General features: G+C 32.4%; 2 protein-coding genes and 1 pseudogene across 2 annotated transcripts; 2 read left to right on the top strand and 1 right to left on the bottom strand.

Moving 5' to 3' along the window:
- Window positions 1–4,035: 4,035 nt before the first annotated feature.
- Window positions 4,036–4,148, bottom strand: LOC131177797 (U6 spliceosomal RNA; annotated as a pseudogene).
- Window positions 4,149–28,004: 23,856 nt separating this feature from the next.
- Window positions 28,005–30,272, top strand: LOC110660408 (insulin-degrading enzyme-like 1, peroxisomal). Its single transcript, XM_058142898.1, has 5 exons — window positions 28,005–28,156; window positions 28,238–28,289; window positions 28,361–28,447; window positions 29,551–29,673; window positions 29,838–30,272. The coding sequence occupies exons 1-5, from the start codon at window positions 28,050–28,052 to the stop codon at window positions 29,958–29,960; spliced, it is 492 nt and encodes a 163-aa protein (XP_057998881.1). The 5' UTR covers window positions 28,005–28,049; the 3' UTR covers window positions 29,961–30,272.
- Window positions 30,273–38,651: 8,379 nt separating this feature from the next.
- LOC110660413 (insulin-degrading enzyme-like 1, peroxisomal) lies at window positions 38,652–70,712 on the top strand. Its single transcript, XM_058142899.1, has 14 exons — window positions 38,652–38,908; window positions 39,023–39,098; window positions 42,978–43,045; window positions 44,205–44,296; window positions 44,401–44,474; window positions 44,588–44,631; window positions 45,768–45,819; window positions 47,313–47,435; window positions 47,525–47,637; window positions 47,774–47,936; window positions 52,746–52,838; window positions 53,034–53,119; window positions 53,576–53,662; window positions 70,585–70,712. Exons 1-14 carry the CDS (start codon window positions 38,783–38,785, stop codon window positions 70,690–70,692), a joined length of 1,305 nt encoding a protein of 434 aa, XP_057998882.1. The 5' UTR covers window positions 38,652–38,782; the 3' UTR covers window positions 70,693–70,712.
- Window positions 70,713–72,089: the final 1,377 nt, after the last annotated feature.

Below are 72,089 nucleotides of genomic sequence, written 5' to 3'. Positions count from 1 at the left end.
TGTATGTGAGATGAAAGAAGATGAGTACAGAACTGGTTGAAAAAAAAAAAAAGAGATAGTCTATTGGGATATAGCGTGGTAACTATGCAATGCTCTTGATGTTTGTGTTGTAAGCTGCAGATTACAGTACCGACTTGGGACTATTGTGTAGAGCTACGTATTTCCAATAGTAAATCGAGATAAGGATAAGATTGTACAACTAGGATTAATAAGACAGACTAAAAAAAAAAAAAAAGTAAAGTATTATAACACAAAAAGGTGAAAAGACAAGGAGATAGCGGTTCCTCGATTAATTACACTGTGTAAATTTTGAGGACGAAATTTTATTTAGAGGGGAAGAATTGTAACGTCCTCACCAAATGTAGTCCGTACATTTTACTGTTCTGATGACTAATGTCTGCTCTGGACGCTTAAAATGTCCGAACTACACTTAAACTATATTGATGATGCATAAATTAATGAAATAAATATTAAAAAAAAATGTAAGAAAAATTTTGAGAAAATAAAATAAAATTTAGAGAATTTATTTATTTGGTACAAAAATAATAAAAATAACCCGATATGCACCATGAAGGGCATTTTGGTCATTTCACCCATAGAGGTGAATTTTGACATAAATGTCAAATTAAAATTAGGAAATAAAATAAATAACATAAATTAAATTTATGAATTTGAATTTGAAAAATGAGAAGAGAAAGAAGAAGAAAAAAAAATGAAAGAAAAGAAAAGAAAGGAAATAGATTTATGAAATTTAAAAACAATAAAGTACACATAAATGTATATATATATAAATACCCACAAGAGACAAAACCCCACCAACCATCTTCTTCTTCCCTCTTCTCTCTCTCTCTCTCTCTCTCTCTCTCCTTGCCGTCCACCATGGGAGCTCTCTCCCTCCATTTTTGTCTTCCCTAAAGCTTGATTTTCCAAGCTTCCTCCTCACCAAAACCCATAGACCCCTTCATTAAAAATTTAGCCCACTCCATAAGGAAGCCATTGATAGTGAAAAGAAGAAGAAAAGTTGAAGTTTAACAAGTTACCTAAGAGGTTAGTGCACTAATCCCTCTTCTTCTCTTTATTAAACATGAAAAGCATGTTTAGCTAAGCATAAATACCATTAAAACAAAAAGGAAATCTAGAGGAAAGAACCCTTGAATTTTTGGCAGCCATGGAACTTGAAGTTTATTACTTTTAAGTGATGAAAAATGGTTCCATGAGAATGTGTAATTAGTTGAAATGTTTGGGTGTTTGACTGTGTAGTGTTTGTGTAAATTTGAAACTTTGAAAACTAGGGTTTGTGTAAATGTTGAGGACTTTGTGTAAAATATTGAAATTGACCTATTGGGGTGAGATTGTTGCTTATAGAAGTGTATTGCATGCAAATTGAAGTAAGGAAGTTGGAGGAGATTGAGTTTTGGAAGTGTTAATTTTCTGCAGGTTGTGTTTGTTGAGGGCAGTGTACATTTTAGGCCATAAATAAAATTGTGTGACCCCAATTAGTATGAGGCCAATTGGAGGTGAAACTAGACCCAAAATAGCCCATATTCTATGAAGAAACCATGCCCAAATTCTGTCCAAAACTTGACCTAAATTCTGCCTAAATTCGGATTACCCTGCAACCCAACCCAGAAAATGACCAAATGAACAGTACGTGTTCATTTGGTCATAACTCTCTCTATACTGGTCAAAATGACCTAAAATTTCACCCATGGAAAGTTTAGACATAGGGCTACACTTTTCATGAAGACCACTTAACCCAGTTTTTCCTTTAACCAATTCAAATTATTAGCACAAGTTGGGTCACTGAAACTGCCAGCCCAGAAAATGACCAAATAAACAGTACGTGTTCATTTAGTCATAACTCTCTCTATACTGGTCCAAATGACCTAAAACTTCACCTATGGAAAGTTTAGACATAGGGCTAAACTTTTTATGAAGACCACTTAACCCAGTTTTGCCTTTAACAAATTCAAATTTTTAGCACAAGTTGGGTCACTGAAACTGCCAACCCAGAAAATGACCAAATGAATAGTACGTGTTCATTTGGTCATAACTCTCTCTATACTGGTCCAAATGACCTAAAATTTCACCCATGGAAAGTTTAGACATAGGGCTACACTTTTCATGGAGACTACTTAACCCAGTTTTGCCTTTAACAAATTCAAATTGTTAGCACAAGTTGGGTCACTGAAACTGCCAACCCAGAAAATGACCAAATAAACAGTACGTGTTCATTTGGTCATAACTCTCTCTATACTGGTCCAAATGACCTAAAATTTTACCCATGGAAAGTTTAGACATAGGGATACACTTTTCATGAAGACTACTTAACCCAGTTTTGCCTTTAACAAATTCAAATTGTTAGCACAAATTGGGTCACTGAAACTGCCAACCCAGAAAATGACCAAATGAACAGTACGTGTTCATTTGGTCATAACTCTCTCTATACTGGTCCAAATGACCTAAAATTTTACCCATGGAAAGTTTAGACATAGGGATACACTTTTCATGAAGACCACTTAACCCAGTTTTTCCTTTAACCAATTCAAATGGTTAGCACAAGTTGGGTCACTGAAACTGCCAACCCAGAAAATGTCCCAAAATATTATTCCTTTGGTATTTTGTCCATAACTTGAGTTCTATAACCCCAAACTCAGTGATTCAAAAACTGAAATTCAAGTTTAAACATAGAGGAGCAATTGTTATGAAGGAATTGTGACTAAATAGACATCCCAACCTAGTCAAATTCCTAGATAAAGATAACACATCAACATGAACCTAATGAAAGGTTCATGGGAAAAATGCTATATAGGGTAATTAAAATATTCATAAGGAAAATTTAATATTAAAAATGATATGAATATGTAAATTAGGCTAATGTCCTATTAATATGAAATTTATGGTACCAATGAACAGTACTAGAAAATAGTAATAGTGAATAGTGCTAAATTAATTAAAAATATTTAATTGCCCATAGTATACCTAGACTTATTTATTTAGTTGGATAAATTGGTATACCAATTAGGGACTACAGATAGCAGTACTGCCTACCGAGAAAATCATGAACTGACAATATATGTCTAGTATGATTGTTCTACAGGCTATATGCCTACTTTATTTCTGGCTTTACAAGCTCGACAATGGTCTCATGCCCGATACCGCCTCGTGGCTCGATGTGACGATATCTTTGGATAGACATATGGCTGTCTAACCAGTATACACCCGTACATCCAGCTTTTATAATTTGTTATAGGTTTTCTTGGGCACTGATAAAAAAAAAAAATTAATTAAGACTTAAAATACAATAAGTAATCATAAAAGATCCCAATAATGTTAATTATTTCCAAAGAGCAATAAAAATGTAAAAGACCCAGAAATTATGAGTTGCATATATTGTTTCAAATTATTAAATTATTGTTATTATAAATTATGCACCACTAAGCGTTATGCTTAGCGCGTTGGTTTTCCATCGCGTAGGTACTGAAGATCAGCAGTCGCCACAGTAGTATTTGGACAGAGTTCCGACCAGATCTGCCACCGATCAGAGTCACCTCACCAGTCTTTTGTATTTTGGTAGGGCCCATGTGTAGACTAGTATTTTGGTTCATTATGTCTAGTCATGATGTAATTACTAGTTTATGATGTATTTTATTTTGGACTTGAAATGAAAACTTATAATTTATTATCTATGAATTTCAATATGAATGCAATAGATGACACTTCATTTTGAGATCTCATTAATAGTTGCAAATGATATAATAAAAGAGAATATGATATGGAAATATGTGAGATGACTATGAATATGTTAACAAGTGATAGTGGAACCTGCCAAATGCTAATAAAACAGAGGAGGATCTGTTCGGGTCTCCACAAAAATAAGATATAAAAAAAAAATTTCTACACATAAATTACCTGATTTAAAGGATATTAAAATTTACAATAGACATGACAAGACAAGATAGGGTGCTCCGGCACCGAATGTGGCACTTCTTGCTCGGCTATACAATAGACGGGTAAGGGGCGTCACATTTAGTGAAAAATTTGGACCATTTCTCGATTTGTGCGTGTCATCCTTGCGCAGGGGCCATGCTAATCTTCTCTGTATCGTTCCAATTTTATCGGATGTGTCCTATCAGTTTGATTTTTACAAATGTAATGGCCCGGCCCACTAGTGATATTGTCCGCTCTGGGCCGAAGCCCTCACGGTTTTAAAATGCGTCACTAGGAGTTACGAACTGTCAACTTATGAACCCAGCATCTCTCCCGTGTTTTGTCGATGTGGGATTTGCCTAGGGTGTTATAATCCACCCCCCTTATGGGACTCAGCGTCCTCACTAAGGTTTGCCCCACCATCGTTCAAGGTTGCACGCGGAGCGGCTCTGATACCACAAATGTAATGGCCCGGCCCACTAGTGATATTGTCCGCTCTGGGCTGAAGGCCCTCACAATAAAACGCGTCACTAGGAGTTACGAACTGTCAACTTATGAACCCAGCATCTCTCCCGTGTTTTGTAAATGTGGGATTTGCCTAGGGTGTTACAAATTTTAATTTTTTTTTAATTTAATATACAAAAAAAAAATAATAATAAATAAACTTGTATATAAGCTTCACGATCAATGCTATGGGTCACTACCAATAGGAGTGGAACTATTCAGGATACAAGGGAGCCATGAGCCCTAAAATTTTTGAAATTAAATTTTATGGGTGAAATTTTAATTTCTTTTTTTTGACAAAAAATTAATGTTTGTCCGCTGAAATTTAACGAATTATAGCGTTTCAATGCAGTTTATTTAGTTCAAGCCAAATAGTGCTCACTCCTACTTTATAGCAATATCCTCTCTAAATAGAGTTAAAGCTAAAAGGCTATACTCACAAGAATTTTTCAAATTACAAGAGAAAAATGAAAATTTCATATAGTTCTTTTTTCTTCATGTATCAACTATTTATTCATTCCTTTATTTGCATAGCATTTAGTGCTAATTCAAATTAGTTATCATATGATAAATGAAATGAACTTAATACCATTTACAAGTTCACCACGTATAAAATATATAGTGAAGTGCTAAAATTATTAAGAAAATATAAGATTTTACTTGTATAATTTCAAATATAATTTTTTTGATACATAAAAAAATACACCACACTGATTAAATTTCATATTCATTGACTTTCATATTTTTAAAATTCCTAATTTTTCAATTTTTTTGAAGAAATTAAATTTGAGAAACTTGTATTAGTAACATGGATTTTGCTTCCCACATTTCCCAGGAATTTCCATAGCTTTCTTCACATCAACTCCACGAGTATATAGCAAATACTTGTATTTGCATAGACAAGGCAAGTCTGCTTGTTGAATAAGATTGCAGCATTGCGTGCTCGGATGAGAAGGTGGATTTCCAGCAATTGCAGAATGACATTGGTTATTGATTCCCTTCATATCTGTGTTACAAACGGCTACAACCTTGATTCCTTCCATCGTCGTCATAGTAAGAAACATTGCTATCATCCACAATGCTATAACATTACTTTTAGAGCTAGCCATTTTGTGTTGTAATATTATTTTCTTATTCAAGTGTGCTTGTCTCCTACCCTAAAAGTCAATTTATAGTGAATGTTGTCAAGTGTAATTTTTATTTTAGCAATTATTTATTTTTTTATCTCGAGTATTTAGGCTTGTTAAAGGAATAAAATATGTAGTACGTTATGAGATAGTTGACAAGTGCTAAAAATGATAACAAGCATTTAATATTTAGTTAGAATTTTAGCCTTTAAAAGAAATTCAAGGTTGTTAAGGGAAATTATAAAGGTTGCATTTATGTATTTTCAAAAAATACTCACGTGGACTCATACTAGAAACAAATCATTGAGTAGTTCAATTTATATTTTGAAACGGAAATCTTCTTTAAAATAAAGAAAATGGTAATATGAATTTAAATATTTAAATTTAACTTAATGCTTGAGATGTAGCACTAACTACTCATAGCATCTTAAAAACTTAAAAGCATTAAATTTAAATTTATTTGTTAATGAAATTATATTATTAGAATATTTTTATCAAATATGGATGCCTTTAATAGTTTGATTAAATTCCAAAATTATACATCTTATAAAATTCTTGAAAATAGAAATTGTAACTTTCTATTATTCATAAATACATTAATGTTGGCAATAATTGATTTTGTACTAAAACTTTTAAAGAAACGATAATATGGATTTAAATTTAGCTTAATGCCTAAGATGTAGTACTAACAACTCATAGCATCTTCAAAACATTAAAGCTTTCAATTTAAGTTTATTTTCTTAATTAAAATATACTATTAGAATATTTTCATCAAATATGAATGCCTTTAATAATTTGATTAAACTCTAGAATTATAGACCTTAAGACATCTTTGAAAATAGAAATCGCAACTTTCTATTTTTCGTAACATATTTATTTTGCCAATGATTGACCTAGTATTAAAATTTTGATGACAAAAACGTTAATTTCATTTTGTAATGCAATAATTGAGAGGAGCTTAATTGTTGACCTTGACAATTGTTGTTGTACAATTAACAAACATATAACTTCTAATTAATTTGAAGCGTTCGCAAAAAATAATTTAAATGTCAATTTTCAACATCTTATTCCGTAGCTCACTTTTACATGAATGCTATGAGTAAAAAATATTCTTTATTATATTTATGAGGCTTAGGTACGCATGTTGAACAAAAAAATTATCATCCCCACATATTTTAGTAATACCATGTTTCTACACTAAAAACAATTTCTAAAAGAAGTATGGACATTTAAAGCGTTTTTTAACAAAATTTTGTCCTTTTTCTTGTTTTATTTTTCTTGAACCTTGAGAACATCATGTATATGTATGTTTTTTTTTTAATTTTTGTATTTAATAAATATCTTGGATTAGTAATTTATCTATACTTTGCACATAACTATTTATAATTCTAAAGTATATTGCCAATTTTAATTTTATTTTTAATTTAATATACGAAATAAAAAAAAATAAATTATATATAAGATTTGTCACTACCACGATTGATCCTATGGGTCGTTACCAACAAGAGTTAAACTACTCAGGTGATGAGGGGGCCATGCTGCGCCCGCGCCCCAATTTTCAAAATTAAAATTTTACCTATAAAATTTAATATATTTTAAAAAAAAATTATTGGTTGCCCCACTAAAATTTAACAAATTATAGTGGTTCAGTTTAATTTATTTAGTTCAAACCAAATAATGCTCACCTCTGCTTTCTAGTAATATGCTCTTTTAGGGGAGTTAAACCTAAAAGTGTAACACCCTAGCCAAATCCCACATCGGCAAAACACGGGAGAGATGCTGGGTTTATAAGTTGGTGATTTGTAACCCCTAGTGACTCGTTTTAAAACCGTGAGGGCTTCGGCCCAGAGCGGGCAATATCACTAGTGGGCCGGGCCATTACATTTGTGGTATCAGAGCCGCTCCGCGTGTAACCTTGAACGATGGTGGGGCAAACCTCAGCGAGGACGCTGAGTCCCATAAGGGGGGTGGATTGTAACACCCTAGGCAAATCCCATATCGGCAAAACACGGGAGAGATGCTGGGTTTATAAGTTGGTGGTTTGTAACCCCTAGTGACGCGTTTTAAAACCATGAGGGCTTCGGCCCAGAGCGGACAATATCACTAGTGGGCCAGGCCATTACATTTGTGGTAGGCCGAAGCTAGGGGTTCTTTTTTCCTCATATGTTAACCATTTATTCCCTCTTTATTTACATCGTATTTACTGCTAATTCAAAGTAGTAATCATATCATAAATGAAATATGCTTAATACTATTTACAAGTTCACAGCATATAAAATATATAGCAAAGTGCTAAAATTATTTAGAAAATTTAAGATTTCACTTGTATAAGTCAAAATAAATTTCTTTATGCTTAAAAAATACAATGAATTAACTAAATTTCATATTCATTGGCTTTCATTTTTTTAAAATTCATAATTTTTTAATTTTTTTAAAGAAATTAAATTTGAGAAACTTGTATTAGTAACATGGATTTTGCTTCCCACATTTCCCTAGAATTTTCCTAGCTTTTTTAACATCAATTCCAAGAGTAGAGACCAAGTACTTATATTTGCATAGACAATGCAGGTCTGCTTGTTGAATAAGATTGCAACACTACGTGCTTGGATGGGGAGGTGGATTTCCAATAACTGTAGAATAACATTGGTTATTAATTTCTTTCATATCAGTGTTACACACGGCTGCAACCTTGATTCTCTCCATCATCGTCATAGCGAAAAATATTGCAACCACCCACATTATAATACATTGCTTTTAGAGCTAGCCATTTTGTATTTTGATATTATTTTTCTTATTCAAGAGTGTTTGGCTCCTACCTTAAAGGTCAATTTATAGTGAATGCTATCAAGAGCAAATTTTATTTTAGCAATTATTTATTTGTTTATCTCGAATATTTAGGCTCATTATATGAATACAATATGTAGTACGCTATGAGATAGCTGATAAGAGCTAAAAATGGTAAAATGCATTTAAGGTTTTGTTAGAATTTTAGCTTTTAAAAGAAATTAATATATTTAGGCTTATTATATGAATACAATCTATAGTGCATTATAAGATAGTTAATAAGAGCTAAAAATGGTAACATGATTTTAAGGTTTTGATAGAATTTGTCATGACCCAGGGCCGGATCGGCACTAGGATTTGAGTCAGTATAAGGCTCTCAAAGCTCATAGTAAGCCTAACTGATTTTAGCCCAACAATAAAGCCCATATCTAGAGCCCATTTTCAAGAAATCAACCGGACAGAGTTCGGCCATAAATTGGACTACCCAATGAGGAGTTTTAGCTCACTTGACCTGTGATCACAAAATATATAAATTTTTAGAGCTCTACACACCCTCACAATCCTTAACATAATAAATATATCAAATGGGAGCTCAGCTTCTCATCCAATCTCCCCCCCTTTCGGGACTCAGCGTCCTCGCTGAGGTTTGCCCCACCATCGCCTAAGAGGACATGCGAGCGACTCTGATACCAATTGTAACTGTCGGGCTCCAACCACTAGAGGAATTGTCCGCTTTGGCCATAAGCCTCACGGTTTTGTCCCATAGGTGGAATGGAGAACTTCCCAGGAGGTCACCCATCCTAGGATTTCTCTCAAGCGAGCACGCTTAACCCTGGAGTTCTTCCAAAGGTCCCTTAGGCAAATCCCACATCGGCAAAACACGGAGATGGTCTTGGGTTCAAAAAGTAATGATATATAAAATGGGAGAACTAATCACTAGAAGCGCCTTTTGGTGGAATGGCCTAGAGAGTTGGAAGAACTCCAGGGTTAAGCGTGCTCGCTTGAGAGAAATCCTAGGATGGGTGACCTCCTGGGAAGTTCTCCATTCTACCTATGGGACAAAACCGTAAGGCTTATGGCCAAAGCGGACAATTCCTCTAGTGGTTGGAGCTCGATCGTTACATCCAAGATATATATTCATCCCATTCAACCACACATGCATAAATAGAGGCTTATAATTTCAAAACAAATAATCTTTTACGGTTTCAAACCAAATAAAATACTCCTATTACATGCGGAGTTTTAGATTTTGAAATAATAACATAAATTATAGATACTGTAACTCTAGACCTGCAAGGAAGAAAGTAGGTTAATCACAAGGAAAAAGTCCTCCTGTAACTTGGAAAAATGGGTGAACAGGAGTGAGCGTTCAACTAATAGAGTATGATATTGATTTTAGTTACAATTTCTATGACCATCTAGCACTAATGCATCCCTAAGGAATGAAATACAATACAGATCAGTATATTCAACGAAATTCAAACAATATTCACACAAATAATAATTTGGAGTACTCACACACTCATGCGTCACATCAATATATATAATATGGGAGCTGATCCCCTATACAGCTCTCTTAATCCAATGCCTGCCAGCGAGATCAACTCGAGCTAGACTTTCTCTTAATAATTCAAATGCGAGGGTCAACTAGATCAACTCAAAGATTCAAATGCGAGGGTCTACTAGATCAACTCAAAGTTGTACTCACCCTAACTTATCACAAAAAGGACCGGGCATTAAGCGAGACTAGCTCAAATCGATTTGTCCATCCTACCCATGTAATGGCCCGACCCACTAGTGATATTGTCCGCTCTGGGCTGAAGCCTTCACGGTTTTAAAACGCGTCACTAGGAGTTACAAACCACCAACTTATAAACCCAGCATCTCTCCCGTGTTTTGCCGATATGGGATTTGCCTAGGGTGTTACAATCCACCCCCCTTATGGGACTCAGCGTCCTCGCTGAGGTTTGCCCCACCATCGCTCAAGGTTGCACGCGGAGTGGCTCTGATACCACAAATGTAATGGCCTGGCCCACTAGTGATATTGTCCGCTCTGGGCTGAAGCCCTCACGGTTTTAAAACGCGTCACTAGGAGTTACGAACCACCAACTTATAAACCCAGCATCTCTCCCGTGTTTTGCCGATGTGGGATTTGCCTAGGGTGTTACAACCCATATCCATTACTAGTACACCACACGCATGCTGTTAGTAGTATGCCCTAGAGCATATCATTTAGTATGTATCTTGTACATGTTTTATTAATAAAAGGCATTTTCACTTTTCCGTTTACATAATATATTTATGTGTAATAGAAAAGGTCCATTGATATTTTGTTAGAAATTCTATTCTTAAGTTGTTAAGAATATGAGTGACAGTATTTCTAGCACAAAGTATCATAAATTGGTTCACAATCGATGATACTTCACAATAAGGACATGACTTATCCAAAAAGATTGTAATCATGTTTGTTCCCAAGTTATTTATGTGAGATATAAATAAGATAGAATGGTGAGTCTCATGCCATATAACAAACATGATAGGCACTTATGCATGATAAGTAAGCCGAACCAGTGACACTTATGACAAGCACGTGGAGTTTACTCTTGTCAATGCATTGTCATAAATCATGTCAGTGCATATAATCTTTAGACCTGAGATAACACAGTTATCTTGTATATAGGTGGTTTGAGTTTGATACTGCTTTCATACTTGTACTGTGTATGGGTATATGGGCATTTCTTGGCTCCTATTAGTTATATATGGAGGTAGGTGTTGATTAAGATGGAATCTGTTACCCTAAGTAAATAGGGATAAAATCCTATGTTCATTTAATTGTTCTTGATGTTTCAAGTTCCTGGCCAAGACAGACAGATTTAATTAGAAAAGAGTTTCTGATGAGAAAATCTTTTTAATCAAGAATTAGAATTAAAAGAGAACATAATATTCATAGCAAATGGGGTTTGACATAAACCATGACTCCAGCTCGAATTGGGATTTTGTAACAGAGAGATTCTAATGCATGGTAACATATGATTATAAGTTCATTTAAGGTATTCCTTATTACTAATTGGGTGGCTATGGCATGCTATGCAAGGTGTTAACCATGGTCTATGAGGTGCCTAAAATGATTTAAAGAAGTTATTTATGGTAAGAAAGAGTTCTGATGATATTAAGAGTTAATATCATATCTCATTGCCAATTAGTGATGAGCCTAGTAAGTCACACACATACACAAGTAATCACCGAGTTAAATGTGATTTAATTAATTAATTAAAGAGTTTAATTGATTAATTAAATAGGTTTGATTTGCAATAAGATTGCAAAGTCCCTAGCATGGCTTGAAACCAAATCTAGGTTATTAGATGTATAGTATAAGTTAAATTTATATTTAAAGTGTTTAAATATGAATTTAATTATGAGAAATTAATTAATAGAGATTAATTAATTAATTTATATTTGATATAAATTGATTAGAAGAGGAGAAATAATTATTTTGGGTTGAGAACTCAAAATTACAACACAAGGGTAATTTGGTCATTTCACAGGATGACATGTGGCACTATGAGATGGTGACACATGGCATCATGGTTTGTCATTTGTCTTCCTATCATGCAAGATGATCAAAGTCAAGATTAAGTCTAGCTTTGACACTTGGCTTAATGTGATTAGGTAAATTAAAATTAAAATGCAATCAGGTGATGACATATGGCAAGGGTTTTAAGTGATGACCTAATTATGTAATGTAATGTTATGAGAAAATAAAAAAAATCAGCCACTCTTCTTATTTTCTCTCATTGGTGCCGCCACTTCTATGCTCTTCTCCTCTCTTCATATTCTCTCATCAATTCAAAGAGAATGATCCAAGTTTCTTTGAATTAAAATTGCTAGAAATTGTTTCTAGTGTCCTATACACATCTACAACCTCCCTAAAGGCAAATCCCTATTTTCTAATTGGTTGGCAAGGCTTGAGAAGCTATTCAAGAGGCTGCCATTGGTGATCTTGGTGTGGACAATCTAGAGGGACAACATTTGGGGTCCTAGGTGCTTCACATATGTACCAAACACATCTATAGTGCATCAAAAGGTTAGTGCACATGTTCTTGAATTAATCTAGGGTTCTAATGAATTAATCTGTTAATTCAAAAATCTTAAATAGCAAATGTAGATCTTAATACATATTAAAAGGGTTTTAATATGCAATTGAACATTGAAATTAATTAGGTATATAATGAATCTTGCATGATGCATGAGACCCTAGAAGAAAAATTTTGAATTCAATGTTTTAATTTAATAATTTTCATGCTTCTGCTCCTTCACATGCCAACACACCCAAACAGCTCCAAATTACCCTAAGACGACACCCACATCTATATAATCAAGTAATAATGCAACACAAAGTGTGCCTATAATAGCTAAATACATATATTATATGTGATGTACGGGCATGCTTTGAATGTAAAATAATAATATTGAAATTATAATTAAAATCAATATTTACTCACAGTACTTCAAAAGTCACTGAGAATGCTAGGCGAAGGAGGAAGGCTAACCCGACTCATCTAAAAATTATATCACAAATTTATCAATATTTGCTGAAAATAAAACTTTAAAGAGTTAAAGGACAGCGTAAGTTTTGCCAAAAATCTGGTAGGGTTCCCCCTATACGTAGGACCCACCCAACCTACAAAGTGATTTAAAAAACACTTCTAAAGGTCATAATCTCATATCCACAACTCAACAACAACACATGGCCCCTCCTGAGCCCTCTAAACCAGGTAAGTTTCACACAGACCAACAACTCTATTATAAGGCTTAAAATGGATATTTTGTAAAAGTCATACAAACTAGCTCGAAAAAATCTAAAATTTTGCTCTGCAATCCTTAACAATGCTATAAGGTTATTACAAAAGGAATTATAATTTTCTAAGCACCCATGAATATTTTACGGATTTTTATTATAATCTTGATACTAAGTAAATAAGGAAATTTAGAGTTTGGGTTTATCTATGTTGATTATGACGCTTGAAACATGTCTGGGGTATCTGAAAATAGTGGGGAGGACTGCAATGTTGACCAATTCCGAGACAGCTTTGGTAGCTTGTCTGCCCGGCCCGAAAATGCAGATCCGGGCACTGATCAAATTTCTTCGAAACAAAGATACCTACGAGAAGCTCACAAAATTAGGAGTTAGAATAAAATATTTATGAAATTAAATAAGCTCATTTAAAACTCAAAAAATCACTGTGAAGTCCGTGAGACCCATTAGATTTTCAATATCAAAACATTTTGAAATTTATATCACTGCAAAGCTCTCACCGAGTGAAGCATGCCGGTACTCTTATAATCTTCGTGGGATTCCCGGTTTTGGAGAAATTTAGCCCAAAAATCGAAATGGGCTAAAGGCCCACTAGTGATATTGTCCGCTCTGGGCTGAAGCCCTCACGGTTTTAAAACGCGTCACTAGGAGTTACGAACCATCAACTTATAAACCCAGCATCTCTCCCGTGTTTTGTCGATGTGGGATTTGCCTAGGGTGTTACAATCCACCCCCCTTATGGGACTCAGCATCCTCGCTGAGGTTTGCCCCACCATCGTTCAAGGTTGCACGCGAACCAGGCTCTGATACCACAAATGTAATGGCCCGGCCCACTAGTGATATTGTCCGCTCTGGGCTGAAGCCCTCACGGTTTTAAAATGCGTCACTAGGAGTTACGAACCATCAACTTATAAACCCAGCATCTCTCCCGTGTTTTGTCGATGTGGGATTTGCCTAGGGTGTTACAGCTGGATAAAAATTTGTGATCTTTGTGTCTATAGAAAGCTCTCAAGGTATAGAAGATGTTTAGGACTGGACTCGTTCCGATTAGTGGCCGAATCGGCCAAATTTTGGCCAGGAAAACAAAGCATCATGCTGCATGCAGGGGAAATTTTGGCACTATTTTCCGGCCAGCTAGGGCGTCGGTTGGCGAAGGGGAAGGTTCCTAGAAGTGCACCGGTGAGCTGGGGAGGGAGGGGTGATGGTTGGCTAGCAAGGGGAGGAGAGAGGAGAGACAAAATGAGAGGAAGAAGGGAGGAGTTGGGGGTGTAACGCCCTCACCGTAGGTAGTCCATACATTTTACTGTTCCGACGACTAATGTCTATTCGGACAGTCAGGATGTCTGGAACTACACTTAAACTATAGTGAGGAGGCATAAATTAATGAAATAAATATTAAAAAAATATAGGAAAAATTTTGAGAAATAAAATAAAATTTAGAGAATTTATTAATTGGTATAAAAAAATAAAAATAATCCGATGAGCACCATGAAAGGCATTTTAGTCATTTTACCCCTAGAGGTAAATTTTGACTTAAATGTCAAATTAAAATTTGGAAATAGAATAATTAAAATAAATTAATTATATAAATTTGAATTTGGAAAATGGAAAGAGCAAGAAAAGAAAAGGAAAGAAAAGAAAAGAAAGGAAAATAAAAAGACTTATGGCATTTAAAGAAAAGAAAAAAATAAGCTTATGAAAATTTAAAACAAAATTAAGTACAATAAAAAAATAAATATATAAAGCACAAGAGACAAAACCCACCTACTTTTCTCTCCATCTTCTTCCCCACTCTCCCTCTCACTTGCAGTCCACCCTTGTGCTCCCTCCACCATTTTTGTCAAGCTTTCAAGCTTGATTTTCCAAGCTTCCACACACCAAAGCTCATAGCTCCTTTACAAAAAATACTCCCTACACCCTAAGGAAGCTTTAGATACCCATTTGAAGAAGAGAAATTGAAGTTTGGTAAGACACCCAAAAAGGTTAGTGCACTAATCCCTCTTCTTCTCTTTATTAAACATGAAAAGCATGTTTAGCTAAGCATAAATACCATTAAAACAAAAAGAAAATCTAGAGGAAAGAACCCTTGAATTTTTGGCAGCCATGGAACTTGAAATTTATTGCTTTTAAGTGATGAAAAATGGTTCTATGAGAATGTGTAATTAGTTGAAATGTTTGGGTGTTTGATTGTGTAGTGTTTGTGTAAATTTGAAACTTTGAAAAATAGGGTTTGTGTAAATGTTGAGGACTTTGTGTAAAATGTTGAAATTGATCTATTGGGATGAGATTGTTGCTTATAGAAGTGTATTGCATGCAAATTGAAGTAAGGAAGTTGGAGGAGATTGAGTTTTGGAAGTGTCAATTTTCTGCAGGTTGTGTTTGTTGAGGGCAGTGTACATTTTAGGCCATAAATAAAATTGTGTGACCTCAATTGGTATGAGGCCAATTGGAGGTGAAACTAGACCCAAAATAGCCCATTTTCCATGAAGAAACCATGCCCAAATTCTGTCCAAAACTTGACCTAAATACTGCCCAAATTCGGATTTCCCTGCAACCCAACCCAGAAAATGACCAAATGAACAGTACGTGTTCATTTGGTCATAACTCTCTCTATACTGGTCCAAATGACCTAAAATTTTAACCATGGAAAGTTTAGACATAGGGATACACTTTTCATGAAGACCACTTAACCCAGTTTTTCCTTTAACCAATTCAAATTGTTAGCACAAGTTGGGTCACTGAAACTGCCAACCCAGAAAATGACCAAATGAACAGTACGTGTTCATTTGGTCATAACTCTCTATACTGGTCCAAATGACCTAAAATTTTAACCATGGAAAGTTTAGACATAGGGCTACATTTTTCATGAAGACCACTTAACCCAGTTTTGCTTTTAACCAAATCAAACTGTTAGCACAAGTTGAGTCACTAAAACTGCCAACCCAGAAATTGTCCAAAATACTGTTCCTTTGGTATGCTTGACCAATTTTGGCAAAAATGCCATAACTTGGTCTCCAAAGCTGCAAATTGAGTGAAACTAGTGCCAAAAGTTTTATAAGACACAGCACAACAATTTTTATGTTTTGACCAAGCTCTAGAAACCATTGCATCCTAGGGAAAATATTAGCCAAAATTAGGAATTGAAATCTGGAAAATGTTAAGTTGAACCCAGAATGCCATTTGATACCCGTGTGTTCATTTGGCCATAACTCCCACTAGGAAATTCCATTTGAGATGTGCCAATATGATCTGGAAACATGATACTTAGGGCTACAATATTGATTTAGACACCTTTGCCAAATTCCAAGTGTAAAGACCCTAAAAAGAGGGTCAAACATACTGCCCTGAAGTTAGTTTTTGCCCTTATAGGACTGAGAGTCTAGGTTAATACATTGACCATAACTCACTATACCAAGCTTGAAAAATTATGAAATTGTACCTGGGAGTCCCTAAGACATAGAGGAACATATCTTGTGAAGGAACCTAAGTCTAAAAATGACCATAAAATGATCAAATGACTGGTCAAATTTTATTGACCAGGAATTGTAAATTCTGGACAGCTTAGAGGCAAAGGGACTAGTTATGGTATTTTGACCATAACTTGAGTTCTATAACTCCAAATTCAGTGATTCAAAAACTGAAATTCAAGTTTAAACATAGAGGAGCAATTGTTATGAAGAAAGTGTGACTAAATAGACATCCTAACCTAGTCAAATTCTTAGATAAAGATAACACATCAACATGAACCTAAAGAAAGGTTCATGGGAAAAATGCTATATATGATAATTAAAATACTCATAAGGATAATTAAATATTAAAAATGATATGAATATGTAAATTGGGACTAATGTCCGATTAATATGAAATTTATGGTACTAATTAACGGTACCAGAAAATAGTAACAGTGAATAGTGCTAAAATAATTAAAAATGTTTAATTGCCCATAGTATACCTAGACTTATTTATTTAGTTTGGATAAATTGGTATACCAATTAGGGACCACAGATAGCAGTACTGCTTACAGAGCAAATCATGAACTGGCAATATATGTCTGGTGTGATTGTTCTACAGGCTATATGCCTACTTACTGGCCATTGTGCCTACTTTATTTCTGGCTTTACAAGCCTGATGAGTCTCGTGCGACGGTGGCCTCGTGCTGCGGATGTATCTGAGTAGACATATGGCTGTCTAACCCGTATACTCCTGTGTATCCAGCTTTTATAATTTGTTATAGGTTTCATGGGCATTGATAATAATTAATTAATACTGAATATACAATAAGTAAACAGGAAAGATCCCAATAATGTTAATTGTTTCCAAAGTGTAAATAAAAAAAATGTAAAAGACCCAGAAATTATGATTTGTAAATATTAATTCAATTGTTTAATTATTGTTATTATAAATTATGCACCACTAAGCATTATGCTTAGCGCGTTGGTTTTCCATCGCGTGAGATCAAGATCGTGATCGCCACAGTAGTATTTGGATGAGTTCAGGCCGGATCGCGCCGATCGTAGTCACCTCACCGGTCTGTTGTATTTTGGTAGGGCCCATGTGTAGACTAGTATTTTAGTTCATTATGTTTAGTCATGATGTATTTCATTTTGGACTTGTAATTAAACTTTGAGATTGAAATGAAAACTTGTAATTTATTATCTATGAATTTCTATATGAATGCAATAGATGATACTTCATTTTTAGATCTCATAAATAATTGTAAATGATATGATACAAGAGAATATGATATGGAAATGTGTGAAATGAATATGGACATGTTAACAAGTGATTAGTGGAACCCGCCAGATGCTAATAAAGCAGGAGGCTCATGCTGGTCTCCACGAAATAAGATATAAAAAAATTCTACACATAAATTACCTGACTTAAATGACATTAAAATTTACAATAGACATGACAAGACAAGATAGGGTGCTCCGGCACCGAATGTGGCACTTCTTGCTCGGCTACACAATAGACGGGTGAGGGGCGTCACATTTAGTGGTATCAGAGCCAATTGTAACAGCCTGATCCTTCTCCAGTTAGTATTGTCCGCTTTGGCCCATGGGCCTCACGGATTTGTCCCTTGGGAGGTTTCATTCCCAAGGGACAAAACCGTGAGGCCCATGGGCCAAAGCGGACAATACTAACTGGAGAAGGATCAGCTATTGGTAATATCAGTGGACTCCTCTAGTACGGTGTGTGGTGCGAGGACGCGCAGTGGGCCAGTGGGCTTGTCACGACCGGGGATGGGGTTGGGGCGTGCTTGTTCAACCAGCCACGCTGGGTAGAAACCGTGTCCCACATCGGAAACGGGAAGAAAAGATTTGGGCCATATATGTGGGAGCTTTCCTCACCTGGTCAGCGCGCTTTTGGGAATGAAACCTCCCAAGGGACAAATCCGTGAGGCCCATGGGCCAAAGCGGACAATACTAACTGGAGAAGGATCGGGCTGTAACAATTTGGTATCAGAGCCAGGTTTAGGCGATCCTAGACCTAGATAGATAGAAAGAAATAGTTGCATCACATGCATGGGCCTTTAGATAGAGTCGAGGTGACACTAATGCAGATCTGTTCTTTGTCTGTTTTATAGGATTGATGACATCTGATCCTTCAGAGCACGGACCTCCAAGACCGATAGAGGAGGAAGTAGAGAGTCACGCTTTGCACTGCGTTTAATCGAAGTGCGATGGCGTGAGCAGAACCATCGTTGGGTACTTTAGTAAGGACACAACAGGCCTTCCTAGAGCAAATGACTCAATTGCTCCGTCAGGTCACTGGAGCTATGCCACCACCTCCCCAGCTAGTATATAGGACCCCAGTAGAAAGAGTTAGAAATGATGAGCAGTTTAGGAGAGACAGGAAATTCAAGAGAGTGCGGACTGGCCGATCCAGTAGCATTTCTGCATAGAGCAAGAGACCCGGGGTCTTAGGGTTAGATCAGAGCGAGAACGAGGCAGAGGTTACGATTTACCCAGGAGAGGAGGTCAGATGAGTGTATCAATTGGCAATTCTGTGGGTCCTATAGCACGGAGATCAACCCCGATGCCAGTTTGTACACATTGTAGGAAGAACCACAGAGGAAAGTGTAGATTGCTAACGGGTGGATGTTTCAGATGTGGGTCCATTGAGCATTTTTTTGAGAGATTGCCCACAGAGGAGTGCTCCCACAGCTCCACCACAGACTCAGAAGTCTGCCCCGACAGTATAGAGGGGTAGAAGACCGATGAGACCAGAGATAGCTGGTACATCACAGAGAGCTTCTAAGACTATAGAACACCCCGAGGTTGAAGTAGCATCCCGCGTGTACGCTATGGCTCGAGAGGAGCCAAATCTGGTAGATGTTATCAGAGGTACATTTCCTAATTATAATACCTTTAAGTATGTATTGATAAACCCTAACTATGTTCACCCCTATAAATGCATTGTACCTCCTGTTGAAAGAGGATACCGATAGATGGGTCAGAAGATGACATACTTGTCACCAACCCTTTAGGTCACCAGGTGATTGTAGATTATCAACCGAAAAGGATCGTGTTAAAGATAATATATGGAAATGAGAAGGAGGCTGTATATGAGATGAAAGAAGATGAGTACAAAACTGTTTGAAAAAAAAAAAAAAGAGTTAGTTTATTGAGATATACCGTAGTAACTATGCAATGCTCTTGATGTTTGTCTTTGTCGCAAATTCTGATCTGACATGGGACTATTGTGTAGAGCTACGTATTTTCAATAGTAAATCGAGATAAGGATAAGATTGTAGAATAAGGATTAATAAGACAGACTAAAAAAAAAAAAAAGTAAAGTATTATAACACAAAAAGGTGAAAAGACAAGGAGATAGCGATCCCTCGATTAATTACACTGTGTAAATTTCGAGGACGAAATTTTATTTAGAGGGGAAGAATTATAACGCCCTCACCGTAGGTAGTCCATACATTTCTTATTCGGACGACTAATGTCTATTCGGACAGTCAGGATGTCTGGAACTACACTTAAACTATAGTGAGGAGGCATAAATTAATGAAATAAATATTAAAAAAAAATATAGGAAAAATTTTGAGAAATAAAATAAAATTTAGAGAATTTATTAATTGGTATAAAAAAATAAAAATAATCCGATGAGCACCATGAAAGGCATTTTAGTCATTTTACCCCTAGAGGTAAATTTTGACTTAAATGTCAAATTAAAATTTGGAAATAGAATAATTAACATAAATTAATTATATAAATTTGAATTTGGAAAATGGAAAGAGCAAGAAAAGAAAAGGAAAGAAAAGAAAAGAAAGGAAAATAAAAAGACTTATGGCATTTAAAGAAAAGAAAAAAATAAGCTTATGAAAATTTAAAACAAAATTAAGTACAATAAAAAAAATAAATATATAAAGCACAAGAGACAAAACCCACCTACTTTTCTCTCCATCTTCTTCCCCACTCTCCCTCTCTCTTGCCGTCCACCCTTGTGCTCCCTCTCCACCATTTTTGTCAAGCTTTCAAGCTTGATTTTCCAAGCTTCCACACACCAAAGCTCATAGCTCCCTTTACAAAAAATACTCCCTACACCCTAAGGAAGCTTTAGATACCCATTTGAAGAAGAGAAATTGAAGTTTGGTAAGACACCCAAAAAGGTTAGTGCACTAATCCCTCTTCTTCTCTTTATTAAACATGAAAAGCATGTTTAGCTAAGCATAAATACCATTAAAACAAAAAGAAAATCTAGAGGAAAGAACCCTTGAATTTTTGGCAGCCATGGAACTTGAAATTTATTGCTTTTAAGTGATGAAAAATGGTTCTATGAGAATGTGTAATTAGTTGAAATGTTTGGGTGTTTGATTGTGTAGTGTTTGTGTAAATTTGAAACTTTGAAAAATAGGGTTTGTGTAAATGTTGAGGACTTTGTGTAAAATGTTGAAATTGATCTATTGGGATGAGATTGTTGCTTATAGAAGTGTATTGCATGCAAATTGAAGTAAGGAAGTTGGAGGAGATTGAGTTTTGGAAGTGTCAATTTTCTGCAGGTTGTGTTTGTTGAGGGCAGTGTACATTTTAGGCCATAAATAAAATTGTGTGACCTCAATTGGTATGAGGCCAATTGGAGGTGAAACTAGACCCAAAATAGCCCATTTTCCATGAAGAAACCATGCCCAAATTCTGTCCAAAACTTGACCTAAATACTGCCCAAATTCTGATTTCCCTGCAACCCAACCCAGAAAATGACCAAATGAACAGTACGTGTTCATTTGGTCATAACTCTCTATACTGGTCCAAATGACCTAAAATTTTAACCATGGAAAGTTTAGACATAGGGCTACACTTTTCATGAAGACCACTTAACCCAGTTTTGCCTTTAACCAATTCAAATTGTTAGCACAAGTTGGGTCACTGAAACTGCCAACCCAGAAAATGACCAAATGAACAGTACGTGTTCATTTGGTCATAACTCTCTCTATACTGGTCCAAATGACCTAAAATTTTAACCATGGAAAGTTTAGACATAGGGCTACATTTTTCATGAGGACCACTTAACCCAGTTTTGCTTTTAACCAAATCAAACTGTTAGCACAAGTTGAGTCACTAAAACTGCCAACCCAGAAATTGTCCAAAATACTGTTCCTTTGGTATGCTTGACCAATTTTGGCAAAAATGCCATAACTTGGTCTCCAAAGCTGCAAATTGAGTGAAACTAGTGCCAAAAGTTTTATAAGACACAGCACAACAATTTTTATGTTTTGACCAAGCTCTAGAAACCATTGCATCCTAGGGAAAATATTAGCCAAAATTAGGAATTGAAATCTGGAAAATGTTAAGTTGAACCCAGAATGCCATTTGATACCCGTGTGTTCATTTGGCCATAACTCCCACTAGGAAATTCCATTTGAGATGTGCCAATATGATCTGGAAACATGATACTTAGGACTACAATATTGATTTAGACACCTTTGCCAAATTCCAAGTGTAAAGACCCTAAAAAGAGGGTCAAACATATTGCCCTGAAGTTAGTTTTTGCCCTTATAGGACTGAGAATCTAGGTTAATACATTGACCATAACTCACTATACCAAGCTTGAAAAATTATGAAATTGTACCTGGGAGTCCCTAAGACATAGAGGAACATATCTTGTGAAGGAACCTAAGTCTAAAAATGACCATAAAATGATCAAATGACTGGTCAAAGTTTATTGACCAGGAATTGTAAATTCTGGACAGCTTAGAGGCAAAGGGACCAGTTATGGTATTTTGACCATAACTTGAGTTCTATAACTCCAAATTCAGTGATTCAAAAACTGAAATTCAAGTTTAAACATAGAGGAGCAATTGTTATGAAGAAAGTGTGACTAAATAGACATCCTAACCTAGTCAAATTCTTAGATAAAGATAACACATCAACATGAACCTAAAGAAAGGTTCATGGGAAAAATGCTATATATGATAATTAAAATACTCATAAGGATAATTAAATATTAAAAATGATATGAATATGTAAATTGGGACTAATGTCCGATTAATATGAAATTTATGGTACTAATTAACGGTACCAGAAAATAGTAATGATGAATAGTGCTAAAATAATTAAAAATGTTTAATTGCCCATAGTATACCTAGACTTATTTATTTAGTTTGGATAAATTGGTATACCAATTAGGGACCACAGATAGCATTACTGCTTACAGAGCAAATCATGAACTGGCAATATATGCGGTGTGATTGTTCTACAGGCTATATGCCTACTTCGGCCATTGTGCCTACTTTATTTACGGCTTTACAAGCGGCGATGAGTCTCGTGCGACGGTGGCCTCGTGCACCAGGATGTATCTGAGGGTAGACATATGGCTGTCTAACCGTATACTCCGTGTATCCAGCTTTTATAATTTGTTATAGGTTTCATGGGCATTGATAATAATTAATTAATCACGAATATACAATAAGTAAACAGGAAAGATCCCAATAATGTTAATTGTTTCCAAAGAGCAATAAAAATGTAAAAGACCCAGAAATTATGATTTGTAAATATTAATTCAATTGTTTAATTATTGTTATTATAAATTATGCACCACTAAGCATTATGCTTAGCGCGTTGGTTTTCCATCGCGTAGGTATCGAAGATCGTGATGCCACGGTAGTATTTGGATGAGTTCCACCGGATCGCCACCGATCGAGTCACCTCACCGATCATTTGTATTTTGGTAGGGCCCATGTGTAGACTAGTATTTTAGTTCATTATGTTTAGTCATGATGTATTTCATTTTGGACTTGTAATTAAACTTTGAGATTGAAATGAAAACTTGTAATTTATTATCTATGAATTTCTATATGAATGCAATAGATGATACTTCATTTTTAGATCTCATAAATAATTGTAAATGATATGATACAAGAGAATATGATATGGAAATGTGTGAAATGAATATGGACATGTTAACAAGTGATTAGTGGAACCCGCCAGATGCTAATAAAACAGGGGAGGCTCTGTCTGGGTCTCCACAGAAATAAGATATAAAAAAAAAATTCTACACATAAATTACTTGACTTAAATGACATTAAAATTTACAATGGACATGACAAGACAAGATAGGGTGCTCTGGCACCGAATGTGGCACTTTTTGCTCGGCTACACAATAGACGGGTGAGGGGCGTCACAGGGGGCGCACGAGGGAGGGAAAAAAAAAAGGAGAAAATGGGACGGTTCGATTCAATCGGTTTGATTCGATCCTGTTTGATTCAGAATACCCAAAATTAAAATTTTTACTATCCTCTAGGATCCAAAACAAGCCCCGAAAATTTCAAAAAATTTTAAAAAAATAAATAAAAAATTTAGAGTCCAAATATATTTTTAATTTTATCATGTGGTCTTTAAATTAATTTTTAAAAATCGATAAAGTTTATTATTTTTGAAAAATCAAACCCGATATTAAAAATTCAAAAAATTTCTAATAAATTTCTAAAATATTTAATATAATAAAATATTAATATTTACATATAAAATAATTATATTAAAAATTCGGGGTGTTATAGAATTAGCTTTTAAAAGAAATTAGGGGCATGTTTACTTATGGAAAACTAAAGTAGTTTTCTAAAAATATTAAAAAACAAAGTTTCATATTCAAATGTGTCGATTTTCTAAATTTAACTGAGATTTAGAAAACAGCTTTATTTACACTATTTTCTTTTATAACAAAAGTCTTGTTTTTTAAATGGAAAAAAATGACTTTTCTATAATCAAAATTATACTATAATTTTCATAACTAAAATTAAATAATTATTTTAAAAAAAATTATAATGATAAAAAAATAATTATATTATTATAAAATAAATGAATAACACATACTAAATAATTTTAATAATAAAATGAAATTTAAATATTTTTTTAATGATTTATTTCTTTTAATTATTAAGGATATGAACAATTCTTTTAATCTTTTAATTAGAAAACTATTTTCTATTATTGAGAGGTAAAAATGTTTTCCATGTTTTCCCTTATTTTCCCTGAAAAATAAAAACTAATAGAAAATGGTAAACAAAAAATTGTTTCTATAGATAAACAAACCCTAGAGCTTGTTGAGGGATATCATATGGGTAGCATTTACATATATTAAAAGAATCCTCACATGCACTTACGTTAAAAACAAATCTCATAGTACTTCAATTTATATTTTGAAATACAAATCTTCTACAAAATAAAAGATATGGTAATATGGATTTAAACTTTTAAGTTTAACTTAATGTGTAAAATGTAGTACTAACTTCTCATAGCATCTTTAAAACAAAAAAGAATTTAACTTAAATTTATTTCTTAATTAAATTATATAAATAGAATTTTTTTTATTAAATATGGATGTCTTTGATAGTTTGATTAAACTCCAAAATTATAAAACTTAGAACATTTTTGGAAAAAGAAATTGTAAATTTCTATATTTCATAATTTATTAATTATGGCAATAATTGACCTAGTATTAAAATTTTGATGACAAAAATGAAAACTTCATTTTGTAATGCAATAATCAGTGAAAGCTTAACTGAAGTCTTTGACAATTGTTGCTGTGCACTTAGCAAATATATAACTTCTAGTTAATTTGAAGGGTTTGCCAAAAATACTTCAAATGTGTTTCAACATTTTATTCTATATCTAACTTTTACATGAATACAATGAGTAAATAATATTTTTTTATTATATTTTTGAGACTAATATATTCATATCGAATAAAAAATTTATCATCTTTACACATTTAAATATTGTCATGTTTCTATGCTAAAAACATCTTCTAAAAGAAGTATGGACATTTAAAGCATTTTTTAACATAAAGTTGTTGTAATTTTCATAGTTTATTTTTCTTAAACATTGAAGACATTCATATATATATATATATATATATATATATATATATATATATATATATATATATATGATTTGTGCATAATTATTTATAATTTTAATGTATACAATTAATTTTAATTTTATTTTTTAATTTAATATACAAAAATTTTAAAAATATATATTTTGAATTTATATATAATCTTTGTCATTACCACAATCGACTCTACCAGTCGTCACCGACAATGAGGGGGCATCCCCCAAATTTTTTAATATAATTTTTAAAAAATTATTGTTTACCCCTCTAGAATTTTTCTAATTAAATTTTATTTATAAATTTTAGTGTTTTTTTTTTTAAATATTGCTTACCTCTTTAATATTTTTATATTTTTCTTGGCCTTCACACTTTTTTGTAAATTTTATCTATATTTTATATTATTTAATTTTGATCATTAAATATTTTATATATTTATTTTAGTCTGTATATTTTTATCAAAATTTTAACTTTTTTAATTTTTAATATTTATTTTAGGCAAATTTCTAGTTCCACCTGCTATGAATCAGAACAAGATCAAGCCAAATAGATAAAAGAATCAGAACCAGTGATACTCAAAAACTGAATAAATATCAAGAAAATTTTCCTATAATTCTCTCCAATCAAATTAATCAATCAAGTGGTCAAAAAAATGTATGTTGGGCACTAATTTCTTCTTTCTACATTACAGAGTAAAACATCCAATCAGAGGCATCAAACACCTTAGCGGCCTTGACTCCACAACTGGATATCCGTGTAGAATCCTGAACCGGCGCGTGACTGACACTTCCACCGTCATGGCCGTCGTGATGGTGATGGTGGTGGTGGTTGTCATCGGAGTTAGAGGGAGGATGGTAGTACATGCGAGCAGTATGTGGGCAGTGAGAATAAAATCTTCCAGCAATTCTGACCCCAGCATCCAACAATTCCACGTACTTGCCCATCTCTGTCTCTACAGAAACAAAATCTTCTTCGTGTAAATGCCTGAAAGCTGAAAAGCTCTCTCTTTTGTTCCTTCGCCTGAGAGAGAGAAAGAGAGAGAGAGAAAGAGAGAGAAAGAGAAGATCATGAGGTGGTGGAGAGACTAATGAGAGTATTGGTATATATGGTGATATTTCCTGCAATCTTGGCTTCTGACTTTCCTCTCTCTTTCTTGCTGTGTCACTCGTTTTTCTTTTCATGTTTCAACTCGTTTATGCCTTCCCCCCTCTCCACCTTTTCATAATTGCTTGTGAGCCCTTCAAAAGTTATCATTTTTGGGATGTACCACAAATCAATGCCAAATTTTTTAATTTTATTATTTAGTTCTTATTAAAATTTAAATTCAAAGCCTCTTAATTTTAAAAAGATTATATGTACCTATAAAACATCATGTAGCATAATGATTAGATTAAACACCTTTTTAAACTCACCACACATTAATTTTTTATATCATGATATTTTAAGTGATAAACATCAATATTTTTTAATAAATTTTATGTTTTTTTTTTTTATAAATAGAACACACGCATAAATTTTATATTTTTATTAAAATCATGACAATTTTAACAGAGTTTTTATTTTTATATAGCCCATACACACACACTTCACATATATGACATCCTGAAAGACCAACCCTCAGACACACCCGACTAACTCACAAAATATTCTATTTGGGTAGCAACACAAAACTTTTGGGTCAGGTCACAAATCGAGTCCATGAAGACCTATCCAAATTTCAAGCCATATAACTAACAATATTGTTACTTAACTACATTTTCACAATTTATATCTTTGCTAATTTTCTACCGTATGGAACTTATGCACAAAATACTTCTTCAACTTCAGTAGGAGCCTAAACTTGAAATTGCCAAAACAAAAGTAATAGCACACATGTTTTCATAATTTCTAATGCATATGATTCATCATACTCAAATATTATTGATCAGACCTTCTCTTTTCTTCCTTTCCTCACTAAAATTTGAATGCCTTATTGGTTTGGATGGTTCTACCATTTGCTGGGATGTTCAGTTCAGATTTTGCTAGTATCATAATGGTGGGATTAAAGCGTGAATTGCCACTGACCATAAAACCTAATTTGAGAATTAGTGTTATGTTAAAAGCTCAAGGACTCATTCTCGTTTATTTTGGTCCTGTCCTTTAGAGGGTGAAACATTCAATGGTACTTGATGGAAAGACAACTGTTTTGGTTGAGACGTTATTCAGTAGAGTTTAAAGGGGAGAAGTGGAAAATTTTTCAACAATGTCTTCGTCTGGTCAGAGCCTAAATGGAAGAAATTCCCTGTTCTTTTGCATTCTTTTCTTCTCTTTATACCATATATATCTGGACATTCTCTACATGGCCCGCTCTTCTTGAATTTGAAAATGGGGAGCAGTTAAAAAAAGCCTACAGTGAAGCTGCTTGCTTTTTCTGAATCCATTGCTCTGAATTCATTTATTCCTATGTTTGCCAGGCCATTTGATTTGACTAAAGAAAAAATTTATTTTGGTGGAGAGATGATGCAGTTGCTGAATCCATTAATTGAATTATCTAGGTCCATCAAGATGAATTTATGCTGAATGTGAAACTTCAGCTTTTTACTCTTATTGCAAAGCAAGCAGCCTTCCATCAGCTGAGAACAGTTGAACAACTTGGGTACATTACTTACCTCACACGGAGGTATGTAAAATTATGTTTTCCGCAAACATTTCATTAAACTTCAGATACATATAATACAGTTGAACTTATCAAACTATGTAGGAACGATTATGGTATTCATGGAGTACAGTTTGTCGTTCAATCTACAGTAAAGGTATGCAGCAATTTTTTTTTTTTTTTGTGAATTTCGGCCGTAGTCTAAATTGATCTTGGTGAACTGGACAGGATCCGGGGTATATTGATTTGAGAGTCGAGGCATTCCTCAAGTTGTTTGAAAATAAAATTTATGAGATGACTGATGAGGAGTTCAAGGTGAGATCAGAGATAAGTAGTTAATGGCCTTTTTTTTTTTTCTGCATATTTATTTGGACTTCATCTTGAAGTACTTAATCATACTATCTGAACGCAGCAAAAATTCATTGAGAGATCAAATTATGACATAAAAAAAAAATGCATAGCCTAAACACAACATGATATAACCTAGTTTAAAGATAAATTAATTAATGACTAATTTGAGTTTACTTGAATATATTTTGATATAAATCCAAAATATTCATGACCATGGACGTGAACATGATCTTGAACCCACCTCTGCACAATATTAGGCAACAGTATTCATATGCTACTTGTATGAAGACAACTAAAAATTTCTCTTAATTGCTATGTTTACTGTGCAAGTAGTTACCATGTAGTAATAATTGTTTTGTAGGCTGCTGAATTAACAGTATCACAACCATTAAAGTATCTATCTTTAAGAGTCTCATGTTAGTAACCTAAATGATACTCGAGAAAATTAATGTTTGAAGTTGAAGTACTGGTTGTCCAATTCATTTTAACTGTTCTACAAACAGTCAGAAGTTCTTGTTGCTTGAAAATGAAGTGATTACTAGCTTGTCAATAAAACACTTCAGCATATTAGTTTGGTCATTGAATTCACTTGTCACAAGATAATTTGCATGTTGAGCAGAGTTTTGGCTATTAATTACAGTATCCTATACATAGCAACAGTGGTAATAACAATTAAGGCCCTGTTTGGCATTGAATTTCAGAGCCTGAAACTGCTTTTCTGAATAAAAGCATAATTTTAGATGCTGTTGAGAAAAGCAGTTTAGAAAAAACTGTTTTGTTATTTTAGTGTTTTTATGACTAAAACTGATCAAATTTAATTTTTAATTATTTTTTAATACTCTCTAACTAGTATATTTAAAAAAATAATTTTCTTAATAACAGTTTCAACAGTAATGCCAAACAGGCCCTAATTAATATCATTATTATTTGTTTATAATCTATTTGTTTTGAGACTTCATATTTCCAACTGGACTTTTTGGTTAGTCATCAGCAAAGTTTAGATTTTGAAAGGATTGCCCATTGCCACCTTTCATTGTAAAATAACTAATAAACTGGCTGTTGTGCAGAGCAATGTTAAGGCATTGATTGATATGAAACTTGAGAAGCACAAGAATTTATGGGAAGAATCTGGATTTTATTGGCATGAGATTGTTATTGGGACTTTCAAGTTTGACCGCAAAGAATGTGAGGTATGAGTATCATAATTGCTTTGAAACACTTCCATAATTCAAACAATTACAAATCTGTGGAACTTTTAGAAGCTGGTGGAGTACAACTCCCCAACCGATACACAATTAATCCCAAAATCCTAGAGCACGATGCAACTTTGCCCTTATGGATGACATTAATACAGGTTGCAGCACTAGAGGAGCTTACAAAACAAGAATTTATTGATTTTTTCAACGAATATATAAGAATTGGCGCCTCAAAAGAGGACATTGAGCATACGCGTTTATGGAAGCCTACATTCACTTGAGTACATGTCAGATAGAAGTGAGGAAGCTAAGCCGAACAAGGTTCAGATAGATGATATTTTTAGTTTCAGAAGATCACAACCTCTTTACAGTTCCTTCAAAGGATGTGCTGGTCGTACAAAGTTGTAAGTATTGAACCTGTTTTCCAACTTTTAAACTGAAAAAAAAAATGATGTATAAGCTTCTCCATTTCAAGTGAAGTGAAAATACTGACAAGAATATATCAGGAAAACAAGCATTAATTGAGGTGATTTTTTAAGTACTGGAATGATGGTTCCTGCTTAGGACACAATCATGAATCGCAATTCTGGATATGTAATAATTGCTTATTGTATTTGCTCTTGTTTCAGACTAATACATTTTTGCCTGAATGTTCATCAATCGGTCAGATAAGAGCTATATGGTAAAATTTAATGTAGAAGGTTGATTAGCCTAAGCTTCTTTTTTCTTTTTCTTTTTCTTTATTTTTATTTTATTTTATTTTATTTTTTTCCTCACTCTGCATTGAGAAGTCACCGTATAATTGAAGTATGCAGAAAGACTGCATGGGAGGATAGAAAATGATATTATTCTAATGTGTACATATAAAATAAAAATATCTGAAAAAAATTGTTAAACAGATTCGAATTTCTTAAATAAAAATGAATTGTTCTTATAAGCTATTTTTTTTACTAAACATTTCAACCACTTGTTAGTTATTATAAACATTTTAACTAAACATGTAATTGCTTAAAATTTTAAATTTATAAGTATAAATTAACTTATAAGCATTTTAACTAAACACATTTTTTTTTAACTAAAAGTTAATTTGACTACTTTTTACCAAACATTTTATCTACTTATCAGCTATTTATAAGCATTTTAACCAAATGTATAACAACAGATAAATCACAACCAACGGAATTCCTATTATATACGGGAACTCTATTGAAACCTAAGGTTTCGAGGATGGGTTTTGATATGGTAGTAAGAGTTTTGAGTTAACTGTTAGGAGGTTTGGTGTGTTCTAATAATAATAATAAAAAAAGTAGGAGCAAAAATGAATTGGGGATAAGACTTTTAGCTGCCAAAAGTCCCACTTTCGACTACTAAAAGTGCCTCCCAAGTCATGGATGTAAATAGATCAAGGCAAGCAAAACATAGAGCAAGGCTTACCAATTTTCCTTATTAAGGTATGGTTGAAACCCTAAATTTTTGCTCCCATTCCTTCTCCTTTTGGTTTGAATTTTGATCAAGTGAATGATTCTCTTGCTAGAGTTTAAGTGAAAGTTGGGAATCTAAGGAGAGGTTCATACAACCTTAGTATTTAAGAGTCTAATTTCAAACAGGTAAGCACCCTTTCTTATTCGTGTTAATTGACCTCTTCGTCATGTTTAATATTAAATTCTAATTTGCTTTGAGGGGTTTATGATGATTCTTTGACACTACTCTTTCTCATAGGTTGATGGGTGTAAGAAAGCAATGGGTATAGTGGAATTATGATTGCATGCGTGGTTTTAACATGAATTCTTGACTTTTGAATCTAAAATGATGTTTTTGTATAAATTGAAGTCCTTTTTTTCAACTTTAAAAGCTGATGTGTTTAAATGGGTTTTCATTAAAGTTGAGAAATATTTTTATTTCATACGGGTTCTGTTAATTTGTGCATGCATGTAGGATTTGTAAGTTCCTTTAAGTTTGTAATCTAATATTAATTGATTCCCAAGTGTTGATTTGGGTTTTTTTTTTTTTAAGCATTTGGAATGATTTTTCATTGTTTTGGTCATTTCATTGGAACTAGGAAATTCTTTGAGTTTTAATGAAATGTGCATGTTGTATTTTTTGGTCTTTTAAAGTGTTTAGACCCTACATATATGTGCCTTTCATGTTGATGTGAGTTTTAGAGGTTGGCAAGTGAAGTAATTAAGTCTTTGGTCTAATATGGTTCTGCAAAATTTAGGGAGTAGTTTTGGAATTCCCCAGTCCCACTTTCAGCTGCTATAGTTGCTTCTATGTCAAATGGCTTTTTGAAGTTTTAAACTTCAACGGTCGTAATCCTAGGTTTTAACAACTACAGTAGTTTCTGCCTACCTTACTTCTCTTTTGATTTTGAGGGCTCTGGAACATGCTTTCATATGTGAGAATGCTTTTAGAATTAGAGGTAAGATATAAGATATAAGTTTAAACTTCTAAAGGTCTAGAGAACTCATTAGGGTCATCTTTTGTAAGGTCAAACTTGAGGGACCTAAGGAACCACAACTGAGTAGTACGTTTTGGTGTGTGATATGTGATATGTTCATGCATGATATGAGTCTTGTAAGTCTAGGTAAGGCCTAGTTATGCCCCTAGTACACTCAGAAGAAGTCCTGAGGAGCATCTTTATGAGGTGGGCATGTTGGCATATGATATGTGATAAGAGGAAGTCCCGATGAACATCTTTATGAGTTGGACACTTTTATTTTGGGAAGTCATTGATGACAAGTCTATCTTATGTGAATTGATTGTGTTATGAAAACTCATATGCTTTCCACATCTTATGTGTATGAACTTAATGATAATAATTATGACATAAAAGCTTTCCTACGCTTACCCTTTCCCATAACCCAAGATGAAGAGCAACAAAACTAGAGATGGTAGCAGAAAGATTAGTAAACTGCAGAGAGATTAGCAAACTGCAAAGAATTAGCAAACTAATTTTGTATGTTCAATGATCATATTGTTGGACATGTAAATTTAAAAGTTTAGTTTACTATACTTGGCTTTAGAATGTTAGTGGGATATGTAATATGTATGATTTGATTATGCTCATGCTTTAAAAGGCCTCTTAAGCACTTTTTATGATGTATGTTGTTTAAGAATGGATGTGTTATGGAAAAGCTCGAATTTAGAGCTGTGTTTAATGAAATGTTTTTATGATATGAAATGAATGCTAAAATATAGTACTCCTAGAGAATGCTTTTTCATAAATAACAAGAAAGATGATGAGTTAACAGTTTCCAAGCTTGCTACAGGTATTAGCAGTCTTATGCTAACCCATTCCCTAGTGCTGCTAATGACTCCTTGGTTGGGTCGTTACAAAGATGATATTAGAGCACTAGGTTAGATGATCAGATCTAGATGCTAAGAGATACTAGAGTTATGGAAAATATGTCCATTAGGATTAGTCCGATATGTTATGATGTGTTTATGTCTCATGTTGCATTTCATGACGTGTTATGACATGTTTTCTTTGAGTTCGTATATCTCACATGAACTTTATGTATACAAAACACTTCCTGTTTGCTTTCAAGATGACCTACAAGATTCACTAGTGTCTCACTTGAAAATGAGAGTATTGGATCACTACCCTTTATCTCCACTACTAGGAGAAGAGCAAGTAGAAGTGATAGAGGAGAATCCTTAAGAGACACTCAACGATTTTTTGAGATTAGTTGGGAGATGTCAAGAGCACCTAGAATGTCAGCAGATGCTAGAAGGAATTCTAATAACTCTCAACAGCAGTATGAGAACCCTGGGCTTGTCAGCATGTGTGAAAAAGGAGGAGAAGATGAGATTGAAGGAGAAAGAGAGGAATCAAAATTTATGTCTCCACCTCCCCAATGAACTATTTAGTTTTGGTAATATGTATGATAGAATTTACAAGTAGAATGAAAACAAGAAGTCTGATTTATTTATTAAGGAATAAAAACTTTCCTATAAGACAATTGATGGTAGTGGAGTAATTTCTTTACCATAATATTAGTTTCCTCCATACCAACTATAGCTTGAACTTTTCATTGGTTCTGCCTTTTTAATATATTAATGAACAAGGAAGCTGACCATATCTTGATTAAAAAGCAAGAACAAATTCTATTTACTTGAAATATTTTTTCTTGTTACGACTTATCAATTTGCTTTTCTTAATTTGCGTTCAACTCGTCATTTGTTTGTAATTTTGGAGGGTACATTCTCTTGTTTTCTTGATCAAGAATCTAGGCATGAGCACAATAACTAGTTTTAATCATTCTCATTTTGGGGTTTTGTAGGAAGGGAATGTTTACACCAATATATGTCTTCCTGATCCGAAAGCCTCTATTATAGGCCAAAATCTAACACTGTAACAAAAGATTTAAGGATTTTTTTTGTTCTATCACTACATTTCTTTTTTATGGAAATTGTGATAGTTGGAAAATAAATAAATTATTCAAAAAGCACCAATTAATATCTAGTCACCATGAATGTGTAACTTCTGTCCAAGGTAAAATAAATATGTATTGCATGAATTTGAGAAATATTCCTTAACCCGGTGGTTTATGTCTCCTTCGACTTCCAATAGCACTATGATATTATTAAGAAGACAAATTGAACATAAAAGGCCAAATGTTTGCGTAATTTTACAAGTTTATCTAAATATTCCAATTTTGAATTAAGTACCCAATCTTTTACATTGAGTGTAATTATAGCCAAAATTTAAAATCAAATTCTGAAATTGGGGTTAATTGGACATTAAAGCTCAAAAGTTTGCAGTAATTTGCAATTACAACCAAACGTTTTAATTTTGGATCTCAAATCTTAACATTTGAGAATTATAACTAAGGCCCAAAATTGATTTAGAGAAATTTAAATTTTATCCACTAAGTTTACAAGTATGATAACAAATGTCCTAAACATATACAAATGGATTTGGGTAATAAAATTTAAAGTTTAGGGTGTTTGGTTACCATAATATAAGTTTAGTGGATAAAATTTAAATTTCTCTAAATCGATTTTAGATTTTGGCAATAATTGTACATAATTTCAAGGGTAAGAATTTAAGGATCCAAAATTAGAATGTTTGGTTATAATTATAAATTACTACAAACTTTTGATCTTTTACCGCTAATTGCAAATTTGATTTTAAATTTATGCTATGATTACATCAATATAAAAAATTGAGACGCCTAATCTAAAATTAAAATGTTTGAATAAATGTATAAAATTAGCCTTTTATATTTATTAAGAAACATAAAATAAATCATCTGAATAAAAAAAGAAGTTGAAGATGTAACATTCAAAACTTTAAAATCTGAAAGATATATGGGTCAAAACAGAGCTACATATGCATCGTCTACCTCAATTTAAAAATAAAAAAATTGTAAAAATTTGTATGTAATATGGTGAAATGAATATCTTAATCTTGTTTTTCAGAGGGAATCAAATCTTGATTAAACTTTTTTTTCCATCCATATGTTATAATAAATCAAAGGTAATTTCCTCTTAACTTGATTTCTTCATATAATAACTATGATTCTAATTTGAATATCTCATCATGAACAGTCAATTTCCCCAAAGGTACCCTTTTGTGCCTCCATGTAACGCTTTAACGAAAAGATCCATAACCTATCCCACTTTTTTCTATTTTAAAATGCCTTTAATCTTGGCAACTTTTGGTATAAATGAAATCCGTAAACAAGTAGATTCATGATATGTTTGTACGAATACAAATTTACTAAAATTTCAAAATTTTAAATTAATAAGATTATAAATTTCAATTATAAAATGAAGTTCTTATAATTAATACATAAGATATTAGATGTGATAACTTATTTTTAAATGATTTCTTGTTATTCAATTAATTATTTGTAAATAAGATGAATTCTATAGTTATTTAATTCAACATTCTCAAAAAAAATATTTATTGAATATAAATATAATGTGAAATATTATTTTATAGAAATATTTTGAATCTCATTATTAATCATTTTTACTTTTATGGTTGGTTAATTAATAACTCAATAATATATATATGGAAGGAGCACTTCATAATTTAAAATTCAAAAATTTAATTATATATTAATAACTATACTATTTTATAAAGATTCAGCCATTGCGATGCATTATCATAAATGAGAGGTTGATTTTTTTTTTTTTTTAAATTACTTTTATGTATATATGATTTTATATAAACTTTTGTGTATATCATTGATTTATTTGTGTTGTTGAAAATTTTTTGTTATTATTTTGTTTTGATGCTTGTTTGAAATTGGTGATTGAGTTAAGAACTGAAGAAAAATGGAGATTTGAGAGAATCGAATATTTGAAACAAATCGAATTGAATTATTTTAGTTTGATTTGATCAATTTCCTATGCAGTTCAGATTGGTTCAATTTTAATTTTTAATAAAAATTTTATTTTTAATTCGATTTGGTTTGATTCAAAATTGAACCAATTGTTTGCACATTGGCTCAATTTTATCCTATTGAATTTTCAAATATTATGCTCTTGAAATTGGATTTATTTTTGATATGTAATAAGATGATAGTTTTCATGAATTTAAAGGGCTTAGTGATCTATACAAACAAATTAGTTAAAACAAAAGGGTATATTGTGTATCTACATGTTTATTTATCTTTGAAGCTTGCACTTGTTTTTCCGTCGCTACTGCAACTATGGAATGGGCATTTCAGCAATGAGCTTTATCAAATAAAAATTGCCAATTGCATATGTGATCAATTGATAAATAATCATTTAATTATTTATATAGAAATATGTATTTATTCATTGAATACAATTGATAGAATATTTATTATTATATTTTATTATAATTTTTTTATATGTTGAAAAAAAAAATTTAAGATCCACCACCGAATTTACATTAAATAAGATGATGTTTACAAATGCTATATCGAATTACATGTATTTTGACTTGGCCAATTCTATTCTATAAAATTCGATTCAAGACAAAAAGAATCTGCATTCAATGTTTAATGGAAACAAAACGATCAACAACCACCTTATACATATATCGAAATGGATTAAGAGTCGGTTTAGTTTAATTGTTGGATGTTACTAATAGCTAATTTATACTAAAGGTTTAGTAAAATTTTATCTAAATGCTATATTTGATATGCAAAATGACAAAAAATGTATATATCACATATTAAAATAAATATATAATTATTATTTTATCATATCATATTATTATTTTATTATTCAAATAAATATATAATTTTTATTTATTATATCATACTTATTTTATTTTTAAAATAAAAAAAATTAGATAATATAAGAGAACATGAGGACTTGTAGTAAATTATCTACTTAAATCCTAATACGGGACTTAAGTATTTTTAATTAAAATAAAAATATAAAAATAATATTTTTAAATTTCAAATAATTAATTAAAAATTATAATTATAATTTTTATTATAATAATTAAAATAATTATAATAACTAAAATAATAATTAAAATAATCTTAATAATTAAAATAATTAATTAAAATACAAAATAAAATAATTATAACAATAATTAAAATATAAAACTATAATTTTTATATTTTTCATTTAAAAAATTAAAATTAAATATTATAATTATAATTAATTATACTTAACTAGAATAAAACACAGTAAAATTATAATTTTCAGTTGTTTTCATAAAATATCAAATAAGTTTATTCTAATTTTATAGTTTATATATGCAAATAAAACATCTTTTATTTCATTTTGATTTTACAATGAATCAAATATAAATAAAAATTTATTATTTCGTTTCCGATTTCAATATTATTCTGATTTCGATATGTGAATCAAATGGACCCAAATTTTGACTTCATCAACCTCAAGTTCTAAATTTAATTTTAATAATTTAATGCTTCAATATTTAACATTTTTAATAACGATAATATCGAGATTAAAATTAATAATGTCAAAGTATTAAAAAAAAAAAAAAAAAAGCCTCTCCTTCCTTGGTTGTATATGAGCCATTGCAGCAAGACACGTTTGAAATAATGCCGTATGTTTTGGTATAGCCAAGAAAATAATAATAATAATAATAATAATAATAATGATGATACTAAATTATTATTTAGTTTTTAAATTTTAATCAAAGTAATTATTTTATTCCTATATTTTAAAAAATATATTATCTAATATTTATATTTTACTTTCGTTAAATTTTTTAGTATTTTCATCAATTTTTTCACTAGTCAATACTGATCAATATAATATCTAATTCATCTATTTTAGTAAAATTAATTAGTTAGTCTTATATTTTAAAAGAAACACTTTTATTAATTCTTGATTTTATTAACTATTTAATTATATAATTATTTTTTTATATATAAGCTATCATAATACTTTTTTTCTTATTTTTTTCTTATTTTCTTTTATTTATCTCTTTTATTTTTTTCTCCTTCACATCTACACTCTTCTTTTTCTCGTTCTCTTTATACTTTCATTTGTTAATAAAAACGATATAAACTCTATCCGCAAAAAAAATTAATTAATTTTTAAAAATTTTTAAATAATTAAGAAAAATTATTTTTAAATAGAAAAGACACAAAAATAATATTAAATAAATTATAAATTTAGAGTTAGTCTCCGCATAACAAAATTTATATTTTTATTGAATAATATATTTTTAAAAATATTATATTTTTAAAATATATAAATTAATTAAATAATTTTATTAAAATAAAAAAATTAAATAATATTATTTTTAAATAAAAAATTAACTAATTAATTTTTTTAAAATGAAAAATAAATAATATAAATGATAAAAATTTAACATAAAAATTAAATAATATAATAAAAATAAAATATAAAAATTAAATAATAATTTTTATAGTAATTATCCCTTATAATAAACGCCATCAGAAATTGTCTTCATGGTCAAAGTCGCTGCCTCATGCGGACAAAAAAAAATATATATATAATAATAATAAAGGTAGACGAACCAAACTCTGTTCTACGTCATAGCTGAGCTTTTGCTTCGTATCTTCACAATAATACACCACAGCGAAGGCTTACGTTTACTCTGTTTTTCTCCTTCTCTCTCTCCAAACCTCTCTCTTCTCCGCTCTCTGAAAAACAAATTGTAGGGACCAGAATGGCGACGGAGGTGGAGGTGGAGGTGGAGATAGTGAAACCGCATACTGACAAGAGAGAGTATAGGAGGATCGTTCTTAAGAACTCTCTTGAAGTGCTCCTCATCAGCGATCCCGATACCGATAAGGCAAATTCATCATCAGCCTCTCATATACGGATTAATTGTTTTCTTTTATCTTTTATATTTGGTAGTTCAATCGATGATAACACCTCTCTCTCTCTCTCTCTCTCTCTAGTTCAGAGCGCTGCTTCCATGAATGTTGGTGTAGGCTACTCCAGCGACCCCGTCGGCCTCGAAGGACTCGCCCACTTTCTCGGTATTCTTCAATCTTCCTTTTTCCGTCCACACCATTAAAAAATGGAAATTGCTACGCCTACCGTGCATGGTTGGTATATTAAATGAATATTAATATTAAAATTTATATTAAATTTTAAATAAAAAAAAGTTAAATGAATATTAAATTAAATATTAATATTAAAATTTATATATTTATTTAATTATTATTTTAATTATATATATTAATTAATTATTTATGAATCTCAATATAAATATTTTATATAAAAATTATAATGTCCGTTTTTATATAAGGTGAAGTTTATACGCTTGCGTTTTTTCACTAATTTAATTTATGTTTGATAAGTAATTTTTACCTGCCCCCAACTAATTCTGCATGGGCTCCTAAAGGGGAAGTAGTCTACTGGCCTTTTCTTTTTCTTTGCTCACGTGCTTTGCACATGATAATTTGTTTTTTTTCTAATGTGCAAAATTTTGTATTAAATAAAAAAAATAATTTTACATTTTTAATATTTTAATTAGCATTATTATATTTATATAGAAAATTAATTTGTGGCTGCTATATTAAAACTATAATAACCAAAAATATATATGTACTTCACATACATAAATATATGATAGACGCAAAAATATAAGACATACACACAACACGATATAAAGAAGAAAGAAAAAATAAATGTAAAATTTATATGGCTCAATTATAAAGTTTATTTTCACTGACAAGACACAAGCAAAAATTTCAATACGATGAAAGAATAAGTTACAATATTTCAAAACTTTTGAAATCTTAATTTAGTCCTGAGCTTATATGCTTGATGTCTTTGCTACCACCACATACTTTATAAAATATTTCATTCATGCTTTATGGGCTTAGTAATAATTAATTTGCACCCTATAAAAAATATCTAAAATACAAACCAAATCATAACAATTAAATTCTTTTAGATATTATATAATTCAATCAAATTATACATTTATCACATTTTTGTACTATTTCATTGATGATTGTGTATTTTTTTTAAACAAATTTTCAAAAATTTCAACATTCCCTCCTATATTTGTATGCCTTGAAAGTTTTCCATCAATGTTAAATATACTAATCTAGATTTTAGTGTACAGTACTTACTCTTATGATACTTAAATAAACACAAACACATGCATATATTAAAAATTGATACAACATAAATAATATTATGAATGCTCATTAATTAAAATTTATATTAAACTAGTTATTTGAAATATTAGAATATAAAGCAACAAATCATATTGTCTTATTAGTAGACAAAGTTAATATGCTTATTCTGCAAATTTATCAAATATAATGCTATTCAGTTTGCAAATCATCATGCCCAATCAAATATTTAGTTATAAATTGTGAAACCCACATTTTATTTTAAAACCTACCTCACTAATAATAAGATTAGAAACGTATTCTATATTTTCAAAATAGAAGTACTAACCAAAAAAAAAAAAAAATGTGCTAGCTAATCTTAGCTTAGTATATGGCCCATAACCTATGGGAGTTTATGATGCTCGCAGGGGTGCATAGGGAACGGGTAGAATTTTTACTGGTATTCGATCCGATTGAATTTTAATAAGATAAATTTTGATAGTATATAATTAGGTTTGAGACAGATTTATAGTTAAAAAATAATACCTGTGACAGGTTCAAATTTTACATGTTAGGTATCTATTAGCCAATCCCTTTTATATGTATACTTAATTAAATGTAAAATTTATATTTTTTTATAATAATATTTATCAATTTTTATATTTTTTATTTAAATAAAATAAAATTTAAATATTTTATGAAATTATTAAACTTTTAAAATATAAATTATTAATAAAAAATAATTTTTATATAGATTATTAATTAAAATATACAAAATTAAATAGGTTTGAGTATTTTTCAGATAATAATAATCGGGTTTGAGATGAGTTCAGGTAATTAAGAATAAATTTAATCGGGTTTGAGACGAATTTGGGTGTGGTGATTTTTGCCGGTTCTATCATTGCCATCTTTAAGCATGACGCTTAAAATTTCAAAAAGAAATGAGGTTATAATGGTCTTTGCAGTCCAATATTTTTTCTAAAAAATAAAATTAAATCCATTTTTCTTTCATTAAACGATAACTGGAAAATAAAATAAAGATTATAGCTTGAAATAAATAAAAGATTTCTTACCTAAATATGCCTTTGATATTGAGAGTTTTTTTAATCAGCCATATTCTAAAGCATAACAGTTAGAAATTCCAATTTAATTCTTAACTTTTTAGATAAAACAAATATATATTTTGATGTGTACTCTCACTATTTCTATTATTGTGACATTTCAATAAATTTCTAAGATTTTTTAATAACTTAATTTAGTGAATTTGTACAAATTTTAGACGTTTTTGACGTATAATTTTAAAGAAATTTGTCTCTATTTTATTTTTTTAATATCAAAATTTGTGTAATTAAAAAATAGTTTATAGTAAAAAATTTGAGCTAAAAACAAATTTATTAATATGAAAATTTAAAAATTTTTAATTTTTAAAATTTTTGAAAACATTAATTCAACATGTATTAAAGTAGTAATTTTTTTTAGTGATTCTGTGAAATCCAAAACTATAAAAACATAAATTTTATTTTAAAAAATTGAAATTTGTTACTAATCGAAAATATAATTATTGTTAATAAAAAATTCAAAGTATAATAGTATTGTTTAATATATACAAAAATAAAAATCTTTATTTATTTATTTAAATTTCAAATTTTATATTAAAAAAATATTAAAATTCGCATATTGAATGTTACTCTAAATCTTGTGCAACAAATTTCACATGCTTTTAGGCTTCAAAAGAAATTTTTTTATGATTTTATATGAAAGTTCATAATAAATAAAACGTATTTTAGAAAATTCTTTCCATTATTGATAAAATAACATTATTTTTCATACATAATTAGATTCTAATAATAATATATTTTATTTTATATTTCATACACATAACAACAAGGCTTAGTTGTTGTTGTTCATGTAATAATTATGTACAAAATTAATATCTTAAAATTTCAAAAATTCTAATCAATATGAGTTTGTATTTTATAGAAAGTAAATGTCATCAAGTTTGTTTTGAAGAAATTTAATTTCTAATTACATACGTATTCAATTATTAAATATTTCATGCAATATAATTGACTCTATACTCTGGAAATAAGCATCCTGTCAATTTAATTTATTTAGTTTAAAAAATTTCTAACACTGAACTAACCAAATCAAAATAATATAATTCAATTTAGTTGGTTTATTTGATTTTGGGAGTCTAATACATATATATATATATATATATATATATAGTGTTTAAAAGTGAAAACCAAAATGAACCCAAGTTACTAGAAAATGAATAAAATCAACTAAAATTGATTTCTTTGGTAATTCAATTTTAAATTGAATTTTACTCATCCCTAATGTTTACCTCTCTCTCTCTCTCAACTGATGGAATTGTTGTAGTCCATCTAAGAGAGTGAGAAGTAGTAAGCAAGGAAATGTAAAAAGTTTCAAATGAAGATAGAAAAACTCTGAAGCATGAAATGCACAATTTCTTTTGATTAATAAAGCCCTTGGATCCATAAAAAGGAAGAAAGAAGACATAGGTATCTTGATTATAGTTGAAACTTGAATGCTTAATTGCTTATGATCAAGGGAGTCAAAAGAATAACTTGGATTTTTATTTATTTATTTATTTATTTTGGATATGGCCTATGTTCTAACACGTGATACCGACTAAGTTAACTTTGATCTAGTTGGCAATAGCTTACTAAGTGTCCTACTTATACTCAATGCAATTTCTATTTAATGTCTATCTCTACAAGTTTGGTAAATGTCTTTTGGTGTTCTCACGTAATATTTGTATTGCAGAACATATGTTGTTTTATGCTAGTGAAAAATATCCAATGGAGGGTAGTTATTCGAAGTACATTTTGGAGGTACATTACTTATTCTCTAATAAGCTTTTTACTCTACACATTGTTGTGTTACATATGTATATGAAAATATAATTTTCTATTTGGTATCATAATCCCATAGTTGAGTTAAATTTAATTGTTCACATTGGGATTATAAGTATTTGATTATCCCTAAAAGAAGAAATAAGGCCCAAGGTACCTTGGTTGTTATTCCAACATCCAAAAATCATTCGCATAAAAATATGTAAGCCATGTTTGATATAAGGTGTTTGGCATGAAGCCATGTAAGAATTGTTCAAGTTAAAAGATCTTTAAGGGAGTGAGACAAAATAGAGGGATTTGTTGACTATAACTCTTATCTTGGCTTGCCTAGGGAAGAGTGGATATTTCAAAATGCAGTATACTTTTGGCTCTATATGTTTTTAGGTTTTTCTTTTTAAATTCTATTAAGGTTGGTCATGTTACTCCATCTGGAACTTATATTATTAAAATGAAGGGTCTTTACCGATTAAATATTCTTTCACAATGGTTTTAATGGAGCAACTAATGCCATTATTATTTGCATGTATATTAAGTGAACAAAGCCTTTGCATATCTTTTGATACTTCTTCATATTGATCCATATGAAATGGAAACATTTCATATTTTGTGATAGTGTTGTGTTTGAAGGTCAAGCAACATATGATATTTGTTCATATCTCACTAGTATTGTTAAGTAGAAGGTGATTTTGGGCTTAGGTTCTCTCTACCACTCTTTTTGTTTCTTATTTGATGATGTGTTACATGAAGAGATGCTTTATTACTATTGAGGAGGACAATTTTTCTTGTCTATCTTTTCACATCGAAGTCTTTATTCATGCTCCTTGTTGGAGAGTTGACATGGTTTTGTTTAATTTCCCATAGTGTTACGTCTCAAATTCGTATTTGCACTTAACTTCTTATTTTATAGGGAGATGTGTGGCACTCCTCTGAGAAGGGAGATATGAATAACCTCTAGTGTGATTCACACTTCCCCCAACTATTGTTGACACCAAGTCTTTACCTTAAAATGCTTAATTATCCTTGAAAGGAAAAGATAACCATGAATTGCTACCATTTTGTAACTTGATAAGATGCCCCGATAAGATTGCTTTTGTTAGCTAAACTATGCTCTTCATGTGTTTTTCTTGTTATGTAATAGAATGGAGGCCAGTACAATGCATGTACATCTTATGAGCACACCAACTACCATTTTGAAGTTAATAGTGATTGTTTTGAGGAGGCTTTAGACAGGTAAATCCTAGATGCTGCTTTTCCTTTTCTGCTAGATGGTAGCTTTTTTAAGTGTTCATCATAATGTTTATGAGCATGGCTTTTCACTTCTGATTACCATTCAGATTTGCACAATTCTTTCTTGGACCATTGTTGTCAGCTGATGCAACCATGAGGGAAATTAAAGCTGTTGATTCAGGTTAGTTGTTTTTAGGAGTGTACCCACCCTGTTTTCTTAAGTATCTCTTGTTTACTTTTTTAAATAATAAAGTTACTATTGGCAATTAATCTCTCTCTCTCCCTCTCATACAGAGAATGAGAAAAATTTATTGTCTGATGGTTGGAGAATGCCCCAGGTATCAACAAATTTTCTTACCACTTAGGCCATTTGTGATTGTGATGCCTCCATTAATAAAGTAAATGCCTTAAGATAGATGTAATGAATATAAGGATTTGGCCAAGAGGATTCACATGAACTAAATCTTATTCCCAAACTAGTTGGGTTCTGCTGTGTGGATCCATTTCCTACTAAATCTTTGTTTTTTCACATTGCAGGCCTAGAAAGTTGCTCTTATTATTATTTTGTATTCTTAAGGTAGTGCTGTCATTTAGATCTTATTTCAGTAATTTGTGAAAGTTATATCTACTGCTTTGGAGTCATCCTTTTACCATAAAGTCACTCGAGGATTCACATGAACTAAATCTTATTCCCAAAATAGTTGGGTTCTACTGTGTGGATCCATTTCCTATTAAATCTTTGTTTTTTCACATTGCAAGCCTAGAAAGTTGCTCTTATTATTATTATTTTGTATTCTTAAGGTAGTGCTGTCATTTAGATCTTATTTCAGTAATTTGTGAAAGTTATATCTACTACTTTGGAATCATCCTTTTACCAAAAAGTCACTCAATTTTTCAATTTGCAATATATCTGTTGCCCCATGAAGTGTGGAATAGAGACACTCAGGCTTAGACCAACCATTGCGAAAAGATTAAAACTAATCAATTTGATAGTTGGTCTTCCACCCTTATATACCCTTTTAACTTATTGTTTCTTTCCAATGTGGGACTTTTGACACTTACATTCCTTTCACATATATTTTAAAGTTTTAAAATTCTAATTTCAAAAGTTCTATTTCATCACAACTATCTTGGCAAATTAATTAAAATTTGTTCTACATCACTCAAGTAGTGCAAGAGGAGGTATTCCAACTCTTTCATTACTGGTATCAATTAGGTGCCTAAGTTTACTATATGCTTTTCTTCATAGGCATATCACGTGAGTGAAAAGGTAAAGTAGGATCAAAATTTAATATTTCGAACTATTACAATCTAGGACATAACTAGATTATTGATATATAGTTATATACTATATTCTTTTGTAAATGTGGAAATTTTGATGTCTGAAGAACTATGATGTTTATGAGAAGTATTTTTACTAGTTATCTCAAAAACACGCTGATTTTTCTGCTTGAAACTGTTCTATCATATGCAGCTTCAGAAACATCTCAGTGATGAAAAACACCCATATCATAAATTTGGTACAGGTCAGCAAATAACATATGTACTTTGCTTTAAAGCATTTTTATAAACGGCCTTTTATTTGTGTATGGTGTTTTGTAATTAGGCCTGCCTCTATCCTCAGTTCTGGATATCCCCATTTGTGAAATATAATGCTGATTCTTGCTTGATTTGCCTTTCACGCAAGATGAGTTTTTGCTTATTTGGAGAATGTTGCCCTAAATGTGCTAATAGTGCTTTACAATCAAAAAGATCTTATACTTTTACATTTATACAACCTTTGTGCTTTGATGATGAAAACCCTGCTTCTTTAGCGACAAACAACATTCCCATCTAAGGTACTTTCCATTTTGCTTCATCTCTCTTCCACCTATGCCACTACTCGAGGTTTTCTTTAATCATTGTTGCTTGAATTAGGTATTGAATAATCCCTTCTTGCTAATGGTGTTTCTTTTCAAACTTTGAAACTGATACATTATTGAAAAGAACAATTATAAAGGAGGCAAGGCGACAAATCACATTCCATTAGTTTTCCCTTCTTTTAAACCACTTGTAAAAAGGCATATGCTTTATTCATGTTTAGTGTCTTTCTATTTTTATTTCTCTATAGAAGGTTGTAGCCTTCATAGGCATATTTGATATTTATATTGAAATAAGGTCATGTTTGGTATGACGTAATCAAAGATATAATGTAATCGTGATTACATTATATATTTGATTACTTTGTTTAGCAACACAAAAAAAAAAAAGAAAAAAAATTAATGTAATAGAATAACAATTACCTAATATAATCAATTACACATTAAATAATGTAATCATTATTACATATAAAAATGAATATAAGCATAATTACTTATTTTTTATTTATTTATTATTTATTATCAACATTACCACCGCAACTATCCAGTTACCTTTGATACTACTACCACCACTTAACCACCACCACCACCTTACCACTATCATCACCACCTAACCACTGTCATTGCTACCACCAACATTATCACCCACAACCACTTTGTCACAGTTGGCCCTACCCCCACCACCATCTCCCTGTTACCACCATTACCACCGCCACCTAAACACCGTCATTGCTACCATCAGGATTACCACCACTACTTAGCTATTATTGTCACCACTTAGCTACTTGGTGGTGGTGGTGGTAGTGGTAGTAGTAATAATGAAAATATTAATAATTTGAAATTAAAATGATATTTAATAAAATATTATTATTAATTTGTTATATTTCATTGATATATATGTGTAATGGTCATTATATTACATTCTTGTTATTCCAAATAAAGTAATCTAATACTTAATACATTGCATTATATTACAAATTTGATTCCATTACATTATATTACGTTTTAACAAATGTAACCTAAGTGTTTGTAGTGTGAGAACCTGAAGTCCTACACCAATTTTGTGAAATAAGCTGAAATGAAGCTAAATTTCTTTAATCAATACCAAGTCTAATCTCATGATATACGCTGAAAAGTGCCCAGCCTTTTTCAATGCATAGGGAATTGGGAAACTTTGGAAGTTCAACCAAAAGCAAAGGGCTTGGATACAAGACATGAGCTTATCAAATTTTATGAAGAAAATTATTCTGCCAACCTCATGCATCTGGTGATATATGCAAAAGGTTAGTAAATAAGTCCACTTTATATTATTATGTTTGGCTTACTTTTATTCATGAAAATGTGATGTTGCTTTGTTTTGGAGATTTTTTAGAAAACCTTAATGCAATTCAAAGCATTGTTGAGCACAAATTTCAAGAAATTAGAAGCAATAATCGAGATTATATTTCTTTTCCTGGTCAACCATGCACATCTAAACACTTACAGGTATGCCTGGTACTAGTCTGTTTCCATGCTATGTAAGTAAACATTGTACAAGTCGGAAAGAGATGCATAAAATGAAATCTTTAGACCTTCAAGAGACTATTTTCTATTCATTCATTCAGTATTGCATTAATTTCAGATACTTGTTAAAGCTGTCCCAATAGAACAAGGTCACAAATTGAGAATTGTATGGCCTATAACTCCAAGTATTCTTCACTACAAGGAAGGACCATGCTACTATCTAAGTCATCTTATTGGCCATGAAGGAGAAGGATCTTTGTTTTCCATCTTGAAATCATTGGGTGGGTTTTACTTATCCTATCTATGCTTTAGACTATTAATTGTTTTTTTTTTTTTACTCGCCATCAAGCATAATAACTATATAGATAGTAAAGAACTAACCCAAACATGAAGCATAATTTTCATAAGCAATCTGGCATAACTTCATTTTTTTCAACAAATAAGCAAAGAAAAAAAAAGCCAAATAACTCACGCTTTGCAAAATATGGATGTAAATTGCTCTCATTTGCTTCAAGTAAACCTTCACTAATTGTTGATTTTAGCTCAAGAATTGAAAGATTTGTTAAAAGATAGAAAATTTTAGATGGAAGTTGAAAGAGTGAGAAATAGAAAAGGAAACTCCTAGAAACCAAAACCAAAAGGTTGAAATGAACTGCCTACCTTCCTTGAACTAGAAAAGAAATCCCATATGAGTAACGGCCATTATTGTTACTTAATAGTAAACTCAATAGTACATATTGGTCTTTACTATTAAGTAACAGGCATAATGGTCGTTGCTCATGCATTTTTTTTTTTTGCCCATATATAATAAGTATAATGGTAATGGGGGAATTCAAAATTTATAAATAACAATCATCACATTACGTGACAATCATTATTTAAAACCATGCTAAATATCCATAAAAATCAACTAGCGCATAACTTTTACTTTTCAAAAACACATACAAAAGGTTTTCCCTCATTTATTAAAGGTGCATCTAAGGCTCGAGCTGCGAGAGGTGAAGATGGCATCGCCTAAGGGAGGAAAAGGCGGGTTATCTCATTTGGGCACTGCCAAGCACAATGAGGTACGGCAAGGCACCAGGTGCACCTAGGCATGCTCGGGTGAGGCCAGCAAAGGCTTATAAAAGTGCTGCAAACCATGATTTTAAATAAAAATATAACCGTTGTTATTTAAAGGACTTTTAGCTTCCTGTTACTGTTATCACCATTATTTAATGAATTTTTAAAATTGTAATTGTAAAGGTTGTTATGGTCGTTGTTTAAAGATAATGGTCGTTATCCCGAGGCAAAGGTAGTTAAAGTGATCCAATCATTAAGTAACAATCATAACAGCCATTATTTTCTAGCTGAGAATCTATGGCTTTTTTTTTAATATCTTTCATGTGAAATTTAATGGAGGGAACCTTTTTTCTTTTTAGGTATAAAACTATCTTGGCCCATTCATTTTAGAGCCTCGTCATTTTCTCTCTAGGCAACTAAGTCATTTTCTCTCAATTTTCTTCACAAATAACTCAAGTGAAACTATTCATTTATTTACTAATTTTTGAGCTCAAAGCATAGATCATCAAATAGTCAAGGTAGTTTTTAAGTGAATGAGAGGAAATGGTGAGTTATTATTATTTTTTTCTAATTTTTAGTTATTTTTTCAATCATTTTCGTGTAAATACATAAATAATTAGAAAATAATATCAAAGAAAGTTCAAGAATTTAATAATATTTGTTAAGTGTAAATTTAGACTTTGGCAAGATAAATTTTAGGAAAATAAATAATCATAAAATTAACTCTTAAAATTAATTTTCATAAATTAAATAGTAACTTCCTAGATGTTCATTTTGGTGGTAATAAGATTAATTGTTTACTATCTACTTATTTATTTTGGTTTTAAACTAAAAAATACTAATGATATATAAGAATGGATTTAATGTCTTCATTTGATATTTTTATACTTATTATTTAGTTTATCTTAATTTTAATTATATTTATGAATATTTATTCGTTTTATGAACTTTACACATTTTTCAAAAAAATTTGTATAGCAATAGGTCGTTACTGTTATGTTACAGCCATTACAGATTCGTTTCAGTTACCCTCCACCATGACTGTGATTTAAAGCCATGGCGTATCCCTTTGTTTTTATACCCATTGCGTCATAGCTGAGAACTAGAGTAGCAGCCCCGACTAAATAGCTCTTTATCTAGAGACTAAGAGGGAAAAAAAAAAACAGAGATTGATAAAATGTTAAAAGAGAACTAGGTCTGTAATGAATACGCGTGTGTATAAATAGATAATAGGTATCAACAAGCTAGTTTGGAAGAAATTTCTAGAAATGTTTAATTTAAACTTTTGCCCTTGGGGTCTTCTTTTTTGTTGTGCACCGCGGAAGCATGTAAACTGCAAAGAAACAAAGCAAATATACAAAACACCAATATTTACGTGGTTCACCCTCTCAACATAGGGCTACATCCACGGGCATGTCATCTTCCACTATCAACAATAATAAATCATCATTACAAGCTCATAACTATACTACCCATCAACCCAATTATACCCAAGATAACCCATACTAAATCATCACTGTTCATAGCAAATACATTAGTTAGTCATCTCATCCTCCTGTAGACATAACCCAATATATTTACTATTACAATACTACACCACAAAGGGTATCTTCAACTATATGGCAAGAAATCTCTCACCAATGGACAAGAATCCTTTCTCTTGAATTCTATGTCCTTACTTCGCTTTAGGCTGAAGCCTCTCTTCACTGTAATGGGCAAAAGCCCCTCATCAATGGGCAGAGCCAAATTCACAACAATTGGCAAAACCCCTCTCTACAATGGGTGACAGCCTCACTCTATGAGCTGAAAGCCACTCTCTTCAATGGGTAAAAACCAAATGACCTTTTTCATCATTCTCCTATTTATAGTGTTAATTCCCTCAATCCTTATCTGATTAGGAGTCCTACTCAATTTAGGAATAACACTAAAATAAGAGTTTTACTCATTATAGGAAATATTCCTCCATCCTATTGAGGAATATTTCTCTCACTCAAATTAGGAAAAGATCTCTCTCCAAATCTCATTAGGATTTTAAGTCATAATTCTAACAATCTCTACCTTGACTCAAAATCCATCAACCATTGTATACCTCAAATTCTTGGGTGTCATCAAATCATCAAATCTCTATGCTTGAGCTTGAACCCTTCAAATCATCAATTCTTCAATCTTCATCTTGGGTGTAACTTGTTTCATTCTTCAACAAATCGTCACGTTATCAACCATCTTGATTTTGCACCAAGAGCTCCGCTTCAATTTCAACTCTCCACCATCACTATTATTGCATGTGCGATTTTCTACATGTCGCAACAGCTCCACCTTCAACCAAACTCACCAAGATCATCCCCATGCTCTGATATCAATTTGTTGTGCACTGCGGAAGCGTATAAACTATAAAAAAATAAAGCAAACACACAAAACACCAATATTTACGTGATTCACCCTCTCAACATAGGGCTACATCCACGGGCATGCCATCTTCCACTATCAATAATAATAAATCATCATTATAAACTCATAGCTATATTACCCATCAACTCAATTACACCCAAGATAACCCATACTACATCACTGCTCATAGTAAATACATTAGTTAGTTATCTCATCCTCCTCTAGACATAACCCAATATAATTACTATTACAATACTACACCACAAAGGGTGTCTTCAATTATATGGGCAAGAGCCCTCTCACCAATGAACATGAATCTCTTCCTCTTGAATTTTATGTCCTTACTCCACCTTAGGCCGAAGCCTCTCTTCACTACAATGGGCAAAAACCCCTCATCAATAGGCAGAGCCAAATTCACAGTAATTGGCAAAGTCCTCTCTACAATGGGTGATAGCCTCACTCTATAAGCTGAAAGCCACTCTCTTCAATGGGCAAAAATCAAATAATCTTTTCCATCATTCTCCTATTTATAGTGTTAATTCTCTCAATCTTTATCTGATTAGGAGTTCTACTCAGTTTAGGAATAACACTAAAATAAGAGTTCTACTCAGTATAGGAAATATTCCTCCATCCTATTGAGGAATATTTCTCCGACTCAAATTAAGAAAAGATCTCTCTCCAAATCCCATTAGGATTTTGAGTCATAATTCTAACACTTTTCTTCAAAGATCATCCTTAACCAATAGCCATTAAATATAAATCTGTATTTTTTTAAATATATTTTTAATATAAATGAGATAGCTTATTTAATAAAAATAAAATTGGCAACACAAATATATTTTTAATTTAAGTTAAATGCACAACTATATTACCAAAGTAATTCTTTTAATCAACAAATTGTATACTTTATGTAAATAAAATGAGAAAAAAAATGTTATTAACTTTTTCATTTTGATTTTTATTATTTAAGGAAAATAAATTACAATGAATACAATATAATTTCTTTTCAACAACTCCATTCCACTAGATTTATCAGGAAAATTAAGCCATTTCATTTATTCTTGTAAAATTTAAAATCAAATGAGTGGAAAATATATAAAATTTAAAATCAAGTCAAGCAGGGCATGCTATCTCTTATTATCATGTTTAGTTTTATGTTATTTAAAATTTGATGAAATATTCTCATTTATTTGATTTTTAATGATTTTTTTTTTCAATTTTGTACCTTGCCTTACTCAGATGTGCTCCTGGCACCTTGGCTCCAAGACCCTTGGCGCCTTGGTGTGCTTGGAACCTTTAATAAATAGGTGTTTACCAACAAAGTTTAAATCCTACTTCCACCACTAACTTTAGTAATGTGGCTATCACTTCACTTGCTACTATGAAATGAATGTTATCATTATTTAAATAGAAAACTAAATAAGTTAGGAGTGGACCTTGTTGGTTGAGAAAACAAAATGCATAGATTATGATGCGTTGATATTTGGAAAGACTTGCTTATAGTTAGATGAGGCACGGTGAAGTAACAAAATTTGCATAAGATGTTTTTGTTATATTCATGTCAATTGGTTTGCATGGATTATTGGCAATAGTAATCCTATTAGTTTTAGTTTCTTTTAATGAACCAAAAAATATTGCAGGATGGGCTATAAGTTTGTATGCAAATGAAGAGGGTTGGAATCGGGAGTTTTCTTTCTTCAAAGTGACAATTGATCTTACTGATGATGGTCATGGTTAGTTTTTTTTTTTTTTATCATTTCCTCTTTTAATTGTTTGATATGCTTGTAAGCCATAAATATATCTAGTATTGACTGTCACTATTCTTAGCTTTATCTTTTTTTTTTTTTTTTAAGTTGGACAAAATCCTTTGTGTTTGAAAATTGGGATTTATGTATTTCCTGGTCCAAATGTTGCATTTGTTTATGCAGAACACATGAAAGATGTTGTAGCTTTGTTGTTCAAATACATTCACCTTTTACAAGAATCTGGTGTTCGCAAATGGATATTCGATGAGGTATGGAACAAAATGCATAACAAGTGAAAATGCAAAGATTGATGCTCTTTACTGTTGTTGAATATTATGAAACATTTGCTTTTCATGGAATTGTTATGTACTTATTTGTTCTTCCATAAGCACTCTATATACACAGATGATCTTCAACATAAAGCATGAGCATTTAAATTTTTATTATTAATGTTATAAAATGTTATTGAGACTGTAAAGTTTGCTTACAATGAAGAGGGGAAAATGAGAAACTAGGACTTTTTTTTTTGCATGATTTAACACATAGTCTTTCTGGTTATTTGCATAAAATAATGTTTATTGCTAGGTTACGGTTTGATTTACAAATTATTAGCATTATATATATATATTGTTATGAAAATTGTTATGTACCTTGCATATTTGGTGAGAAATGTTACCTTTCCAATTTTTATTAATATTCTGAATAATTTTGTTGAATTGATGAAGCTTGCTAGTATTTGTGAGACAAATTTTCATTATCAAGACAAAATCTCTCCAATCTATTATGCAATTCAAATTGCATCAAATATGCAGGTATGTTGCTTAAGCATTTGTATACATATTTCATTTTTGGTGGAACAAAAAGCATGAACAATTTTCCATTTTGTTCAACCGGTTGATACATTTCTAAAAGCTTGTAAAAGTTTTGTAGTGAAGCTTGTATTCTACAAATATTGCTTTGTTAAAAAGAATGTAGGAAGAGAGAATCATTTACAATCAATCTTAGATGGACTTGTGTTTGCACCAAAAATAATTAGACTAGCTAATTAATTATTTTTTAGGCCTATAATTAATTAAATTAGTTTTTTATAAAATTAATTTAATTAATTTAGTTGTATTAATTTAATTATGAGGCTTGAAATAAGTATTATTAATTATTTTTGGGAGGTTATCAAATATTTATTAGGAGGATGTTAATTAACTTATGGGAAGTTATAACGAGTTACTGGAACGTGACGGAGTTTACCTACCAAAAAGGAGATTACTAAGCAGTTGACAGAGTAATGGATAGCAATTACGGGACATACAGCGTGAGAAGGTGCCGGTTCTAGATTCTTTCAAGGACAATCAGATACTACTATAAATATTCACGACAAGGTAATGGGAAAAGGTCCAACCAACCAATCAATCGAACAATAACAATAGACTCCAGCAATCTATCTATCTTCATTTTATCTGTCTTTTAATTTTTGAAGCCTTTCATTTTATTTCCAAACAATCTATACAATTTTCTTTTACTTTATTGTTTGATATGTGTGAGATTTAGCCAAAATTACATTCAGTTTAGTGAAATTCCTGCAACCATTTTGTAAAAGTCAGAAAGCGCACAATCGATACACTCAGTATCTAGCACGCTTGCACTTTCTCAAACTGTTGGCTAGCTAAATTGTTTTCTAAGGAAACAATTTTTGGCACGCCCAGTGGGACTAAGGTGTCATTTCAACATTCAAAACCATTGTTTTTTTAAGCAACATTATGCCTCCGAAAACCAAAAGCAAAGAAACCACTGGGTCTCAAGACACGGAGGGAAATCCTACTGCAGTTGGTCTAAACTTGCAGGTTCCAATCATGGTGGAATGGTATGAAAGGTGGCCATTGCAAGGAGAAGAAGTCTAGATTCCATATGCAATGGAGATTGTGCTTACTTTGTTTGCTAATCTAGTCTAGGAAGGGGGTGAAACAGTTAATAATGGTTTTGATATGGAAAAACTAATATCAACCATCACAAATGCTTTGATAAAAGGCATCAATTCATGAGTGGAGAAATCTCATCAATTAAGTGCACAACTTATTTTTGAGGAATATAACATCTCAATTTCTATGCTACTTCCTGATGACCAAACTTCTAGGACAGAGGAATTTCATTCGGCATCCAGGAGTGCTAGGAAATTCAGGGAGCAATCTTTACCACAAACTCCCTAGAATGGCATTGATGGAGGCTAAGTCTAAAATGAGGAAAGGTACTAGCCACCCCCTAGGATAAATGAGTCGATGGTTAGCCAATCCAGAGCATCAGTGCAGATCAGTTGCCTCAGTTGTAGAACTGGTGCTCTTACTCAGTTTCTCAGTAACATTAACCCTGTGATTCACTCGAGTATTTATGATGTAAAGGCAATTGTAGGTTCTCAAGCCGCTTTAATGCCTCAGTAGGTATAGACACCACAGATGGCTTTCTGCTAGGGGGCAACAGTCACAGAGAAACTAACATACTAAAGGTGTAGGTACTGCAAACAACTGCATTAGTACCCCAGATACTAGCACCTGTGGTCTAGGTTTCGACAATTCTAATCGCTCTGCTAATGAATATCGATGTGGTTAGGGATGCCATCTAGGAGCTAATATGCCTAGCCTTACACAAATTGGTCATCCTAAGTTTCACAAGCCTTATCCTGATGCTTTTGACAAGGAGAACCCATATCTAAAAGGTTACCGCAATGTCTTTTCAAGAGAGGATGGACAGTTAACTGTGGAGCACATTACAAGATTCACAATTCAATGTGGGGAATTGGCAAATTATGAGAATTTTCTCAGTCACAAACTGAGACTGTTTCCAAATTTACTTACCGAAGCTGCTTTCACTTGGTATTCAACTCTTTTGAGAAATTTTATTTTTTCTTAACATGAGATAGAAAGGATGTTCCATACTGAATTCTTCTGAGCTAAATCTAAGGTGTGTGTAGCCGAGCTTTCTAGAGTGACTCAAAGGAGTGAAGAATTAGCAGATGCCTTTATTGCTCAGTTCAAGAAAATGAGGAATAAGTGCAAAATGTTTCTTCTTGAAATAGAGTATGTCAAAATTGCCTGACAAGGGCTAGATATCAAGCTTCAGAAGAAGTTCCATGGAATAGAGTTTAGGGACTTCTATAACTGGCTGCTAAAGTTGTTGAATATGAAGAGTTATTGATAGATGAATTGCACTAGAGGAGGACGATGATGGGTACATATTATCAGGAGGTAAATAATCACGAACTTGCTATGACTAATCTAGTTACCCCTGGTACTTTTGTGTGTCCTATTTTAGGTACCCTAACTAAGATGACTCCTCCAAGGAAAACTCAGTTGACCTCAGTTACACCTCCTTAGTATGCCTTTGATACAGGTAAGATTGAGGAGATATTTGATTTTCTGCTGAAGGAGAAATTCATTAATCTCCCTACTAGTCACAAGCTTCCAATCAAGAAGGAGATGAAAGGGAGAGACTCTGCAAATACCATGATTCCTGGAATCATAACACCAATAGATACTAGGCCCTTAGTGTAGTGATCCAAGATCATATCAATAAGGGTGTCTTGAAACTTCGTGAGAAGAAAGAATCCATGTTAATTGATGAAAACCTATTTCCTCCTATACTGTCTATCAATACAACCATTGTGGACCTTAGGGAGTCATTAATGAGTTGAGAAAACTACAGGTTCAAACTAAGATGGTCAAAAGATTCAAAGGCTTGCCACGCAATCCCTAAAATTCCTAGAGGATCGCCTAAGAGGCAGGTATATTATTATCTGCCACTTGGACATTTCCGAAAGAGACATACAAAGGATCTTACAGGAAACTCAACATGGGAACTAGTCACTAGTCAGGCCGTTTCCCCAGAAGGGCTGAACCTACTGCACCTACAGAACCTGTAGTAAGGTTTTAGAGAAGTCAGCCTAGATTCATGGAACCACTCTTAGCTAAACTAGATAGACAATGGAAATTGGTGCGCATCCTAAATTTTCCCAGCCGCTGACCTGCATGCAAAAAAGGAGGCTTCAAAGGTAAAGAGCTATTGAAAGGAGACAGAAAGAAGAAGAGAAAGATCAGCCTTACAGAAGAGCAAGTTCAATAGAAAAGCAACAGAAGACTCAGAGTTAGTGGGAAGTTTAGAGGAGGTACCCAATCAAGAGGAAATAGGTAAAACTTTACTTGTTGATTTTAGTGTTGTTTATTTGGTTGTGCCTACTGATTTTCAGAGAGTAGTAGTGGAGGTACCCAAGGAGTCAAAGGAAATGATAGATCCTTTGGGTGCTAAGGTGTGTAGCGAAGTTACCATCCAGTATACTAGTCCAACGGAACCAAAGAAGAGAGTGATGACAAGCCTTCAGAAAGGATGACCAAGTATCTATGACCTTTGTAGATTACGACCCACATTAATGGTCGGCCTACTTTCAGGTTACTCATTGACAATGGATCGACAGTGAACATAATGCCACTTAGAATGCTGATAGCACTTGGGGAATCAGAGGAGGATCTCATCACCACTGATGTCTTATTGTCCGCATTCACTTGAGAAATTTCCAAGACTCTCGGTGTTTTGTCAGTAGAGATAACTGTGAGTAGTAAGTCTTCAATTACTGCTTTCTTTATAGCGCGCTTTACTACAAATTATCAAGCACTTTTAGGTAGGAATTGGATACATGCAAATTGGTGTATTCCATCCTCACTTCACTAGTTTTTGCTATTTTGGAAAGGAAAATGATGTGAGGTGGTATGGTCGAATGCTAAATCATTTCTAACTCATTCTGATGCAATAAAAGCCCATACTATGATATTGACATGAGTCCTATTCAGTTTTTAAAGAAGAAACCTCACCAAAAGGCTCGGGAGGCATCGGTTTGCAACTCTCCTGAAGGAAGCCAAGTTCTTTGTGCAAAATATGCCATGGCTACCAAACTCGCCACCCTGGAGAAAAGACACAGAAGGTGGAGATAGGATAACCAATAGAGGAAACCAACAATTCGCTTGCAATCGTGTCTTATAATTGGCTGATGATGGAGCCCATGCTAAAAGAGCTCCATTAATGAGTGACAGGTATACACAAAAGGAAATGGCGGTAGGTGCAGCTACCATATCCAAGATATAGAAGCAATAACTCCTTAACAAAATAGAAATAGATGAGACCTTGGAAGCTGAGGGTGCTGAGATCATCTACTAGGAGAAACCAAAGGAAGATGGGTCAGAGGAAATACAGCTCAAGACTTAGAGCCTGCACCTACAAAATTGGATGACGTGCTAATTGGAGTGTAGGATCCTCTTGAGGAAGTCAATTTTGGTTCACCTGAGGAGCCACGGGTAACTTGTATTAGTTCTTTGTTGAGGAGTGACTTAAAATAGGAAATAATTTTACTTCTGCATGAATACAAGAATTGTTTTGCGTGGAATTATGATAAGATGCCAGGCTTACAAAGAAACAACATAAGTTGCCTATTCAGCCAGAGTACATGCCACACCATTAAGCACCCAGAAGAATGTCAAGGAAGGTGGTCCTGAAGGTGAAAGAAAGATTGAGAAATTGTTGAAAGCAAGTTTAATCAGACCAACTAGGTATAGTCAATGGTTTTCTAGTCTCGTACCTGTTAAGAAAAATGGAAAGTTATGTGTATATATTGATTTTAGGGATTTGAACATCACAACTTCGAAAGACATGTATGTGATGCCAATAGTGGACATGCTTGTTGATGTTGTTGCTAAAAATGAATTATTATTCTTCCTCAATGATTTCTCAAGCTACAATCAGATTTTCATCGCACTAGAGTATGTGCCCAAAGCCGCCTTCAGATGTCATGATTCCATTGGAACATTTGAATGATTGGTCATGCCTTTCGGCGAAGAATGCTAGGGCTACATACTAAAGGGCCATAAATGCAATCTTCCACGACATGTTGGGACACTTTATGTAGTTGTACATCGACGACATAGTGATGAAGTCTAAGAAGGTAGATGATAACTTGGAGCACTTGAGAAAAAGTTTCCAGAGGATGAGACAACACCAGCTAAAAAATAATCCCCTTAAGTGTGCATTTAGGGTTAAAGCTGGAAATTTCTTGGGATTCTTAGTGCATCAGAGAGGAATTGAGGTTGATTAGAATAAAACCAAAGCAATCCAAGAAGCCAAACACCACAGATGAAGAAACAATTGTAGAGATTCTCAGGGCATGTAAATTATTTAAGACAATTTATCTCTAACCTTGCAGGGAAGGCCAAAGAATTTTTTGATTTCTTAAAACTCAGGCAGGAAAGTGAGTTCAAGCAGAAAAAAAAAAGCACTAGCAGGCCTTCAATAAAATCAAGGAATACCTTACTAGTCTGCTTAGTGCTAGCTCCACCCAGAGGACGTGATCCATTGAAAATTTATTTGTTTGCAGCTTTTGACTTTATCGATTATCTGTTGGCACAGGATAATCAGATGTGTCATGAGCAAGCAGTGTACTACCTCAGTCGAAATCTTACATACATAGAGATTAGGTACTCTCCTATACAAAAGCTTTGTTTAGCCTTGTATTTCTCTAGTGTGAAATTAATGCTGTTTCTCAAACTGACTTGATGAAATATATGTTGTTTAAACCATTAATCACTAGTTGGATTGAAAAATGGTTATTGGCATTATCAGAATTTACTTTAGTTTACTTCCCTCAGAAAGCTATGAAAAGACAAGTGCTTGCAGATTTTCTAGCAAACCACTCTTGCTTGGAGGTGGTGGAGCCAGTTGGGCAGGACTTGAACATCTTCAGTGCCGAGAAGGAACCATGAAGTCTATGGTTCCAGAATAGAGATGTCATCGAGCACTGGGGTTATAGTCACTTCACCTGTAGGAATTAAGATGACAGTATCTTTCGATATGAAATTCCAATGCACTAACAACCAAACTGAATATGAAGCACCAATTATCGGCTTGAAGATTCTCAGAGAATTGGGGGCAAGGGAAGTATATATCATGAGTGATTTGCAATTAGTCATCAAACAATTGGTAGTGGAGTAAAAGTGCGACAGCTTCTTCCTAACTCTGTACTTTGCAACAGCAGTCCAGCTCCTGGATTGTTTCAGAGAAGTATCCTTCACACATGTTCCTAAGGAAGCCAATTGGGAAGCAAATGAACTGGCCCAATTACCTTCTAACTTGAAGATGTCCTAGGTAAGCTGACTCATAAAATGATCTTGGTTAGAAAGATAAAACATCCATCGATTGAGGAGAGGGGTCTACCAATTGACTTGTTTAATACTAACCTAGTTGTTATAGATGACAAGAGGACTCTGTTGAAAAGGTACTTGGAGGGCCCTTAAGTCAAGGTGTCCCATTGCATCAAAATACAGGCTTTGAACTACGTGTTACTTGAAGGAGAGCTATTTTCGAAAGACTTTGATGGTCTTATGCTCAGGTTCCTTGGCTCTCCTGAGGCCTTAAGAGTAATGCAACAAGTGCACGAGGGTGTTTGTAGAGCACACCAAGCGGGTGTCAAAATGAGGCGGCTCATTAAAAGGTAAAGTGGGTCTCAACTGCTTAAACTCCACCACCTTCAGTCCCTAGAGCTTTCTGGAAAAACCCAATTAGTAAACTCTGCCATAAATTGAGACTAGGTCATATTGTCGACCTTGTCAACAATATAGGACTTGTCATCAACAAAGCCGGCTATCTAAATGGCCCTACTATCACTGGTGTCCAATTTATCAGCTATCATTTTGATCGCCTTAACATACTCGAAAGGATCTCCTCATTTCTTGTACTTGGAAGCATCCAGCTTTAAGTAGTGCGTCATCTTTGCCTTACCTTGACTACTTGTCCTGGTCTCTTGTGTAGGAACTGTAAGAGCTTCAGGAACTGTCAGAGTTACAGGGGATGGTGGTGGCACTTGCTCTCTTGTAACTCCCTCCATGGGATTTTGAGTTTCCATGGTGATTGAAGAACTTTGGGGGCACTATTGTGGAGGGTACATGGGATATGAGTTGTATAGTGGAAAGTAAAGTGGGTAGGGCATAAAAAAATGATATTGGGGGTAGTCCATAAATCCAAGGTTTCCAAAACTTCCCTGCTAAGGATATTAATACCCAAACCTATACTCTGGTTTTGGCTGCGAAGGAGATAGAAACTCTGATTTATCTCCTCTTTCTACAAAACTATCTTCTTCCACTCTTCCCATGCCTACAAACTCAAGATTCTCATGCTGTTGGGAGAAGCTATGAGAACTCCTTGGTGCATCTATAGACATTCTGGATGCACATGCAGTCTCCCTGCTAACTTCAAAGGACCTTCTAGAACCTCATAAAGATTCCCCCTTCCACTTTTGCTTACTCTCTCCCTGACAATAAGGTTAACGGGTAGTGCTCCAATACCCTCATTCACGGGTGGAGCACTAGCCAACCTAGTGGACCGCTTTGAACCTCACATTTCTAGAAGCAAACAAGAAGTGTTGAGCACACAAAAAGTTAATGTGCATTCACATAAATACACAACATATAATTAGGCATAATATGAAACCTAACATACACATAACATTCATCATATAACATATAGAGACTCGACTCTATTGGATATGTATATTCCTAACTATGCTGGTCAACATACTTCCTTTCACCTCTCTTTTATACTTTTACTAACATCTAGGCCCCCTCATCTAACCTAGAGCTCTGATACCACTTTATAACGACCTAAACTAAGGGCCGTTACTAATGCTTGGGATCAGGTCAGCTTAAGGCTGTCAAACCCCATAGCAAGCCTAAAACCTGTAAAACATACACATATTCCTGTATCTCGCCATCTAAACATACTCCAAACCATCACACTTTAGTCTTTTCATATATACTTGGACATTCACAATATAAATTTTGTTTAGAATTTGAACCTTAACATGCATAAGCACTAAAGCATAATAGTTTAACATACATACTCCCAAAAAGAGTTAACATAACATATACATTATTATACTTAAAAATACTATATAAATTCAAATTTCTTTAATCACCAGTACAATATTATCCATTCAAATTTTATATGTTCATCTACCCATACATTACACATAAAGAAAAAGTCTAAAGCTACCCCTGATACTCTCTCTTCAAAGAGCTCTTCTAGTCTTACAACCCTGCATCTAGTGATGATTGCCGAATCCACCAAAAATTAAATTAACTGAAATTATTAGTAATGAAATATTTTTTGCAGTAAGTGGTAATTCAGGTCGAACCCTAGAGACTAAGTTACCAAATTTCGTGCACTTGTGTAACAGAAAAAGAACAAAGGTTGGGGGGAAGGTTGTAACACTAAATCAGAATAAATCAAGTTCAGAAATTAAAGAACTAAATTTAAATATGAAACTCTCAATTTAAATAAACTTTAGTCAAAAGTGATTCACATTCCAATGCATGACTCGATCATAGACAAAAGAAATATAATTATCTCTTATTGAATACTTAACGTAGATTTACCAAGCAGCGAGGTAAAACCCCTTACTTCCTTATACTCATCAATTCGAGCCCAGCACTCTTGTTGACTCTAATTATTAACTGAATTGGTATTAAGAAATCGTCATCAAATTAATAACTGCTTTAAGAACAGGAAGTAGTTAAGTTGAACAACAATTTATAAAGCATAAATCATTTAATTCACCCTATTGTTTCCTTAGGTTATTATCGAAAACTTGGATCATAATCAATAAAACCTAATTGCTACTCATATTCAACCTTATACAACAATTACGGATTATGAAGATGAATTAGCAATTGATCAAATCAAACAATTAACTAATAGGTCTTTTTAGCAAATCATTCAATAGATCAAAAACAATTAAATCAGGAAATAATAGATATTCAAAAAGGCATAATTTAAATTAAGAACCTGGTCTCACAAATCATGCATAAAAACTAGAATCCCTTGAACTGAATTTAGAACTTAGCTACTCATGTTCATGGCTTACAGAAAATTAAAGAAAAATAAAGAAGAAATCTAAAAAGAGAATGGAGAATGAAGGTCTTCTATGGTGTTCGAAAGTCTGAATGGTGTATTTCGGCTGCTGCCCAAAGATGGTCTTTATACTCCAAAACCTAATCAAAAAATAAAAGCCAAACTTGAAAAAGTTTTAAAATTCAAAAGATAGATTTTCTGCTCTGCAATCATGATCGTTTTTCAGCCACTTCCCTTTCGAATCTGTCTCTACCTTCTTTAGGAAAGTTTAGCCCTATTTCTTAGCTTTCCAACGGATACTGATTTGCCCAAATCCGAGGTCTACAGCCCATTATGGGCAAAAAACCGAGACTGGTCTTGACAGAGTATCCAGCCCATAATGACGACTTCATTGCCATTTTTGACAATTAAAACAGTCTTATTTCGCTTCCAACCCTTCATAGAAGTTGTAGAAGTGGCTCTTAAGGTTCAATTGGGCTTGGGTTTGCTTCATTTAGACATCTGGAACTCCAGATACAAAATAAATACTGAAACTGATCATGACACATCAAGTCTGGGCTTTTATATTAGATTCACAACTAATTTTGACAACCTTAGAGACTGATCTGGGCTTTGGCCCCTCTTTGTCATTTGTAGTACTTTGACTTTGCTTTTCAACGAATTAAATAGCATTAAATTCGGAGACCCACAACTTCAGAAACACCTGAAAAACACAGTAAAGGTCAAATTAATGGAAATGCCGAAAATTTCTCCATTTAATATAATTATTTCAACAACTATCTAAAAATATGCCTAAATAATAATTATACTTTAATCAACTGAATTAGGCATAAAAATACACTAGAATACTAAATATGATGGGAGTAAAATTAATAAATTATGCACTTATTATCTAGCGATTAGGGGAAAGGAGTAAGTTTACACAAGCTCAGTGAGTAAAGTAACCTATATTAATTATATCATTTAATTCGTACTTATGCAATGCATCATTCACATAGGTTTTTGCATCACAAAATATTTCACGTAGGATGGATGTGTCACCAATAACTCTCCAAATCCAATGTGCCCGACTCATACAGACTCCTCAGGACTTTCGCTTAAAATATGACATGTGCTATGCACCTGAGGCAACTTATAGATCTTACCTGATGGGGCATCATAAAGATCTCCCTATGGAATTTACTTATAGATCCATAACATACATAACATAACATAATCATAAATATGGAGGGAGTCAATGGGTCATCCAATATCCATTAATGCACCAATAATAATTATGCAATTATGTAATATCTTTATATTTAAGATATATACATTCTAAATAAATGACATGATGCATGAGGAAGATCATAAATTAAATTTGAAAAGTTTACATTTTATTAAGGTTAGAGTTACTCACCTAATGAGGTCTATCAATCATTTAACTTGAGTGGTAGCTATCCTCGGATCCTTAACCTTTCGAGTCCCTTAAGCCTGATCCTATGAAATTGGATCCTAGAGTGTTATTCAAGGTTCTAACATTTTATATATATCATAATATCTTATTCTAGGCCTTAGGAACCATGAAACTGTCACAACTCTATCCCACGGACTAGACCGACACTAGGACTTGAGTCAGCATAAGACCCCCAAAGCATGTAGTAAGCCTCACTATTCTCTAGTCCAATCTTAAAGCCCATATCCAAGCCCATTTTCAAGAAATCAATTGGACAGAGTTCGACCATAATATAGAGCATCTAATGGGGAGTTCTCAACTCACTTGACCTGTAATCACAAAATATACAAAATTTGGGGAGCTCAGCTCACCCTTCAATCCTCAATCAATCAATGAAGTCTAATGGGAGCTCAGTTCCCTCATCCATTATAAAAATCCATTCCATTCAATATACATGCTTGATATTAGGTTTACAATTTCAAAATAACAATCTTTCACCATTCCCAAACCAAATAAGATAATCCTAGCATATGAGGAATTCTAGAGTTCAAATTAACAACATAAAATATTGATGTAGCAGCTAATGGACCTACAAGGAAGGAAGCGGGTTAAACTCAAGGACAGAAAAGCTCTCCTGTAACATGGAAAAATGGTGAACGGGAGTGAGTGTTTTACTCATAGAGTAAGATATTGATTTTACATACAATTTTTATAACTATCTGTTAGAATCCCTTAATTATTGCATTAGCTATAAATTAGAATGTAAATTAGTGATATTAGGGATATTTATATTTATTAGTATATTTGTATTTATTAGCTTTTATTTTATTTCCTATTAAGGCTCTAGCCTTTGTGTATAAATTTGAATCATTGTAACACATTGATATATATCAACAAATTCTTCAATTCTCTCTAATCTCATCACTATCCAAGTCTAGTGCATCCCTAAAATTAAAATGCAATATCTTCACATAGTTCAAATAAGTCAAGTCATAATCATACCAAAGGCAATCTGGAGCACTCACACACCCATGTGTCAAATCCATACTCACACATATATATATGGGAGCTGATCCCCTATACAACTCTCTTAGTTCCAACCTCTGCCAGCGAGATCAACACAAAGCCAGACTTTCTCTTAATATCCAAAGGGCCCCAGCGAGATCAACTCAATCCGTGCTTACCTTGACTTATCTATAATAAAGACCAGATCCCAGTGAGTCAAACTCCAGCTGCATCTACGTGTCCTACCCATATCCATATACAGACCACATGTATACCAACTCACACACGCAGCTCTAGATTGCCATAAAGCAACAACCACAGTAATGTAATAAAATACAAATGCAATATAAGGTATGCCTAACAAATAATTATGTACAAATATTTTTAAGTAATGCATAAACATGCCTTGAATACATAATAATATTAAAATTATAAGTAAAATTAATATCTATTCACAGTACTTCACAAGTCATTGTGGCAGTTGGGTGGAAGAGGAAGGCTAACCCGGCTAATCTAAAAATTATATCACAAAATTATTAATATTTACTTAAAACAAAACTTTAAAGAGTCGAAGGATAATCTAAGTTTTGCAGAAAATCCGACAAAATTTTCCCTATACCTAGGACCTACCCAACCTGCAAAATAATCCAAATAACACTTCTAAATCACAAATTCCATATCCATATCTTATCAACATTACATGACCCCTCCTGGGCTTTCCAAACCAGGCAAAACCCACAAAATTTAAAAAATTACATTTTAGTCCCTAAAACTGATATTTTGTAAAAATTACGCAAATGAGCTGTAAAAATTCTAAATTTTGCCCTGCGATCCTTAATAATGTTATAAAGCTATTGCAAAAGAAATTATAATTTTCTAACTACCCACAAATATTTTATGAATTTTTATTTGAAACCTGGCAATGGGTAAATAGGGAATTTAGGATTGGGGTTTGCCTATGTCAATTCTGACAATTGGAACGCATTCGAGGTGCCTGAAAATACTAGGATTGAATGTAATATTGGCCACGTTCTGAGATGAGCCGCTGGATAGTTGGATCTGGCCGAAAACTGGGCCCTGGGTGCTGTTGAGCTATCATTGATCCGATCGCACCTAAATTAAGCCCAAAAATTATTAATAATTATCATAAAATTATTTTTAATTTTTGAGAATTGAAAAAGTTCGAAAATCTCACCAAGCATTCTGGATTGTTCGATAATTGCCTTTTTCAAATAGTGTCTGATCGGAGCGGGGTTGGTCCCATCTTGAAGGTCTCGATGCGCTGAGTCCATCGATGGTCTCAGATTTCTGATCCAACGATCAAATCGTTGGAAAAAGAGTCGAAAAGCCACTACCACCATTTTCTCTCTCCCCTTTCTCTCTCCTCGATTCTTGCCGGAAACCTCCATGGAATGAGACCCCACCAGTCGGGAAGAGAAGCTTGTGGTCCCAAGAGTCGAGCGCCACCTTCCTTTTGTCGAATGGTCATCGGAGCTGGTTGGAAACTACCTTGAAAAGTGGTGCATCGCATTGCTCTCTCTCTCTCTCCTCCAAAACGCGCTAGATGGGGTGCTACAGCTGCCATGAAGCTCTCTTGTCACCTCTGGAGTCTAATGGTCGACCATCGACGTCGCTGGTTTGCCGGTCGAAAGGGAAACGGGAGAGAGAAAGTGAGGGAGGGAGAGAGGTCAAAGAGAGAGAAAGAAAATTGGGGGGGGGGGGGTGTTCTGCACGATAAATTTTTGGGTTTTTTTTTTACTTTTAATTACACACACCATTAGTCCCTAAACTTTTTAGATATTTTCGATTAGGTCTAAAATTCTTTTATTATATTTAAATTTAATAAAATTTTAGTAATATTAAAAAAAAATATACTCTAAAGAAATTTAATTATTTTTATTTTAATTTAATAAATTAACTTTAATTTATTTTTAATAAAGACAATATTACAAATAACAGTTTAAAATAATTGTAATAATAATACATGTAAAAATAATATTCATAAAGTAAAATAACATTATTATGAAAATACTAATTTAGTACCTTGAATAAGATAGTAATAAATTATAATTAAAATTATTAAAATATATTATGTATATATATATATATATATATATATATATATATATATATATATATATATATATATATATATATATATATATATATATATATCGGGTTGTTACATTTTTCTCCCCTTAAGAAAATTCGTTCCCGAATTTTCGAGTAAATAGGGGATAAAGAAAAGTGGATTATTGGGAGAAATGCAAACATTTATTCTTCAAAACTCTTTGTATGCTATAAAACAGGTTCTGCTGCTCTCCAACTTTGTTGTGATGCCCTGCCTATCATTGTCAATTCATAGCAAAACTCTTACTTTTATTACTCATCCTTTTTCTAACATCTCTAGTACCCTCCATGCCTCTTGTGCACTTGACTTGATATCTCATAACTTTAATCAACTTTGGTACTTACCTCTCTTTCATCATGCCCTAACATGTTTCTTAGTGACTTCAGTCCCCATTCCTCTATTTCAACAACCTCTGCGCCCCAAAGACATGACTTATTTTCAAACTTGAAGTTACCCTAAAACTTGAATCTACTCTTTCAAACTTCTAAATGGAAGAATCTACCTTCAGATCATGAAAAACCCAAGGAAATCTCTTCGGAGCTCGTATAACCCAATAGTTGTGAGAGAGAGAGAGAGAAGAAAAGGAAACCTTAGTATTTTGAGCAGAAAAATGAGTTTTGGTCCCTTTATAATCTTAATAGTGGAGGGACTTTCGGCTATCAGAAGCCTTAGTTCCGGTTGCCGAAGTCTATTATGTTCAAAAAGAGATTTAAGCTGAAAAAGAGACTTTGGCTATCGAAAGTCCATCATTCGACTATCGAAGTTCCTTCTGCCCAAAAACACACTTAAAACCCTTTTAGGAAATATAACCTTTAAAATTTTTTTTATTTTTAAATACATTTAAATATCTCAAACACATGTATATGAATATATTTTCACATCTTATCGCCACTCCCTTGTCAGTGAAATTTTAATTTTCACCAGAATATTCCATTAAGGATAGATATTCCGATATCGGAAAGTGGCGGATATTACAAGTGTAGTCAAGTTCCTGCATCCATTTAGTAGAAGTTTGAAAACGCATAGCTGATACACTTAGTATCTGGCTTGCCCATCTGGCTTGCCCACACTTTCCTAAGCTATTAGTCAACCAAATTGTTTTCTAAGGAAATACCTTGATTCTAGGAAAAGCATAAATTTTGCTACCTTATTACATGTTTTATGTAACAGAAAAGTAAAAAACAAGTTTTTTATGTTTCACCTCATCTTTTTTTATCAAAGAATTGTTTGATATGATGAAATGGCTTAACCTTAAGAGATAGTGAAGAAATTAAAATTTAGATGTGAAGTGACACCATATTCCTTTTTTCCTTTTCTTTAATAAAGAGAAGAGTAATGTAAGAGATGCTTTGGGACAAAAAAAAAATATAAGAGATGCTTAGAGAAGAATAACGTAAGAGAGATGCTTTGGGATGAAAAAAAATATAAGAGATGCTTTAAAATTCACCCCATACTCAAGAACATTATATTACAAAGTAACATGATAAGCCGTAATGTTAGCACATATGAATATACCCACATATTATTGAAAGGTATACACAAAAAAAAAAAATTCCTTAAAAAATGAGGAAGGCGGGTTTAAAAATGTTAAATGTTGATGCCATATTGCGAAAAGGTTTAGTGGTTAATGTTGCGGCTTGTTGATGATTGTGTATTGTCTAGTTGGATTATTATTATTATTATTATTATTATTATTATTATTATTATTATTATTATTATTATTATTTTCAGAAAATAAATTATATGAATCATTATTTTTTAAATCAGCAAATTCTAATAGCATTTGTCTGATCTAATAGCATGTTTAGGACTTCTTACACCATGAACATAGTTTTGAATAACAATAATTACATTATTATTTATAAGTTTTTTGCTCTCTTGTTATCATGACACTCGTTATTTAAAGGCAAAAATAAAAATATTCCTATCACGGTCGTTGCACCTGTTATGTAATGTAACAACTACTATTTACCATTAAGAAATGGTAACGGTCCATTACCTCACTTTTTTCTTAAGCTAGATGGGGACATCAACTGTTCCTTGTTCTTTTGTCTTGGTTTGGGGAGTTTTAAGCTATTGTATTTCACTTTTTCAAATTTTCATCTAAACTTTTTTTCATCTAAACTTTTTTATCTTTCTACAAATCTTTCACTTTTTCTCTCTTGAGTTAGGATCATCAACTATCTTTTTAGTTCAATACATTTTTAACTTGTAAAAGGTGAGTTTTTTTTTTTTGGTTAAAGAATATTATGTTTGATGCTAAATTTTTTTGTTAAATTTATAGTACGAAGCATTATTCTCTACCATCTACATACTTATTTTAGCTTTAAATTGATTAATGTTAATGATGTCTAAAAATGATGGATTTAGTGTTTTTATTTAATGTATATATAGTTATTATTTAGTTGTATACCTTAGTTTAAACTTTGCAAATTTTTCAAAAAAATAATTGCGTAGTGATAGGTTGTTATCATTATGTTACAACTCATTATAAACCTGTTTCCATTACCTGTGACCGCGATTTAAATCCATAATCCATGACTACCTTATTCATAAGGATGGCCAATTTTTAAATTACTTTTGTATTGTAGGAGATAAGTCATCATGTTTATACGTTTTGGTGAGTTTACTGAAAATTATTTTATACTATTTCTTTGTCTAATATAAGGTCCTATGAAATTTAAAGTTAACAACTCATAATTTGTTTGCACCTAATGAAAGTAGCCCTGAACTGAACCATGATTGATTAGCGTGGGAGAAACTTTTATCCTGGGAGTACTTAGTAATTTATGCATCATTATTTCTTAGCTATTTTTTAAAAGTTTTATGTGTGGTTGTGTATGTTTCCATGTACTAAAAAGTATATGTTTGTATTATAAGCATAATTGCTTATATGCATGTATCAATTAGACAAGTATATCTATTTCACCTTACACTTATAATGTGAGTATGGAATTATAGAACACAACAAATTATTCTCCTAAGATGATTATAGATACTAGATTGATTTAAAATGCATCACTTATCATTTTTGTCAAGCAAACTACTGATTCAATGGTTTGATCAATGAAACAAGCAATCCTTAAAAAGTGATTGAGAACTCTAACGCCTAATATCAATGGAGTCCTCAAATGTTTTCAGCTTATACTACAAAAATTGGGAGCTAATATTTGTTCTCTTGCTGTGAGATGTTGATGATACTTGTCTATTAATTTCTTCTTTTGGGGTTTCAGTTATATCCTCCAAAGGATTGGCTAGTTCAATCCTCCATGCCTTCCAAATTCAACCCAAGCATAATTCATTCAGTGATAAATCAGCTTTCTCCAACCAATGCCCGGTAAGTTTATTAGTGCATTTAAAAGTTATAAATTTGTTCAATGCAGAATGAGAAGCTTAAATATTCATTATTGTAAATCTTTTTCTTTGTTCTTGGCATCTATCTTCATGAAAGATTGCATGTGATCTTGAATTTGCTGTTTGTTTGGCTTGTATTGGGAGAGATTAGAGCCTAAAACTAGTAGAGAATTACTGGAAAATAAAATTTAAAATAGTATGAAATTGTGTTGAGAGTAAAGAAAGAATAAGAAAATAATTTACGTGGTTTGGTTGCCAGCAGCCTACATTCATGGACAAAAATTTTAATCACTACATTATTCTCATTTATTTGTTTTGTTTTTGTTTTATAATAAAGATTGAAATATATAATGCCTCAATTATAACAAAGAGGAAGCCTTCTAAACTGAAGAGTAATTGTTGGAGTAGTAAAAGTCAAAAGGACCGAAAGATAACGATCAAGATATATATTCATTTACTATGTTTTTCATATTGCTTTACACACACACACGCACGCACACACATCACAAAAAGGAAGTGGACTCCTATTATACTTAAGAATTGTAATCCTATTAAACTACTTAAGTACAACAGATAACCTAAGTAGATAAGAGACAATCTCAACACTTCCTATCAAGTTGGAGCATACATATCATATGCTTCAAGTTTGTTACAAATATATTCAACTCGAGATCCTCTAAGGTACTTAGTGAAAACATCTGTTAAATGGTTATTTGAATTAATAAAACTAGTAGCAATACATCCTAATTTGATCTTTTGTTTAATAAAATGGAAATCTGCCTCTATAAGCTTTGTTCTTTCATGAAAAATTGGATTTTAAGGAAAATGTAGGGCAGCTTGATTGTCACATATTAGTGTCATTTATTTAACTTACCCACACCTTAATTCTTGAAGTTATTTTAACCAGATCAACTCACCAGTTGCTAGAGCCATAGCTCTGTATTCTACTTTTGCACTTGACTTGGCAACTACATTTTGCTTTTTACTCTTCTAGGATATTAGATTCCCTTTAATCATAACACAATATCTCAAAGTAGATCGCCTATCTACAAGAGAAACTGCCCAATTCACATCAGAGTGCCCAATAACCTGTGAATTACCTTATCTTCATACAATATACTTTGTTTAGGAGATCCTTTGATATACCTAGGAATGCGAATTATTGCATTCTAGTTATCACTACATGGAGCTTGGAGAAACTGACATACCAAACTAATAGCAAATGAGATATTTGGTCGTGTTATTATAAGATAATTCAGCTTGCCCACCAGCCCTCGATCTTTGCTAGGTTCTTCTAATGGCTTCCTTGTCCAAGAACAAGTTTGATATTTGGATCTATGGGAATATGTACGGGTTTGCAATCTATGATGCTCGTCTCTTTGAA

Source organism: Hevea brasiliensis, unplaced genomic scaffold, assembly GCF_030052815.1.
Source record: "Hevea brasiliensis isolate MT/VB/25A 57/8 unplaced genomic scaffold, ASM3005281v1 Scaf89, whole genome shotgun sequence".
Taxonomy (NCBI): domain Eukaryota; kingdom Viridiplantae; phylum Streptophyta; class Magnoliopsida; order Malpighiales; family Euphorbiaceae; genus Hevea; species Hevea brasiliensis.
The sequence above is the reverse complement of the archived record's forward strand: the minus strand, read 5'-3'. Positions and strand labels throughout refer to the sequence as shown.

What these genes read in the sequence shown, in the direction of transcription:
- LOC110660408 (XM_058142898.1), top strand. Translation starts at nt 28,050, where the DNA reads ATGCTGAATGTGAAACTTCAGCTTTTTACTCTTATTGCAAAGCAAGCA. An exon ending in ATTACTTACCTCACACGGAG is followed by an intron (nt 28,157 to 28,237) that starts GTATGTAAAATT and finishes CAAACTATGTAG; the next exon opens with GAACGATTATGGTATTCATG. An exon ending in TGACTGATGAGGAGTTCAAG is followed by an intron (nt 28,448 to 29,550) that starts GTGAGATCAGAG and finishes GCTGTTGTGCAG; the next exon opens with AGCAATGTTAAGGCATTGAT.
- LOC110660413 (XM_058142899.1), top strand. Translation starts at nt 38,783, where the DNA reads ATGGCGACGGAGGTGGAGGTGGAGGTGGAGATAGTGAAACCGCATACT. An exon ending in ATTCGAAGTACATTTTGGAG is followed by an intron (nt 43,046 to 44,204) that starts GTACATTACTTA and finishes GTTATGTAATAG; the next exon opens with AATGGAGGCCAGTACAATGC. An exon ending in TCTTACTGATGATGGTCATG is followed by an intron (nt 52,839 to 53,033) that starts GTTAGTTTTTTT and finishes TTGTTTATGCAG; the next exon opens with AACACATGAAAGATGTTGTA.